Genomic DNA, 72,089 nt, shown 5'->3' on the forward strand with positions numbered 1-72,089 from the left:
AAGATATTGCACCTATAAATAAATATTTGTATGAAAAAAAGTGAACATATTTTGTATCGCTGCTTAAAACTTTCCCACTAGTTAACCCCTTTAGTGAAGACCATAAAAAAAGGAAAAAAACAATGCTTTATCATCAGCCCATCGAACAAAACGTGGAATAAAACGTGATAAAAAAAGATGGATATGAATAGACATGGTACCACTGAAAATGTCATCTTGTCCAGGAAAAAGCAAGCCGCCATAGAGCTGCATCAGTAAAAAAAATAAAAAGTTATAGCTCTCAGAATAAAGCAATGCAAAAATAATTTTTTTCTTCAAAATAGTTTTGTAAAAGTACAAAACATTAAAAAGTATCGGTGGTATCGTTGTAATTGTTCTGACCCATAGAATAAAACTGCTTTATCAATTTTACCACGCACAGAATGATATAAACCCCCCCAAAAAAAGATAGCAGAATTGCTGGTTTTTGTTCATTCTGCCTCCCAAAGATCGGAATAGAAAGCGATAAAAAAAGTCATGTGTCTGAAATTGGTATAAAAAAAACATCAACTCGTCTGGCAAAAAACAAGCTCTCACATGACTCTGTGGACCAAAATGTGGAAAAATTATAGCTCTCAAAATACGGCAATGCAAAAACTAATTTTTGCAATAAAAAGCATCTTGTAATCTTTTTTTAAGCAGCCAAACTTAAAAACCCGATATGTAGCTGGTTTCACTGTAATCGCACCGATCTGAAGAATAAAGTCGCCTTATCACTTATACCTCATGAGGAATAGTGTAAAAAATAAATAAAACCAATTCTTCACATGCTGTTGATTTTTTTCATTCTGCTACCCAAAGATTGCAGTAAGGCTCGGCACACATTTATCCTGTGTTCTGCGCAGAGAGCTTACACCAGGGTTTCCGTGTAAAGCTCTGAAATACGTAATTCAGATGAATCCCTCGATGGAAGATTCCCTATAATGAGGCAGATAGAAACACTGTGGATGCCATCTGACCTGTGATCCGGCGCTGTCTATCATTTTAGGATTGCATAAAAGTGCCGTTGGCCACAGCTTTGGGCACTTCTGAACAGAGGCCAGACGAAGTCCAGAGTAACTCTGCTGCCTCATTATAGTGAATGGATCCCAATGCTATAAAATTCTGTGACACACCTGTGGTGTCAATATAAACACTGCACAACTAGATGAATTCATTGATAGGTGTAGTTTGTAAAATGGGGTCACTTATATTGGGTTCTGCTGTTCTGGTATCTCATGGGCTCTCCCAGTGGGTCATGGCACACATGAACCATAGCAGAAAAATCTGCATTAAAGTATTGCGCTCCATTCCAACAAAATCTGCTCTTCCTTTCTGAGCTTTGCACTGTTCCTCAAAAGTAGTATTCCCCCACATATGTGGTATTGGTGTACACAAGAGAACTTGCGCTACAAATTGTATGGTGCAATTTCTCTTGTTACACTAGTGAAAAGGCAAAACATGGGGCCAAAATAACATTTGTGTGGGGAAAATGTGTTTTTTTTTTATTTTCACGGCTCAACGTAATAAACTGCTGTGAAGCACCAGGGGGTTCAAGGTGCTCACAACACATCTAAATACATTTTTTCTGGGGTCTACTTTCCCAAATAGGGTCACTTGTGGGGGGTTTCTACTGTTTTGGCACGTCAGGGGCTCTCCAAATGGGACATGACGTCTGTTAATGATTCCAGAAAATTTTACATTCAAAAAGTCAAATGACACTCCTTCCCTTCCAAGCTCTGCTGTGTGCACAAACAGTGAAATTGAAGAACAAATTTTGGAGTCCATTTATTCCTGTTACCCTTGTCAAAATAAAGAAAATTGGATCTGATTTCAATTTTTTGTTAAAAAATGTTAAATGCTCAGTTTACACATTCTAGAAATGTCTGTAATGCACCTGAAGGGTTAATAAACTTCTTGCCTTGAAGGGTGCAGTTTTTAGAATGGTGTCACTTTTGGATATTTTAAGTCATATAGACCCCTCAAAGTCATTTCAAATGTGAGGTGGTCCCTAAAAAAATGGTTGTGTAAATTTGGTTTGAAAAAGGAGAAATCGGTGGTCAACTTTTAACCCCTATAACTTCCCAACAAAAAAATAGTTTCAAAAATTGTGCTGATGTAAAGTAGACATGTGGAAAATGTTATTGATTAACTATTGTGTGTGACACAGTTATCTGATTTAAAGGCATAAGACTTCAAAGTTTGAAAATTGCAAAATTTTCCAAATTTTTGCCAAATTTCTGCATTTTTTTTCACAAGTAAACACAATTTATGTCAAAGAAATGTTGCCACTATCATGAAGCACAATATGTCATGAAAAAAAAGTCTCAGAATCAGTGGGATCCATTGAGCGTTCCAGAGTTATTACCACATAAAGTGACACTGGCCAGAATTGTAAAAATTGGCCTAACCATTAATGTGCAAATAACCTTGGGGGTAAAGTGGCTAGGCAAAGAGCAGAGTGTTGCATGCTGTTTGCTATGTAGCTTGCAACCGCAACTCTGAAGATGGTGGGATCATTGTATATTGTACAGCTACAGTAGTTGCGCTGCTACTGCAATCTTTTAATGTAGCAGGTACAATTCTAAATTTTCTTACAGTACTGGAGAGTGCATAGTTTAGGTCTGATGCTGCTGGCCTAAGCTATCAATCAACACTAGCACTAAAAGGCCGTTTGCATACAATCCGGTAGTAGCAGCACTTCCTCCGCAAGAGAAATTGACATGCTGAGGTCTGGAGAGACGAGCTTCATGTCCATCTCTGCAGATGATTCGCAGACATCTGTGGATGCCTAGTGGACATTGGATTTCTTGAAATCCCATAAACTATGCTGTAACAGGTGGCGGCTGGGGGTTTGATGCTGCATAAGTATGCAGCGTCAAACCCACAGCAACTACTGATCGCGGGCACGTACCCTTATACATTGAAAGTTAGACTGTTTTATTAAATGCTTGATAGAGCAGATCATAAGCCACAATATTATATGTTGAAATAAAGCAGTTTTCTTCTACTCTGATTTAGACTGTGAGCTAAGTTTGCAGTTAAGGACTCTTGACTATTGCAGTTAAAAGTCAAATGTTCAGGATTCTACTTTAATCAGTATCATTAGACCAGGAACAATATTTCACAGCGACCGACTCAATCCAGTGTAAAAATACATATTTTAGTGATCACCTTAAAAAGGAATATTGATGGTCATTAAGTAGGAAACTTGAATAGAAAATAAAACTCAGTAACAAGTTTAGTCAATAAAATGTGAACTGTTAAATAACTGACATGAAAGTACATTTTAATTAATTATGTTCATTTTCAAAACTATGAGTACAGCCTTTAATAAAGATCCACATCATTTTATTCCATTTATTATTTTATTTCCTTTTTTTTTTTATTACTTTAAGTCACTTTTATTCTGTTCTGCTAAATGAGTCAAACATTGTTCAAAGCCTGAATGATTATTTCCAATGTATACATACGCATATTAGAGCTATTCATCAGCTGAAAACTCAATAAAACTGTGCTTGAAAGGTTGACATAATTCATGGACATATTTTTCAGAAAAATGGTCCACTGGAAACGTTAGTAAAGAAGTGTTTCTTGACTGCTAATGTTAATGCACATAACTGAACAGTATACCAAAAGCAACTTATGTGTAAAATTAACTGGCATTGGAATATGTGTGCTAAGATAAAAAGTGTGTGAACGATGTGATGCTGTCAGTGTAATTAATGTGGTTTGGCAGAGAAAAGAATAATCATATAGCGCAATGCTTGAACTTAAACGTCTATATTGATATTGGTGGATATTTAGTCTTCTCTTATATATCAAGATTTTCTTTGGCTAGTGTAATTAGCTTTCCTAAGCAACTGCAGTAAAACAAAGAACAGGTTTATTTAAATGGTACTTTGGCCTCAATATATATATATAGTTCACATAACTATACAGCCGTTTGATTCTGTTCTTATTTAATATTGATTTTAACATTTTTAACTGTTTTATAAGGGTTAAACCATAGCCTTAAAGAACATCTTGAAAACTGAAGTAAAAGGAAATATATAAAATCTCCGATAAGAACATATCCATTTAACTCTGGTGTGACCCAGGCTGTGCACTTCAGATTAAATTTTAATATTCCACAACAATTATTCTAAAAGAATAGGCCTCAGATACAAATCAATGTTAGTAGTAGGACACTGCTTCTCATTTTTCATGGGTGGGCATCTCTCTATTTTTTAGAGAAAGTAAACAGTAGATCTATGTCTTTGTATCTTCAAAAAAAACTTTGTCATAATGTTGACATATTTTCTCAGTGTCATGAAAAAGTATTCATACCATGTGAACTTTTGCATATTTTTTAACATTACACCCACAAACATATGTATTTTATTTAGATTTTATGTGTTCTAAAAGCAACACTAAGTAGCAAACATTTGTGAACTGTAGCACAAATGATACATGGTTTTCTAATTATGTCATCTTATGTCATCAAACATGATCGCAGTGTACCGGGGGATTAGAGAAGCATCGGCAGGGAGGGGGCTCCCTCCGTGCTTCCCTGAGCCCCCCCAAACAGTGCGATGTGCTGCGTTGCTCGGAGGGTCTCCTTCAATGCAAGATGGCCGCGGGGGCCTTCAGGGGCCTGCAGGGAGGCAGCTTCCTCACTGCCTGCAGAGAGCAGGCAGTGAGGAAGCCTGTGCAGCGCCTGTCAGATCGCTGATCTGACAGAGTGCTGTCCAAACTGTCAGATCAGCGATCTGACACATTACAGTGATGTCCCCCCTGGGACAATAAAATAAAGTAAAAAAAAAAGTGTAAAAGCAATTTTTAAAAAATCCCTAATTAAGTTAATTAAAAAAAAATATTCCCTAATAAATTAATTTTTCAGAAAGAAAAAAAAACAATAAAAGTACACATATTTAGCATTACCACGTCCGTAACGACCTGCCCTATAAAACTGTCCCACTAGTTAACCCCTTTAGTGAACCCCTTAAAAAATAAAAATAAAAAACAAAGCAAAAAACAATGCTTTATCATCATACCGCCGAACGCAAAGTGCAATAACGCGCGATCAAAAAGACAGATATAAATAACCATGGTACCGTTGAAAATGTCATCTTGTCCTGCAAAAAATGAGCCACAATACAGCATCATCGGTGAAAAAATAAAAAAGTTATAGCTCGCAGAATAAAGCAATGCAAAAATAATTATTTTTTATATAAAATTGTTTTCATTGTATAAAAGCACCAAAACATAAAAAAACCACATAAATGAGGTATTGCTGTAATTGTACTGACCAGAAGAATAAAACCACTTTATCAATTTTACCGGACACGGAACGGTGTAAACGCACCCCCCAAAAGAAATTTATGAAATGCTGGTTCTGCGTCCCAAAAATTGGAATAAAAAGTGATCAAAAAATGTCACGTGCCCAAAAATGGTACCAATAAAAACGTCAACTCATCCCGCAAAAAGTAAGACCTCAAATGACTCAGTGGGTCAAAATATGAAAAAATTATAGCTCTCTAAATGTGGTGATGCAAAAACTATTTTTACAATAAACAGCGTCTTTTAGCGTATGACAGCTGCCAAACATAAAAACCCGCTATAAATACTAAATCAAGCCCCCGTTTATCACCCCCATAGGCTAGTTTCACACTAGTGTTTTGGGCCGCAGTGCACGGCTGCCTCTAAGCCCCGCCCCCTGTCCGTCCCCTCCGGTCATCTCTGCCTAGTATCGCACACGGCTGCATGCGATCTGCACACTCTATCTTTAGCATAGGGTGCACAGACCATGCGCTGACCACGCGCTAGTAGAATTTTGCATGCGCTGCACCCTTTTGACAGTGCTCAGAGTTCACCAAAATGCAACATGGTGTGTTTGGCGCACACCGGCGCACCGTCAAAAGGGCGCAGCGCGCGCAAAATTCTACTAGTGCACGGTCTGCGCACCATATGCTAAAGATAGGGTGTGCAGATCGCATGCAGCCATGTGCGATTCTAGGCGGAAATGACCAGAGGGGGCAGGCAGGGGTGGGGCTTAGCAGCGGCCCTGCGCTGCGGCCCAAAACGCTAGTGTGAAGCTAGCCTTAGTTAGGGAAAAATAATAAAATCAAAAATGTATTTATTTCCATTTTCCCATTAGGGTTAGGGTTAGGGCTAGGGCAAGGGTTAGAGTTAGGATTAGGACTAGGGTTAGGGCTAGGGTTAGGGGTGAGATTAGGGTTAGGGGTGTGTTGGGGTTGGGGTTGGAGTTAGAATCACGGGATTTCCACTGTTTAGGCAGATCAGGTGCTCTCCAAGTGCAACATGTCTGATCTCATTTCCAGCCAATTCTGCATTGAAAAAGTCAAACGGTGCTCCTTCCCTTCCAAGCTCTGCCATGCGCCCAAACAGTGGTTTACCCCCACATATTGGGTATCAACCTACTCAGGACAAATTGGACAACTTTTGGGGTCTAATTTCTCCTGGTGCCCTTGGGAAAATAAAAAATTGGGGGCAACAATATAATTCATGTGGAAAAAAATATGATTTTTTTATTTTTATGGCTCTACATTAAACTTCTGTGAAGTACTTGGGGGTTCAAAGTGCTCACCACATGTCTAGATAAATTCCTTGGGGGGTCTAGTTTCCAAAATGGGGTCACTTGTGGGGGGTTTCAACAGTTTAGGCACATCAGAGGCTCTCCAAATGCGACATGACACCCACAGACCATTCCATCAAAGTCTGCATTCCAAAACGTCACTACTTCCCTTCTGAGCCTCGACGTGAGCCCATACAGTAGTTTTCTCCCACATATGGGATATCAGTGTACTCAGAACAAATTGGACAACAACTTTTGGGGTCCAATTTCTTCTGTTACCCTTGGGAAAATAAAAAAATTGGGGACTAAAAGATCATGTTTGTGGAAAAAATACGATTTTTTTATTTTCACGCCAGGGCGTTATAAACTTCTGTGAAGCACTTGGGGGTTCAAAGTGCTCACTAGGGTGACCGCAAAAAATCGATGTCGGAATTTTGTCCGTCTGGACCCCACAAAACGATTCCCCTTTCCAGATATTGAGATAGCCAAAATTTGAGCTCGATCAAACGACGTTAACCCGTGCCGCTCGTCGCTCAAAGTTTGAAAAAATCCAAATTGAGGTATTTTAAGATTTAGGTATTTTGCATAGTCTGTTAGACTATAAAGAATGTGACAACAACATTGCAGAAATAGCCCTGACCAAACTTTCGAACCATTTGTGGTATTTGAATGCAGAGTTGGTGGGATTATCGTTTTTTGATCCCACCATTACAGACAATGAAAAGTTGTTAATGGCTAATAAATTGCTCAGTAGCACAGATGAACCATCAGAGCACGCTAGGGTTGTAAATCCAAAAGTTAGGAAAGAATTAAAAGAGGTAGGAAGTAACCGACTTTAACAACCTTCTGACAAAAGATGAAGAACAAAAGCAATATGTCCTGCAAGTTGTAAGCAAATGCCGAGCATTATATTCTGACGTTTCAAAAACTACTTTAACAAAAGCTCTAGAATAGATTAGATAACTATGTAAAATTATCAACTCATGTAGGTTAGCATGCTCTGATGGTTCATCTGTGCTACTGAGCAATTTATTAGCCATTAACAACTTTTCATTGTCTGTAATGGTGGGATCAAAAAACGATAATCCCACCAACTCTGCATTCAAATACCACAAATGGTTCGAAAATTTGGTCAGGGCTATTTCTGCAATGTTGTTGTCACATTCTTTATAGTCTAACAGACTATGCAAAATACCTAAATCTTAAAATACCTCAATTTGGATTTTTTCAAACTTTGAGCGACGAGCGGCACGGGTTAACGTCGTTTGATCGAGCTCAAATTTTGGCTCTATCAATATCTGGAAAGGGGAATCGTTTTGTGGGGTCCAGACGAACAAGATTCTGACATTTTTCCCCCCCATATGAGATCCGGTCACCCTAGTGCTCACCACACATCTAGATAAGTTCTTTCGGGGGGTCTAGTTTCCAAAATGGGGTCACTTGTTGGGTGTTTCCACAGTTTAGGCACATCAGGGACTCTCCAAAGGCAACATGACACCTGCAGACCATTCCATCAAAGTCTGCATTCCAAAACGTCACTGCTTCCCTTCTGAGCCCCGACGTGTGTCCATACAGTAGTTTTCTCCCATATATGGGATATCAGCATACTCAGGACAAATTGAGCAACAACTTTTGGGGTCCAACTTCTCCTGTTAACCTTGGGAAAATAAAAAAATGGGGACTAAAAGATCATGTTTGTGGAAAAAATATGATTTTTTTATTTTCACACCTGGGCATTATAAACTTCTGTGAAGCACTTAGGGGGTTCAAAGTGCTCACCACACATCTACATAAATTCCTTGGGGGTCTAGTTTCCAAGATGGGGTCACTTGTGGGGGGTTTCCACAATTTAGGCACATCAGGGGCTCTCCAAAGGCAACATGACACCCACAGACCATTCCATCAAAGTCTGCATTCCAAAACGTCACTACTTCCCTTCCGAGCCCCGACATGTGCCCATACATTAGTTTTCTCCCACATATGGGGTATCGACGTACTCAGGACAAATTGGACAACAACTTTTGGCTTCCAATTTCTCTTGTTACCCTTGGGAAAATAAAAAAATTGGGGAATAAAAGATCATGTTTGTGGAAAAATTATGATTTCTTTTATTTTCATGCCCGGGCGTTATAAACTTCTGTGAAGCCCTTGGAGGTTCAAAGTTCTCCCCACACATCTGGATAAGTTCCTTGGGGGTCTAGTTTCCAAAATGGTGTCATTTGTGGGGAGTTTCCACTGTTTTGGCACATCAGGGGCTTTCCAAACGCGACATAGCATCCGATCTCAATTCCAGCCAAAAAAGTCAAATGGCGCTGCTTCCCTTCCGAGCTCTGCCATGCGCCCCAATAGTGGTTTACTCCCATATGTGGGGTATCAGCATACTCTGGACAAAATGCACAATAACTTTTGGGGTCCTGTTACCCTTGGGAAAATAAAAATTGAGGGTGAAAAGATCATTTTTTTGGAAAAAATATGATTTATGATTTTTTAATTGTACAGCTGTACGTTATAAACTTCTGTGAATCCCTTTGGGGTTCAATGTTCTCAGCAGATATCGAGATAAGTTCCTTGGGGGTCTAGTTTCCAAAATGGGGTCACTTGTGGGGGCTTTCTAGTGTTTAGGCACATCAGGGGCTCTCCAAACGTGACATGGCGCCTGTTAGGGCTGGCGGAATGCACCAAATTATAAAATAATAGTAGGTGCATTCGCAGCCCGGGTTCCACTGTGCAGAGGTGGTACACTGCTGCTGTATAATGGCAGACGCTCAATATGGCGGTATAATGGCGGAACACACGTGGGTTAAACATCACCTGGTGTGCGCAGGGCGTACTCTGCTGCTTCACAGAGCAGCCAAACCGCTAAACACAAATCTCAATTCCAGTCAGTTTTGCATTGAAAAAGTCAAACAGCGCTCCTTCCCTTCTGAGCTCTGCCATGCGCAGAAACAGTGGTTCCCCCCACATATCAGGTATCAGCGTACTCAGGACAAAATGCTCAACAACTTTTGCAGTCCAATTTCTCTAGTTACCCTTGGTAAAATAAACAAATTGGACCTGAATTAATTGTTTGTGAAAAAAAGTTAAATGTTCTTTTTTTTAAACATTCAAAAAATTCCTGTGAAGCACCTGAAGGGTTTATAAACTTCTTGAATGAGGTTTTGAACACCTTGAGGGGTGCAGTTTTTTGAATGGTGTCACTTTTGGGTATTTTCTATCATATAGACCCCTCAAAGTGACTTCAAATGTGATGTGGTCCCTAAAAATTAAATGGTGTTGTAAAAATGAGAAATCGTTGGTCAACTTTTAACCCTTATAACTTCCTAACAAAGAAAAAACTTGGTTCCCAAATTGTGCTGATGTAAAGGAAACATGTGGGAAATGTTATTTTTTAAGTTTTTTGTGTGCCATATCTGTGATTTAAGGGCATAAAAATTCAAAGTTGGAAAATTGCGAAATTTTCGCCAAATTTTCATTTTTTTCACAAATAAACGCAAATTATGTCAATGAAATTTTACCACTAACATGAAGTACAATATGGGACAGTGGTCAAAATTGTAAAAATTGGCCTGGTCATGAACGTGCAAACCACCCTTGGGGGGTAAAGGGGTTAATAAAGATTTAAAATATTTTTAACAAATCCTTTGGAGAAGAATGACATTAGAGGAATCATGTAGAATGCCTCTGCTTCCACCACATGTGAGGAATGCAAGTTGCCACCCCGCCTGACATCACTATTATGTGAGAAGGATCACTTAGTGCAGTCTCCCCACTTGCATCAACATGACATTCCCCCTGGGGGCACTGCTTGTCAAGTTGGTACAGTTTTACACAGACACTCCATGTCCACACGAGTCCAGGGAGGCACGGGGAGTGAGAGGATGTGGCCCATGCAGTCACTGACGTGTCATCACACTCGTCCACAACCTTAACAGGCTAAGAGGCCCTTTTCACTAGCACCAGTGAAACAGAGTCTGGTAGGAATTCCACCATTTCCTTCTTAGATATTTCGATATATGCCTGGTCCATAAATGGGATTATATTAGGCTATAAACCTGCTCTGGTAACATGAAAAGTTAAGCTGAGAAATGGATTGTGTGGATTTGTGGAACAAGATAAAGGAGCAAACCAAGGTTAAATGACATTATCAAGGTTAAATGACATATTTAAACACCTTAAGGGCACACTAGACAATACTCTGTTTGCATAATGGTTATATATATATATATATATATATATATATACAATGGTCAGATATGCAAATACATATAGTGGTAGTACAAAAGATATGAGCAGATGGCTCATGTCAATTAATGATTTGATTTTTGACCATGTGTGTGCTTGGCAGCAGGGGGCGTGGGCTGCCAGCTGATTCCTAGTAGCTTCACAGGACATTACTGGATGTGGCCCCCACTTTCGTAGTGAGCTGCAAGCATAACAGAGAGAGAGAAACTTCATGGCCTTACATTAGCCTTTATCCCATTTGGGTCACTCCCCTCCTGACCTCTTGGCTGAACCTAAATCCCCTCCACTTGCCTCTAAGCTGTGTCTCCTCCCCCTATAAATAGAACACCACAACGCAGACGGCGACAACCCTGGCACACGGTGCAAACACGTTTCCTGCAGCGGTGCTCCAGGTGCGCCGAACGTCTGTGGAGAAAATCCAATCTACACGAAGATTTCATACATTTTAAGTTTATGCTTAGAACATACAACACTGCCCTTCACCTCTCCAAACAAACCTATTTCAACACCCTCATCACCTCACTGTCAAATAACCCAAAACGTCTCTTTGACACTTTTCATTCTCTACTCAATCCAAGAGTAAAGGCCCCAACCACAGAGCTCAGAGCTGACAATCTGGCCAATTACTTCAAAGAAAAAATTGACCAGATTCGACAGGAAATTATCTCCCAATCACCTCATACCACGCACTGTCCTCCCTCCCCTACTTCATCTAGCTCACTCTCTGATTTTGAACCAGTCACAGAAGAAGAAGTAAGCAGGCTCCTTGCATCTTCTCGCCCAACTACTTGCACCAGTGACCCATTTCCGTCACATCTCCTCCAGTCCCTTTCCCCTGCTGTCACCCCTCACCTAACTAAAATATTTAACCTCTCTCTCTCTTCTGGTATTTTTCCCTCCTCATTTAAGCATGCCATCATACATCCACTACTTAAAAAACCATCCCTCGACCAAAACTGTGCCGCTAACTATAGACCTGTCTCTAATCTTCCCTTCATCTCTAAACTCCTGGAATGCCTGGTCCACTCCCGTCTTATCCGCTATCTCTCAGAAAACTCTGTTCTCGACCCTCTCCAATCCGGTTTCCACTCTTTACACTCCACTGAAACTGCCCTCACTAAAGTCTCTAATGATCTGCTAACAGCTAAATCAAATGGTCATTACTCCATGCTAATTCTCTTGGATCTCTCTGCAGCATTCGACACTGTGGATCATCAGCTCCTCCTCACTATGCTCCGTTCCATTGGCCTCAAGGACACCATTCTCTCCTGGTTCTCCTCCTATCTCTCTGACCGCTCCTTTACTGTATCTTTTGCATGTTCCTCCTCCTCTCACCTTCCCCTTACTGTTGGGGTCCCCCAAGGATCGGTTCTTCTCCTTGTACACTGCCCCTATTGGTCAAACAATCAGTAGATTTGGGTTCCAGTACCATCTCTATGCTGATGACACCCAATTATACGCTTCTTCTCCTGACATCACGCCAGCCTTTCTAGAGAATACCGGCGATTGTCTAAACGCTGTGTCTAACATCATGTCCTCACTATATCTGAAACTGAACCTGTCAAAAACTGAACTACTGGTGTTTCCTCCCTCTACTAATGTACCTATACCTGACATTGCTATTTCTGTGGGTGGCTCCACTATTACTCCCCAGCAACAGGCCCGCTGTCTTGGGGTCATACTTGATTCTGAGCTTTCCTTTGCCCCCCACATTCGATCACTGGCTCGCTCTTGTCATCTGCACCTCAAAAACATGTCTAGAATTCGACCTTTTCTTACTTTGGACTCTGCAAAAACTCTTACTGTTTCTCTTATTCATTCTCATCTCGACTATTGTAACTCTCTTCTAATCGGTCTCCCTCTTACCAAACTCTCCCCTCTCCAATCTGTCTTGAATGCTGCAGCCAGGATCATGTTCCTCACCAATCGTTACACCGATGCCTCTACCTTGTGCCAGTCATTACACTGGCTACCCATCCACTCCAGAATTCAGTATAAACTTATTACCCTCACCCACAAAGCCCTCCATAGCTCAGCACCACCCTACATCTCCTCCCTTGTTTCAGTATACCACCCTACCCGTGCCCTCCGTTCTGCTGATGACCTGAGGTTAGTATCCTCAATAGTCAGAACCTCCCACTCCCGTCTCCAAGACTTTACACGTGCCGCGCCAATTCTTTGGAATGCACTTCCCAGGTCAATGCGATTAGTCCCCAATCCCCACAATTTTAAGCGTGCCCTGAAAACGCATTTATTCAGACTGGCCTATCGCCTCAACACATTAACCTAATCTATCCCTGTGTGGCACAGCCAAAAGTTTTACCACAACCAGATTTCCCGCATCATGTTCCCACATGCTTTATGCATCCATTAGCCCTCTGTCTGTACTGTCACACACTTAACATTATGGCTGGTCCATACAATCAGGGCAACTGTTACCACCCACCTTTCATGTCTACCTCTTTCCTCATAGACTGTAAGCTTGCGAGCAGGGCCCTCATTGCTCTTGGTATTTGTTATAATCTACTGTATGTGATTATTGTTATGCTGTAATGTCTATTGTCTGTACAAATCCCCTTTGAAATGTAAAGTGCTGCGGAATATGTCGGCGCTATAGAAATAAAATTTATTATTATTATTATTATTATTATTATTCATTTCCATCCCATTGCTTCTAGTCTTTCCTTGTGCAAATGAGAAGTCTCCGCTCAGTCTTCTTTTTTGAAAGCTAAACATTCTTAAATCTTGTAACCATTCCTTATAGGACATGGTTTGCAGACCGGTCACCATTCTCGTCTCTCTTCTCTGAACTAACTCCAGTTTGTTGATGTCTTTTTTAAAGACATAAACAAACTGGAGCAAATTCACAGTGTTATTAAATCGGCTTTAGGTACAACCTGTTACCATCTGTTCTCAATTGCGAGATCGCTTTGACATTTCTGAGGCTTTGTTTGTGTTAAAGAGCTTTAAAGAGGTTCAATGCAGTCAATGGAGACCACAAAGTATTACACATATCTTCTACAGGCAATGCAGTGTCTGCAATATTGCGATTGGAGGCAAATTAACAATTACAAATTTGATACTTCTGGCAAATTCAAATTTCAAAAGATTCTCTCATTTTTATTATGGGGGTTATCAGATGTGCTACATAATTATACATGTTGTTTAATGCCCATCAGTGTGACAACTTAACTTAATCTCTGATTCAGGTTAGCTATGTTGTAACTCTTACACGAATGCTTGCCTGCACGAATCTAGCAAATCTATGCTCAAAAGTAGCTATTTTATTTCCTACCACAGACATTTATTTTATGCCTTGTCCAACAGGAAATATTGCACCAAAATAATTCAATAATGTAGAATAATTAGGCTAAAGTTCATAATATAAATTTATTAGATATCATTATGTACCCTTTAGGATTTATTTATTATCTTTCCTGTTATACATTTTAGTAGCTAAATGTTTTCAATTCCACTTTTTTATACTTGAAAGAAATCTGATGACCGTAACTGCTGTTTGGTTCTACTGGTCATAATAACCTGTCAACTGTGTATGGCTAGTTATACTGTGAATAGCAACTCTGTAGGAGAAATGAAGGACATCTTAGGGTCCAATAAAATCAGTCAGTATGGTGGGCATAATAAGCCATTCATATGCCAATTAAATAAAAATAAATTTAAAATAAAGAAGCAATGGATTTGGGTGCTCAATTGATTTCTATTGTGTCACGCTCACGCCCTGACTGGTGGGCGTGAACCAGGGGCTTGTGGCCCCACTGTGCCACAAACTAGACTGCCCTGGAAGGGGTATGACTAAGAGAACTGCCTTGGTTTTCAATGGAACCTCTGATTGTGAGGTCACAATTGTGCGGCAGGCAGCTGCCAGGTGCCACTCCAGGGTGGTGTCTGGCTGCTGATCCCATTTGGGGAGATGAAACAGTAGAACAGGACAGGTACGGGTGACAGGCATGACTAGCGGACAGGCAGGTGAGCACGGCAGGCATGGCTGAGACACAGGCAGGCAGGCATGGCTGAGACACTGACAGGCGGGCACGGCTGAGACACAGGCAGGCTGGCACCCCTGAGATACTGGCAGGCGGGCATGGCTGAAACACTGGCAGGTAGGCCTGGCTGAGAAACTGGCAGGTGGGCATAGCTGAGACAAAGGGCAGGGACCAACTCGAAAGGCACAGGGATACGGGCAGGAAGGAATGGCGTATGAAGGAACAGGTAGAGACCTGTTCACACAGGAGATAAACCGCAAGACTGCAGAGAGGAGCTTCAGTATGCAGCACGAGGTTCTGCAGTAGCAGAAGCGGGGTACAGGCAGAACCACAGGAGTGTGGAGCATAAGCAGAGTCACAAGGGTACGGAGCAGGCAGAGCCACAAGAGTGCTGAGCATAAGCAGAGCCGCAAGAGTACAGAGCACAAGCAGAGTCACAAGAGTACGGAGCAGGCAGAGCTGCAAAAGTACAGAGCATAAGCAATGCCGCAAGAGTAAGGAGCAGGCAGAGCCGCAAGAGTGCAGAGCATAGGCAGAGTCACAAGAGTATGGAGAACAAGCAGAGTCACAAGAGTACGGAGCAAGCAGAGCCGCAAGAGTATGGAGCACAGGCAGAGCCGCAAGAGTATGGAGCAGGCAGAGCCGCAAGAGTATGGAGCATAAGCAGAGCCACAAGAGTATGGAGCATAAGCAGAGCCGCAAGAGTATGGAGCATAAGCAGAGCTGCAAGAGTATGGAGCAGGCAGAATCATAAGGGTACAGAGCAGGCAGAGCTGCAAGAGTATGGGGCACAGGCAGAAGGAGAGGACACAAGGATAGACACAGCAGGGAAAGTAGCCACAGACAGGGAGACTGAGAGACAGAGGTAGAACTGAGTTCAGGCAAGGTAATGGTACGAGACAAGGTACAGGAATAAAGACACAGGGACCATTATATTCTGCCTCCTGGAGGGCGACAAGGACAAGTATGAGGCAAGGTCAGGAGCAATAGCACAGAGACCAGGATATTCTGCCTCCTGGAGGGCGAACAGAGAGGTACATGGCAAGGTAGGAACAAAGACACAGAGACTAGGATATTCTGCCTCCTAGAGGGTGGACAGACAGGTACAAGGCAAACCTGGGAATCAAACCTTCAGAGAAGGCGAAACACAGGACAGGACCTGTCGACTAAGTAGCAAGACACTAACTGAGTTAAGACATTTCACAGGCAGGTTTCACTAGGTGGAGCTGCTCTAACTACTAGAGGCCTCTTGGTAATTGGCCAGGGACACATTAGACAGGTGCACCCTGTTTCCATAGGAACCAGAGAGTTCTGGCACCGCCCCCCTATGCACACAGCCAGGATGCATGCAGAGAGAAGGCAGGAAGCAAGAGGTACACAGCATGGAGCTGGCAGCAGACAGAACACACAGCAAGGCCTGGAGCAGTGAGTATGTTGGTGTGTGAGGGATGGGAGGCCATGCAGTTATGCCGGCAGGGTTGTTACACATTGCATTTCATTCTAGAGCAAGATACATGGAGCAAGACGGACTAATGGATAGAGAAATATACTTAGACTATTTAATAAATTAGGCACAATTTGCCTATTATGATTTGACAAATTGAGCAATCAATAACATTGATTTTTATCCTTAAAGCATAGTATCTAAAAGTGTGTAAGTCTAGAACACAGAGAGAAAAAGATTGAAAGAGAGAGTGAATGTAAAATTGTAAAAAAAATTAGAAACATAGATAGATAGCGATAGACACTTATTATATTATTCAAGTCAATGTAAGTTCATTAGTATAAGGAACATATAATTAGCTATGTTGGTTTATTCTTCATGGCTTGCTTAATACATTCCAGTTTCAACATCCACAAAGCGATGATTAGTATCAGCTAAAAATTCCATAGCAGAGATCTTTTTCTTACAACTGTGTAGTTTTATAGAGGCTTTATCCGACATTTTTATTTTTACATTGTTTCTATTATCTCCACCCAAACAGTGTAGTAAATGCACAATCGACCAAAGATTTCTTCCTCTTTTTCCCCCAGCAGGATTACCAGTGGTGGTCACAACAACAATCTTCTCTGTATTCACAATGATAGGATTACTCTTGATTTCACTCATGGTGGATGAATGGAAAAAGCTTGTGCTATTGCAGTTTGCTTTCCTATTGCAAGATATGAACAATGATTTATTAATATGGATGTGATTAAAATATGTACATATAAAGAAATGCATTAAAAAATTGTATCAAAAATTGTCCAGAAATATTACAATAACAGACACTGCTTCATTTAATCTCAATAATGTCATGGTTAGGACACGGTTAATGTCCTGTTCTTGGGTCGCCCTCCTAGGGCTGTGGGGTACTCGGTACCGGGCCGGTGTCAGCGGGATGTGTCACAGCAGCAGTGGCCCGGTCCGTGGCCCTGGGCGCCCAAGTAATGGGGGAATTGAAATGGTGAAATGTAATTCTTTGAATGAATAGTTTGTGACGCCACCTGTGGTGTTCGGCAAGTGAGATGTTAAGCCGACGCTGCATGCAGATCCTCTGGGACTGGTGGTGTGTTGCAGCCAAGATGGTGAAGCTCCCCACAGGTGGAGCTGTAGTGCCAGGGCAGTGTAGATGTAGTGGTAGAGGAGAGGCACAGGCAGTGTAAAAGCTGGTACCAAGATGTAGTGGTACAGGGTGTGTTAGCGCAGGAATAATTGGAGGACACCAGAGCATGTAGTTCCAAAGTTTTACTCACAGTCTGTAGTACACACAGGTGCCTGCCTCCGTGCTGTGTCCTCCGGGTCAGGGACTCAGTCAACCTCCAGGTCAGATGGAATGCTCCCTTCCAACACTCCGCCAACATGTGCCTTTCTGAACGTCTCCTCTTATAGAGCCTTTGGGGTGAAGTACTCCTAGTACTGAGTTACACTGGAGTTCCTCCTGACAGATGTTCCCAAGAACTATACTTGTATGGCAGACAGCTGTAGCCTACTTCGTGGACTCCTCACTCCTAAGTCCCGGCTCACTATCCAAGTTGCTGTTGTGCCCTCAAGTCTTAGATGGGAGTAGTGCATTTACAGCTCACTACTCCACCGGTGTCTGCTGTAGGACCATTACTTTCCATACAACCGCGGGGACCGGGCCCCAGCCTTGCGCTTAGAACTTCTAGGCTGGGTTCTCTCCTAACCCACATCCTCTGTTCCCTTTTACTCCTACATTCCGTAATCATCTTTCCTTCTTATGGAAGATCAGGTTTCTGTTCAATGTCTTTCTCCTTTTTTCCTTTCCTGTGCCAGCAGACCCAGGTCACTGACATCTGCTGCAGCACCTCCTTCCTCCATCCCTCTACCAGGGATCTTCTCTCCTCCGACCCTGAACCGAATGCAACTCAACTGAACTCAACTCTCAAACCTTCCCGCTCTTTTATGTATTCTAACTCCACCCGCCTCCCAGTACGTTTCGTGTTCCAAGCAGGGAGCCACCAAAGGTGCTCTGCTACACTCCAAGTAGGGAGCCGCAATGTGGCTTTGCTGAACTACTGTGTTGTGTGGGATGCAAGTGTTGGAGCGTGGTCAGGAGCCTCCAACTTACCTGGATGGTGGGGTACCACACCTCAGGAGGACGTGCAGTACCTCTGTGGCAACTGAATCCTCAGGGGCGCCACACTCCCCCGTTAAACACAGCACGTCCGCGGGCTGCAAGTTAAACAAAGTTGACAATACAGGAACATACAAATTTTTATATTGCTAATAAACATTTCTTATCTAATCTTCTCAATATGAGAGGCACTCATTCTTGAACGTTGCAAACAATTCATAGTTAACTATCTAAAGTCTTAATTCAAAAGTGCGAGTTTCATCATCAACCTATTTCTTCATCATCTTTCCTTTTTCACATTTTCTACCTTTCTGTCATTAGCTTAAAGTGATAACCGCTGATACCTGGTTCATCACCTACATTTTCCAAATCTTCATTCTTTATTCAAATCTCTCATCTCTTTATTAAAACATTCCTACATCTTATATGAAAGCTATCATAAGACACATTATCAAATACTTCCCATTAAAACTTTCAATAATTCTTGTAAGTGCTGGACACCGCTCCCAGCCGGGATCTCTTGCAGTGTCCTTTGATTGGAGTCATGCTCCAGATGAGGTAGATGTTATCTTCGCAAAGTGTCTATGTAAAACCAAGAGAGGGCACCTAAAGAGGTGCAACTATTTACAATAACAGTTCTGGACCATTCAGCGTTCATGATCTCTGTAGTTCAATGTGAAAGCTGCCAATATAACTGGGCAACACTGGAAAAACAAAACTAAACCATGATGATCACAAATAGAAAACAAAAGGCACAATGGTGCAAATACCCTCCTTGGTAACGAGAGTTATTTTTGCTTGAGTTTGCTAGTGGTGGTCTCTTTCTGGGATTTCTGGAAACTGGTTACTGGAACTGCTTCCAGGGGAGATACTTTGGGTGTCTTCCTCCTGTTGCTGGGTGCTTGCCATAGGGCACTGAAGCTGTGGTAAAGGGAACCCATGATGCATATCAATGCCCATCAGCCATTTCTCATTGGTGGGTGGTTCCGCTGCCCTGGTGCAGGGCCTAACATTCAGGGAGGCCGCGGCCTGTTGGCGCTGGTAGGCAGCTACGCGGGGGCTTTGCAGCCAAGGGATCCCAATGTCAATATCCCAAAGCGACCTAGACTCCTCCAAGCCCTGAAGATGCCGGATCGTGCGCGCCCGCTCCAGCCGTACCCTTCTCAGTAGGGACCTCTTCCACCTCCCCATCTCCGACAGCCTAGTGTCCCCAGCTGACTCTTCCAACTGCCCCACTTCGAGTTCCCGCAAGCCAGCGTCCGACAATGTGAAGTCGGAGGGCAACCCATTAGGAGGGCAGAGGTATATACCTGGGGCCTCCCGGCGGTGCGGTCTCTGCTCCGGTGCAGGCATAGTGGCAGTGGAGGCTGCTCGGTGGGATACCGGGGATGGCAGTGGGGATAATGGCGGCCCTGGGTCCGCAGGGGTCTCTGGAGGGACCTGCGCGGCCGCGTCAGGTCCGGACAGGAGCTCTTCTTCCTCCGCTTCGGCTCCTAGGGCCTTGTACAACTCCGCCGGTGGTGGCGGCAGAGAGGGAACAATATACGCTGTCAGTGGTATGGCAGCAGTCGCAGGCTCCACAGAGTCTGCCTAGGAAAGATCCGGTGCAGCAGCGGCGGGTACCGGTGTGGCGGGTACCGCAGGTGTAGGCCCCTCCTGGGCACGCTGCAGATTTAAGGTCCATAGCGCTTCCTGCCTCAGTTGCTGGCGGTGCGTCAGCTGGGCTATTTCATCCTCCAGCTGCTGGCTGTTCATCTCGGACACTGGGTTGGAGCCGTCAGCCATGGTGCCAGAGAGATCCAGCACAACCTCCTCGCGTTCCGCAGGCCTCCTCCCTTCTCCTTCCAAGATGGCGTTCTGGTGTTCTTCTTCCTGTCTCGGCTCCTTTCCCACCACTGGCTTCCGCTCCTCCTTCTTGGGGTGGCATCTTCTTCCAGCTCCTCCATACCAAGCCAGTATACGAACCCCTTGGGGGCGGGCCATGATGCCGTTGCATAGTAATTCAGGCAGGCGAGGCCCAGGACAGTTCGCGGTCTTTTCTTAGGACCTCCCATTTTATCACGCCCTTCTTCACCGTACCAGCGGCCATTTTTAGTGTTCATTTTACAGTTATTAAATTGAGTCGTCTGCACATTTTCAAAAACTATAAGTCTTAGGCACACAGAACCCGATGGGAACGGGTCTCGTCATCCTGTTCGTGACGCCAAGTTGGGTCGCCCTCCCAGGGCTGTGGGGTACTCGGTACTGGGCCGGTGTCAGCAGGATGTGTCACAGCAGCGGTGGCCCGGTCCGTGGCCCTGGGTGCCCAAGTAATGGGGGAATTTAAATGGTGAAATGTAATTGTTTGAATGAATAGTTCGTGACGCCATCTGTGGTGTTTGGCAAGTGAGATGTTAAGCCGACGCTGCATGCAGATCCTCTGGGACTAGTTATTGTGTTGCAGTCAAGATGGTGAAGCTCCCCACAGGTGGAGCTGTAGTGCCAGGGCAGTGTAGATGTAGTGGTAGAGGAGAGGCACAGGTTGTGTAGAAGCTGGTACCGAGATGTAGTGGTACAGGGTGTGTTAGTGCAGGAATAATTGGAGGACATCAGAGCATGTACACTGTGTTCCAAATTATTATGCAAATTGGATTTAAGTGTCATAAAGATGTAATTTTTTGTTTATCAAATAAACTCATAGATGGTATTGTATATCAGGGCTCTTTGGATCACTGAAATCAATCTCAAATGCCTGTGATAATTAGTTTACCAGGTGAGCCCAATTAAAGGAAAGCTACTTAAGAATGATGTTCCACATTATTAAGCAGGGCACAGGTTTCAAGGAATTTAGGAAATAAAAAGGATCTCTCTGCTGCTGAAAAGCATCAAATAGTGCAATGCCTTGGTCAAGAGATGAAAACTTTAGATATTTCCCAAAAACTTAAACGTGATCATTGTACTGTTACGAGATTTGTGGTTGATTCTGAGCACAGACATGTTTGTGCTGATAAAGGCAGAATGAGGAAGGTTTCTGCCAGGCAAGTTCATTGGATTAAGAGAGTGGCTGCTAAAAAGCCATTACAAACCAGCAAACAGATATTTAAAGCTGCTGGTGCCTCTGGAGTCCCTCGAACCTCAAGGTGTAGGATCCTTCAAAGGCTTGCTGTGGTGCATAAATCTACTATTCGGCCACCCCTAAACAGTGTTCACAAGCAGAAATGGTTGCAGTGGGCCAGACATACATGAAGACTAATTTTCAAACAGTCTTGTTTACTGATGAGTGTCGAGCAACCCTGGATGGTCCAGATGGATGGAGTAGTGGATGGTTGGTGGATGGCCACTATGTCCCAACAAGGCTGCAACGTCAGCAAGGAGGTGGAGGAGTCATGTTTTGGGCCGGAATCATGGGGGAAACAGCTGGTAGGGCCCTTTAAGGTTCCTGAAGGTGTGAAAATGACCTCTGCAAAGTTTATAGAGTTTCTGACTGACAGCTGTCTTCCATGGTATAAAAAGCAGAAACGTGCCTTCAGGAGCAAAATCCTCTTCATGCATGACAATGCACCATCTCATGCTGCAAAGAATACCTCTGAGTCATTGACTGCTATGGGCATAAAAGGAGATAAACTCATGGTGGGGCCACCATCTCCCCTGACCTCAGCCCTATAGAGAACCTCTGGAGCATCATCAAGCAAAAGATCTATGAGGGTGGGAGGCAGTTCACATCAAAACAGCAGCTCTGGGAGGCTATTCTGACTTCATGCAAAGAAATACAAGCAGAAACTCTCCAAAAACTCACAAGTTCAATGGATGCAAGAATTGTGAAGGTGATATCAAAGAAGGGTTCCTATGTTAACTTGTCACTTGGCCTGTTAAGCTATTTAACTCCAAAATATCCTTTTTGTTCAGTGAATGTGACCTCCTAATGCTGCAAATTCAACAAATGAGCATTTTCAGTTCTTTAAAACATATCAAATGTTTAGAAATTCTACTGTGCCTAATAATTTGGAACAGTGCAATTTGAGTTTTTATTCATTTTGGAGATTATACTGTTATTATTGGGAGGTTTCTTCAATAAAATTCGATGTATACTCTAACCGGTGATGACTTTTATTAGACTGACTGTCATTTGTACCGACTATTTAGGAAAATCAGAGAAAAATATCATTTGCATAATAATTTGGAACACAGTGTAGTTCCAAAGTTTTACTCACAGTCTGTAGTACACACAGGTGCCTGCCTCCGTGCTGTGTCCTCCGGGTCAGGGACTCAGTCAACCTCCAGGTCAGATGGAATGCTCCCTTCCTACACTCTGCCAACATGTGCCTTTCTGAACGTCTCCTCTTATAGCGCCTTTGGGGTGAAGTACTCCTAGTACTGAGTTACACTGGAGTTCCTCCTAACAGATGTTCCCGAAAAACTATATTTGTATGGCAGACAGCTGTAGCCTGCTTCGGGGACTCCTCACTCCTAAGTCCTGGTTCATGATCCAAGTTGCTGTTGTGCCCTCAAGTCTTAGATGGGAGTAGTGCATTTACAGCTCACTACTCCACTGGTGTCTGCTGTAGGACCATTAGTATCCATACAACCTCGGGGACCGGGCCCCGGCCTTGCGCTTAGAGCTTCTAGGCAGGGTTCTGTCCTAACCCACATCCTCTGTTCCCTTTTACTCCTACGTTCCATACTCATCTTTCCTTCTTATGGAAGATCAGATTTCTGTTCAATGTCTTTCTCCTTCTTTCCTTTCCTGTGCCAGCAGACCCAGGTCACTGAGATCTGCTGCAACACCTCCTTCCTCCATCCCTCTCCCAGGGATCTTCTCTCCTCCGACCCTGAACCGAACTGTAACTCAACTGAACTCAACTCCCAAACCTTCCCGCTCTTTTATGTATTCTAACTCCACCAGCCTCCCAGCACGTTTTGTGTTCCAAGCAGGGAGCCACCAAAGGTGCTCTGCTGCACTCCCAGCAGGGAGCCGCAATGTGACTTTGCTGAACTACAGTGTTGTGTGGGATGCAAGTGTTGGAGCGTGGTCAGGAGCCTCCAACTTACCTGGATGGTGGGGTACCACATCTCAAGAGGAGGTGCAGTACCTCTGTGGCAACTGAATCTTCAGGGGCGCCACACTCTCACAGGGTTAACTTTTGCCAGCCTCTCTTTGGATCTGGGAGGGGTATTTATACTCACTTCAGAATAACATTCTCGGTCAGCTATACTGTTATTATGGCTGTGTGTCTGACCGACCCCCCTGGTGTGCGTGTATTCTGCATTGCTTGTTTGATTCATGTGTATGACCCGGCCTGTTCCCTCACTCTGTATTCCATCTCTCGTTTTGGTACTATTGTCTTTTCCGGTTCTGACCTCCTGGCTTGGCTATTGTTACTCCGTTGCAGTTTGTCCCTATTGTACCGTCCATTGCACGTTCTGGTTTTCTGATCTTTTGCTATGACCTGACTATTCGCTCTGTCTAACCCTTTAGTACTGTCCTGCTATCTCGTGCTTTGACCCGGCTTGATCTGGTTTCTTCCTCTGTCTATGCCCCTTGGCAACATTGTCCTGTAGTTACCTGTTATGAATGAGTCACCATAGGAGGCAAAAACAGAAATACTAGCTAAGTCCAGAAAACCAGAGAAGTTGGCAGCTATCGGATTGCAGACCCCTGAACCTAACAACAACAACTAGCAGTAGCCGTGGGGGGTTCCTACGGTGCCCTAGACCCCTCGATCACAGCTGGAGAACTACATAGCCTAAAGACAGAAAGGGAAATCTAAACTGCCCCAGAGCAGACCCCAAAGCAATAGGCAGCCCCCAACATATAATGACGGTGAAGCAAGATGAAAAAACACTCACACAGATAGAAAGATAGGCTGAGCAAATGATGGGGCCCAAGCTAACTAAAAAGGACAGAATAGAAAAGCTGCTGTCTGCAATCCGCCAAAACCCTCTCAAAAACAAGAGCCAACAGACTGATAGGGAAAAAAGCCCTGAAGATGCTAGGCTTCAAAAAGACTATATCAGTACTCAGGTATTATCTGAAGACAGAGCAAAAAGGAATTCAGCTCACCCAGCAGGGAAAGGCAGAAATCCAGAAAAACAAGGCAAAACAAAACCAAAACACAAATGCAAAAAGAAGAGCAGAAAACTTAGCTTTTGAGGAGCAGGAATCAGACTGGTCTCCAAGAATCCCTCAGAGTAATCACCCGCAAGGCAGAAGGGCGTTGGCTGCCTTATATCCAGTCAGCAATCCCAGTCACCCAGTCATCATCATTCTGCTCAGGTGCTTTGTAATCAGCCTCACTACCTTTCTTCACCAGAAGAGGGAGTTCATCAGACCTCAATGGTGAAGGGGAAAATGAACTCACAACAGTTACCTTTCTAGGAGTTTCCCTGCAGCTCCTAGCTCTGTGGAGCTTAGGCCACACCCCCAGCAGTCACATGGTTCAGGTCCTGGAGCATGCATCATCACCGCTGCTGCTCACTCCACAGGTATCTTTGAGCACTGTTTTTGTACTCAAGACACGTGCACTGGCTCAGTGAGCAAGTGCAGTGCGGTGTTCCTGACAAATATGATCCAAAAATAATCATGTGCCAAAAGACATACCTTATATACTCGTGTATAAGCCGACCCCCCTAATTTTGCCACAAAAAACTGGGAAAACTTATTGACTCGTGTATAAGTCTAGGGTGGGAAATGCAGCAGCTACTGGTAAATTTCAAAAATAAAAATAGATACCAATAAAAGTAAAATTAATTGAGACATCAGTAGGTTAAATGTTTTTGAACATCCATATTGAATCAGGAGCCCAATATAATGCTCCATACAAAATACACCCCATATAATGCTGCACAAAGGCCCCATAAGATGCTCCATAGAATAATATGCCCCATATAATGGTCCATAAAGGTTATGGCCCCATAAGATGATCCATAGATTATGCCCCCATAAGATGCTCCATAGATTATGCCCCCATAAGATGCTTCATAGATTATGCCCCCATAAAATGCTCCATAGATTATGCCCCCATAAAATGCCCCATAAAATATGCCCCCATATGCTGCCCCATAAAATATGCCCCTATATGCTGCCCCATAGAATATGCCCCATATGCTGCCCCATAGAATATGCCCCATATGCTGCTCCATGGAATATGCCCCCATATGCTGCTCCATGGAATATGCCCCCACATGCTGCCCCATAGAATATGCCCCCATATGCTGCTCCATGGAATATGCCCCCATATGCTGCTCCATAGAATATGCCCCATATGCTGCTCCATAGAATATGCACCATATGCTACTCCATAGATTATGCCCCCATATGCTGCTCCATGGAATATGCCCCCACATGCTGCCCCATAAAATATGCCCCCATATGCTGCTCCATGGAATATGCCCCCATATGCTGCTCCATAGAATATGCCCCGATATGCTGCTCCATAGAATATGCCCCCATATGCTGCTCCATAGATTATGCCCCCATATGCTGCTCCATAGAATATGCCCCCATATGCTGCTCCATAGATTATGCCCCCATATGCTGCTCCATAGAATATGCCCCCATATGCTGCTCCATAGATTATGCCCCCATATGCTGCTCCATAGAATATGCCCCATATGCAGCCCCATATATTATGCCCCCATATGCTGCTGCTGCCAAAAAAAATGCCATACTCACCTCTCCTGCTCAGGACCCAGCACCTGTGATATTCACCTGTCCGGGGTCCATCGCTGCTCACCTCTGTCAGCGCGTCCTGTCAGTGACTGTTCAGCCAGCAGAGTGCGCGGCACGCACTAAGCATGTCACCGCGCCCCCTGCTGGCTAAACATCATGGACACAGGAAGCAGCAGACGGCGGTGAGCAGCGTGGGAACGAGGACAGGTGAATATCGCTATACTCACCGGTCCTGGAATGTCTCTGCTGCCTCGCTTCTCCACTGTCTCCCTTCCTGCCTTCAGCAGTCACGTGATACCGTTCATTACCACTCATGAATATGTGCATATTCATGAGTTTAATGAGCGGTACCACGTGACCGCTGAAGGCAGGAAGGGAGACAGTGGAGAAGCGAGGGGGCTGCAGAGCGTGCCAGGACTGGTGAGTATGATCTGTGACACCCCCGCCCCCCCCCCCCGCTGACCCCCAGGTATATGACTCGTGTATAAGCCGAAAGGGGGACTTTCAGCCCAAAAAAATGGGCTGAAAATCTCGGCTTATACATGAGTATATACGGTCACTCTGAATGAACACTATTAGTGAAAGGTGAACAGAAAAAGGCACAATACATCCGAATAAATTCCAATCGATTAATTATTTATTAAATACTCAATTTACAAACAATCTCAAACTATTGCTAAAACCAAGTAACCAGATGTGAGAGACACCACTGGCTACTATCTCCCTAATACATTCCACAATGTCTATTAATACAAAAATCTAAATTTTTAATACTAGAGAAAAATTCTGCCTGGAATAAATAAATCATTACAGTTATGCTCCTTAATAATAAAATGCGAATGCTGAGGTGACTTCATATGTATTATGTGTCAAACATATTTATAGATCATGTCCTATACATATAGAACCACTTTTTATATGACCCTCATTCGGCTAAAATTTATATTAGGCCAGACCTGCAGTCTCATAAATATATAATCAGGACAACAAGATTAAAGTCTCTACTTACAGAATGAATGGAAAAAGTGCCGTGTCCCACCACCCCGACGCGCATTTCATCCACACTTCTTCAGGGGTTGTCAAAAATGGTCCAGAAATATTACAATAACAGACAATGCTTATTTTAGTCTGAATTTTAAACACTACTTATTTCAGAAATCAATGCGCTAAGGAATAAAATAAGAGTCCCACATCAAAAAAATGAAAAAAAATTAAACACTTTTTTGGAAAATTTGATTTGTGAAGAACTTATTCTCCAGGAATTCAATGTCCCTTGCTTTGCTTTGGGTATTTCCAGATCCTGGAGTATAATAAACATAATATGTAAAAAGTAAAGAAAAAAATTTGTAGTCACCTCACTGCATATCTGTTCAGTTCTTCCGCTCCTCACTGTAACTGGTTATTGTCACCTCTTTTTTTTTATAATTCTTTATTTAAAGACTCACAACAAAATCCAGGTTAACATAATAATTGAAACCAGACAAGTAGATGAATACAAGCAATACAACTTAACTCCCGACCACGACAATCGTCCACGAGTCCTTAACATCCGGGGACCCGGTAGTAGAGGTCAATGACCAAATTCGGAGGGTCTTTCATTTTTTAACTGTTAACAAACAGTATAGGAAAGAAAAGACAGAAAAGAGGAAGAAGGAGAGTAGTTGAAGCGAAAAAAGAGAGTGGGGGGGAAATAAGTAACGGAGCCAAGAGAGGCAAAAAAAATGGGGAAGGAAGGAAAAAATGAGGGGGTAAGGGAAGGAGTACCCACCCAACCAAGTCCACCACTCAGCCTGATGTTTTCAGTTAAGCTCAGGGGGGTTTGCCTCCAGCATTAGATCACAATACTCACTAGAGCTTCGAAAATTCATCCATCCAAGCCAAGTAGCCCAAAACTGTGGGTATGATTCATGTACTGTATGGAAGAGGTGAGGTCCTCCATATATATAATTTCACTGACTTTTGAGATCCACTGAGTTATGGTTGGAGTAGCCGGACTCTTCCATCTCTCTGGGATGCAAGACCTCGCAGCCATGATCAAAAATTTCAACAAAGATGATTTATAGATCCAGCGAGGGATTTAATTATGTTGCAGTAGCATCAGAGCCGGAGTCAGCTTTTCGGAACAGCCTGTAACCCGACAAATAATTTCCCACACCCCAGTCCAAAATGATTGCAATACGTCACATTGCCAGAAAATATGAAAAATCGTGCCCTCTGCCCTTCCACACCTCCAGCAGTTGGGGTCAATTTCCGGAAATATGGTGTGCAACCTCGAGGGCACTCTGAACCATCTGGACAAAATCTTATAGCCAGCCTCCTGGAACCTAGAGCTAATTGAGGCACAGTGTACAAGGGTAAAAATTTGAGTTCTCTGATCTTCCGTAAAAGAAATATTTAAATTTCTCTCCCACTGCGCAAGGAAAGAAGGGGGCGACCGGCTCCAGGGGTCCATCAGCATACAGTAGGTTTTAGCTAAGGTGTGTCTGGTTGGGCCTGGGCTATTACATAAAAGCTCAAATTGGGTTTTGGGTCGTCTAAATTAACTTTTAAGATGAAGGCTGCTGAAAAAGTGGGTAAGTTGCAAACACCTCCAACTGCCCAGGGGTATTAGATCTGTTTTGGCGGTAAGGTCACTCAGAGAAGGCCAGGAGGATCCCTCGCCCCAGTTTTCTACTCTATCCATCCCCTAATCTATCTACAGGTGAAAAATGGAGTCCGAGCGGCTAGGGACAAATTTAGGATGACTCAACACCGGAGTGATAGGAGAAGCCTCTGGGAGTAAATGTAAATGGACTAGTGCTGTATTGCATTATTTTAAAGTGGATCCAATAGTTGGATGGGATTTTATTTGCTCTGGAGCAGAAAGTAAAACCGATGGGAGGGTCTTCAATGGGGTTGGGCAAAAACTTTGTTCTATTTGAACCCATGCCTTATGGTGACCATTTCTGCACCAGTCTATCATTCTAGCTATGTGGCCTGCCAAGTGATACATTCTTAGGTCCGGAAACCCCACTCCCCCCAACCTCTTGGGTCTGCAGAGAACCTCTCTCTTTAGTCTAGCAGATTTTTTTGCCCATATAACCGAGACTTGAATGGACCCTAATTTTCTAAAAAAGTCAGCAGGGATATTGATGGGGAGAGCCTGTAGAATATACAGCACCCTCGGTAATATGTTCATCTTAAAAATTTGGCATCTGCCAAACCAGGTGAAGGATATCTTGGACCACCCATCACAGTCTGCTTGAATAGATGTTAAAAGGCTAAGGAAGTTCCATCGATATAGAGAATTGATGTCTGCAGATAGTCTTACTCCTAAATATTTCAGGTGTTGGGTAGCCCATTTGAAACTGAAAGACTTCTGTAAAGATCTTACAAGTTCCGGGGAAGAATTAATGTTAAGCACCTCGGATTTTGAAAAATGAATCTTGAAATTAGACAATTGGGCATATGTTCTGAATTCATTCATTAGGTTAGGCAGGGAGATCTTAGGTGAGGTAATGAAGAAAAGAAGGTCATCTGCGTATGCTGCTAGTTTATAAGTGTTTTAAAGTACATGAATACCCGAGATATTGGGGTTGGCTCTAACATGTCTAAGAAAGGGTTCAAGGGTGAGGATGAAAATGAGGGGGGACAGAGGGCATCCCTGTCGTGTGCCATTATAAATATAAAACGGATCTGAAAGTGCATGGTTTACCTGAACCCTGGCGGAAGGGACTAAATACAGAGACAAGATCCACTGGAGCATCCTTGCTCCCAGACCCAGGTGAATGAGGGTCTCTTCCATGAAAACCCAATTGACCCCATCAAATGCATTCTCGGCATCAGTGGATAAGAGGATTGATGGGACATTCCGGGATTTAGCATGATGAATTAAGTTAATAGACTTAATAGTATTATCTCTGGCCTTTCAGCCTGGCATAAATCCAGCTTGGTCTGGGTGAACAATTCCTGAGAGAAGGGGTGCAAGTCTAAATGCAAGGATCTTGGCAAAGAGTTTTACATCAACATTTAACAGGGAAATGGGGCAGAAGCTAGCACACTGGGTCGGGTCTTTCCCTTCTTTATGTATCACTGCAATATGGGCTCTCAGAGAATCTGGATTTGGGGGGTTATTTTTAGACATTGAATTAAAGGAGGCTAACATTTCCAGGATTAGTAAATCTCTGAATTTCTTGTAGTAAAGGGCCAGGAAGCCATCGGGACCTGGTGCCTTACCATTTTTAAATGCAGAAATAGACGAGTGCACTTCTTGTTCATTTATGGGTTCCTTCAGCATCAATATGTCTCTGGAGATCTGCCTTGGTAAACCTGCCTTCATAATATAATCCTTTACACGGGAGCGAAAACCGAGCGAGGCGGTGGCAGGATTTTTATTATCTGAAAGGCTTTTGCAATGTCATGGGTGGTGGAGAATATTTCTGGAATATAAGACCTACTGTAGCTCTTTGCTGTCTTAATGCTTCTGCGAGGGATTTGCTACATTTGTTCCCATGTTCGTAGTAGTGTCGCCTACAACGGGCTAGAATCCCCTTGGCCTTTTTATTAAGAAGGTTACGCAAATTGTCTCGCACTTTAATGAGTGCAATTTTTGTTGCTTCTGTAGGGGAAGTTTTATGGCTTGTTTTCAGTATTTTTAATTGGGTCACAAGGGCATCAAGATCTGCCTCCCTCTCCCTCTTCCGCCTCGCCCCATGTTTTATCAATACTCCTCTGATCATGCATTTATGAGCCTCCCAAACAGTGTTTGGAGAACTATCAGCAGATTTGTTTAGTTCAAAAAATTCTCTCAAGGGTCTGTAAAATCTCCTGAGTAACCATAGGATCATCCAGGAGAGAGGAGTTTAGTCTCCACTGTCATTGACGGGAGGCCAAGGAGGGCAGGGCAAGCACGATAGAACAGAGCTCATGGTCTGAGAAGGTAATGGAGTCTATGTCAGTCTCCTGTATCTTAGAGATATATTTGTGGTGTACAAAGAAATAGTCTAGTCTAAAATAAGAGTCATGGACTGACGAATAAAAAGAGAAGTCCCTTTCCGATGGGTGTAGTAGTCTCCAAGTGTCGATAAGTTGGTGGTCATGTAATGTCCTTCTAACTCTATGTAGTGCTGCTAGGGAATGAGATGAAGCTCCAGAAGATATGTCTACAGATGGGTCAAGTGCGATATTGAGGTTACCCCCCAGGACCAGAGTACCCTCCGAGAATGCAGCAATAGAATCCAGGAGACCCGCCAGTGCAGAGACCTGTCCAACATTAGGTAAATACACAGAGGCAAGAGTAAAGACGTGGGAAGCTATTTTCCCTTTTACCAACATCATTCTACCCATGTTATCTGTGCGAGAATCCATAAACTCCCATGGGAGAGCCCGGGAAATCAGATTTTGAGTCAGGAGAGCAGCTCTGATGCTCCTCTGGGAACCAATGAGAAGATAGTTTGGCTGGCTTGGCTGGGCTGGCATGTGTTTCTTGCAAGAAAGCAATTTGGATATGGGATTTTCTCAAAAAAATTGTCCGGGCTGAGAATGGCCGACACCCGATACAACCCGATTAGCTGAGAAATCCAGGCCCCAATGGCATACTTCCACCGGATGTTTTTAGTGGACACCCATACGTATTCATTCACACACAGGTCCGGACCTGAAGGTTTATTGCCACACACACGTTTGCCACAAGATGGTGAACTCTTTACAGAACTGACAGAACTCAGAAGGAACCACCACCCTCCCCTAACCCCTCCTCCTAATAGGACTCCGACACTCAGGGTTAGCTTGTGGTGAGGGTTGAGACTTGCCCCTGCTCCCTGGCAGCACCTCTGCTTACCCCCACCGGAGAAGAAGGGGTAAGTTGTAGATGGACGGCAGAGATCATAGCCCCTGGGCAGCATCCTTCACATGACTGATCCCAGCTGACTACTTCACTAGACCGCCAACCTATGACTGGGTTGTGGTTTTTCAACCAAGGGAGGCCTAAAACTATGGATGTTGTTATTCCCCCAAGACGTAGCATGATAGAGACTCTTCATGATGAGTTCTTATACGTAGGTGTATATCGTCTACGACTTGAGTGACCCTTTCAAGACTGAGTGGGACAGAGTCAATTGCCTGGACGCTTACGGGTTTTGCCAGCGTTCTACAACTCAGACCATGGGTCTGGACGAAGTGAGCATCCACTGCTCCACTGTCCAACAACACCGGTATACCCTCATGTACCCCGCCAACCACCACTTCAGCAGACAGGGTACACTGAGTGGAAAGATTGAGGAAATATACACTCCCCGATAACCTCCCTCCACACAACCAGGGGGACACGGCTTCTTAGATGGTACTACTTTGGCACGAGCTGGGCAGAACCAGATAAAATGCCCAGTCTGCCCACAAAAAAATGCCCCCACACCACAGCGGCAACCCCGTTTGGGAACCACCTCCTGCCACCTGCATGGCCTCGTCCACCTGCACCGTTGTGTCCTCCTCCCTAGCAAGGACAACAGGAGGCACATTTGTTGTATGCCTCTCCCTGAGGTGTCTATCCACCTGGAAAGCAAGGGACATGGCAGCCTCCAATGTCCTGGGGGCAGTATATGGCACCAGAGTATCCTGCAACCTTGGGGACATACCCTGAAACAAATGACTCCTTAAGGCAAAACTAACAGGTCAAGGAAATTCTTATCCTCATTTGCTGACAACTTTATCTTGCAAAAGGTAGGGGTGAAAACAAGGGGAACTGCTACCTTGGATCTAATCCTTATAAACAGGGAGAAAATGGTTGAGGAGATAAAAGTGGCTGGGACCCTAGGAGGAACCGACCATGCTATTTTAGAATTTTGGATAACTAGAGGAGGAGGACCTGTGAAGACTCAGACGTCAAGGTTAGATTTCAGAAAGGCCGATTTTAAGTGATTCAGAAATAGAATTGGAGGGATCCAATGGCTGGATATCCTTAAGGACAAAAATGTCCAGAAAGGATGGGAAATCTTGAAAAATGAAATTCTCAAAGCACAATCGTTAACAATTCTGAAAAGAGGGAAGACTAGGAAGCATTTAAGGAAACCAGGATGGATGAACACAGAACTTAAGCACATGCTAAAAAGGAAGAAAGAAATATTTATAAAATGGAAAGAGGGAGGCAATCTAAAGAAGAATATAATGCTGTCTGCAGAAATCGTAGGGCACAAATCAGATTACTAAAGCTGACAATGAATTGAGGCTTGCAAGAGATATCAAAAGCAATAATAAAGGATTTTGGGGATATGTCAAAAGTAAAAGAAAAGTCAAAGATGCTATAGGATTTTTACAGGATGAAAATGATGAAATGGTAAGACAGGATGTTGAGATGGCCGAACTTTTAAATTCCTATTTTGCATCTGTTTTCTCTCAGAAAGGAAATGTAACATCAACGGTTCTTCATTGTCCTATTAAGGGAATAGAAGAATCCAGGATATCTATAAACAGAAAGTTAGTAAGGAAGCACTTAGCTAACCTAAATGAATTCAAGTCTCCAAGTCCAGATGAATTACACCCCAGAGTTCCAAAGGAGATAGCAGAAGAAATTTTTGAACCCCTCTCCATAATCTTTGAAAATTCTTGGAGAACAGGAGAAGTCCCAGAAGACTGGAGAAGAGCAAATGTTGTTCCTATCTTCAAAAAGGGGAAGAAGGTGGACCCAGGCAACTATAGGCCGGTGAGTCTGACTTCTATACCAGGAAAGATCTTTGAGCAAATTATTAAACAACATGTATGTAAGTACCTGGACAAGAATGAAGTGATTAAACAGAGTCAGCATGGGTTTGTAACTAATAAGTCATGTCAGACTAACTTAATTTCCTTCTATGACAGTATCACTGATTGGGTGGAACAGGGAAATGCTGTAGATATGGTATATCTTGACTTCAGCTAAGCATTTGACAAGGTATCTCACACAATCCTTATTGAAAAAATGGCTAAGTATGGAATGGACAAGGCAACTGTTAGGTGGATTCATAACTGGCTCAGTGATTGGACCCAAAGAGTGGTCGTAAATGGCTGCACATCCAGTTGGAAGAATGTCTCAAGTGGGGTACCACAGGGCTCTGTCCTGGTCCCTGTATTGTTCAACATCTTTATCAACGATTTAGATGAAGGAATTGAGGGTAAACTGATTAAATTTGCTGATGACACAAAGCTAGGAGGGATAGCTAATACTAGAGAAGAGAGAGAGGATTCAAAAAGATATAAATAAACTGGAGCAGTGGGCAGCAACTAACAGAATGGTTCTTAAGAGGGAAAAATGCAAATACTACATCTTGGCAATTAAATTGAAAAAAGCATATACAAAATGGGAGGAATAGGGCTAAGCAACAGCACATGTGAAAAAGACTTGGGTATACTAATTGATCACAGACTGAATATGAATCAACAGTGTGATGCAGCAGCAAAAAAGGCAAATGCAATTCTAGGATGTATAAACAGAAGCATACAGTCTAGATCATGTGAAGTCATTATTGCCCTCTACTCCTCTTTGGTCAGACCTCATCTGGAATACTGTGTCCAGTTTTGGGTGCCACATTTTAAAAAAGACATCAACAAACTGGAGCAAGTTCAGAAAAGAGCGACCAGAATGGTGACCCTGTCTTATGAGGAAAGGTTGCAGGATTTGGGAATGTTTAGCTTGCAGAAGAGAAGACTGAGAGAAGACTTAATAGCTGTCTACAAATATTTCAAGGGCTGTCACATTGTAGAAGGATCATCTTTATTCTCATTTGCACAAGGAAAGACTAGACGCAATGGGATGAAACTGAATGGCAGGAGACACAGATTAGATATTAGGAAAAACTTTTTGACAGTTAGACTGATCAATAAGTGGAACAGGCTGCCACGAGAGGTGGGGAGTTCTCCTTCAATAGAAGTCTTCAAACAGAGGCTGGACAGACATCTGTCTGGGATGATTTAGCGAATCCTGCTTTGAGCAGGGGGTTGGACCAGATGGCCCAGGAGGTCCCATCCAACTCTACGATTCTATGATTCTATGATTCATTCCACCGTGTGTCAGTGACCCACCTCCGGTATTCTGAGCAGTACTCCTCAGTCAGCCGGCCCCCTGCTTGATCTTACAGAGTCGGGATTCCGCCAGGGAGATGCCATCAGGATCTCCATACACCAGTTCCAGAGCCACAAAAAACTCATACACTGACCATAGAGATGGTGAATCGGCCAGCAGGGAGAAGGCCCAGGATTGGGGATCACCCTTAAGAAGGGATATGATGATTCCCACCGATTGTTTCTCACTCCCTGCTGAACGAGGGCAGAGTCTGATGTACAAATTGCAGGCCTCCTGAAAAATCAAAAATGTATATCTCCCTCCAGAAAACCTGTCAGGGAGAGATATCTTGGGTTCTGGTTGAACCTGCAACTGAGCCGAGGCCCAGAACCCCACCAATTGCTGCAGTTGCTGCACCACCTTACCACGCAGCACCTTAAGCTCATCGGTGAGGGTCTGAAGCAGTTGGGCAAAGGCCTGCATTTGGGCCATGGCTTACCAGAAAAAAAATAGGTCAGTTGGTTATAATGTGATGGAGTGACTGTCCTAGCGTGACACGACTCAACAATTGGCCCGTCACCGAACGGCAAAACACAAAGGAACACCAGGGACATAATAACAGCGGTAGGCCCTGTCGATATGGAACGGGGGAATGGACACTTCCTGCACTCACCTAAGGATGTACCTTGATCTCCCAATTGTTCTGATACAGGTTCTTTCACCCCGTCGCCGACCAGGACACCTAATCCCTCACTTGCACTGCCCCTATTTCTAAGTAAGGAACTGGCAGGTGAGTACACTGGTCCCACTGCTGCACTAAGGGATCCGTATGTCATCCATTGTCAAGGTGTGGCAGCGTTTTTTGCGCATGTAAGCATCCGTATGTCATCCGTATGCAGAGATTTTCTCGCCGGCTTGCAAAATGGACATAAAATGGAGCCCAATGACAGGTTAAAACACAATCAAATGAATAGATATAGACACATAGAATACATATATATATATATATATATATATACATGCCATAGACATTAAGCAGGGTTAATAATGGAGAGATGTCAAAAAGACACTTCTCCATTATTAACCCTAGAATATTAAAGGGTTAAAAACACACGCACATTAATTAAAAATTCTTTTAATAAAAGAATCACACCAAGTTTTTGACCAAATTTATTCCTCTTCTAATCCATAATAAACATGGTCCTGTAACAAAAATAAAATATAAAAGCAGCAATATACATACCTCTCCGCTGGTCAGTCAGGTCTCCCACTGCAATCCATCAGAAGGGGTTAACTGGTTTACAACTGGACAGTTGCTAATGCGACCAGACCCGCTGTAAACCACATCCAAATGAATTAGTTCATCTCTGAGCAGCCTCCCCGGCTGACCGGAGATGAACTAATAAGCGTGGGAAAGTTTCTGAACTTTTTCCCATGCTCATCAGTTTACCTCAGGCCAGGGACGTCAGTGAGGCTGCACGGAGTATATATATATATATTCTATGTGTATATATCTATTCTTTCTATTACTTATTAAACATGTTAGTGTGATTTTACACCTCTCACTCATCTGTGTTTCTCTCTAGTGTGACGCCGGCCTAATCCAACAAAAAGGAAAGGGAAGACAGACACCACAGGGAAAGGGGAACAAAAATGCAACACTTAGCTTTCTCTGCTGCAATGCACCGCACAGCAGAGTAAGGCACCAGATCCCAGCATTCAGCTGAAGCAGCACTGCACCAGAAAGCTCCTGTCTCCAGCTTGGTTGGTCTCCACAAGGACTTGTATCACCAACATTCAGCTGATGCATCAGGTGACCCACATCAGCAGAACTAGCAGCAATGTAATTACACCAGCAGGCCAGTGGGGGATAACATTAACCTCCCCGATGGCCTGAAAGGAAAAACGTTTTAATCTGCCACAGATCCAAAAATGGATCATGACTAGAGATGAGCAAAATGGGTCAGTCAAATAAAAAAATAGCCAACTTTAGCTAAAGTCGGGTTTCGCCGATCAAAACCCGACCATTGAGTGAGGTCAGAGCGCGTTTAAAATAATGCTTCCAGCGCCTTTTCTCAGCCAATGATGGAGGACGCACACTGTGGGCAACATGATGACATGGGCAGCGGCTACCACCATCTTAGAGAAGAGCATTGAAGTGATTGACTGGCTTTGTGTGGTGTCACAGTGGGTATAAAAGGCTGTGACCGCCGACTGCCATCTTACTTCTGCCGATCTTAGAATAGGGAGAGGTGATTCTGAATAGGGAGAGCGTTAGGCAGGGAAGAAGAAAAAAAAACTGCTTCTGCTGATAGCGCTTTTCACTGTACAGTTAGTGTGCAGTGAAAGGGGAGGATTTTTGTTGTGTGCAGCAGCGCTGGTGGGGATTAGGCTGCCTTTTAAGGCTACCTGCTAGCTGCATTGCTGTGTGCACACTGCTGTTCAAACTGCTTTTTTCAAAGCACTTCAACTTTTATTTTGTCCTGGTGAGTTACTGAGCATTCATTTTTTCACACACTGTATAGCGGTGTACACTCCTCACACACTACTGTGTACCGGCTGGTATCACGGACAAATTGAAGCTATCTGGGTGTGACTCTGGAAGGAAAAGCCGAGGAGTTTTTCCATTTTTCCAGACCTACACCTTAGAGTGCTGTCCGCTTTTCAAACAGTTTCGTATATCTGCTGTTTGATTATGGTCAAAACTAGACAGAGACAGCGTGTGTCAGTCCCTATACAAATAGACGGAGATTGACAATTTTCCATACAGACACCGTATAGCGGTGTACACTCCTCACACCCTACTTTGTACCGGCTGGTATCACGGACAAATAGAAGCTATCTGGGTGTGACTCTGGAAGAAAAAGCCGAGGAGTTTTTCCATTTTTCCAGACTTACACCTTAGATTGCTGTCCGCTTTTCAAACAGTTTCGTATATCTGCTGTTTGATTACAGGAAAAAACTAGACAGAGACAGCGTGTGTCAGTCCCTATACAAATAGATGGAGATTGACAAGTTTCCATACACACACCATATAGAGCTGTCCGATTCTCAAACAGTATTGTATATCTTCCGTTCGCATTACAGTCACATCTATACAGAGTCAGCGTGTGTTTGTAACACTCCGCAAATACATATACGGAGATTGTTAGTTACACAAAAAACGTATACAGCTGTACACTTCTGATACAGTTCCGTATATCTGCTTGTTGGATTACGGTCCAATACATACTGTGAGAGCGTCTGTGACTAACCAAATATATACGTAGATTTAATTTTTCTAATACACGTTACACAGCTGGACGCTCCTCATACAGTACCATCTCTCTGCTGGTATTTTTGGTACATTTTCCCAAACATGAGGAAGTATGGTGGAAGAGTCCGCGGACGTGGGCAGGGGGGCGCAGCTGGTACTTATGGTGGTGGTGCATCGGCTGGTTTTGGCAAAAGCACAATAGCAGCTAAGGCAGGAGGTGTTGAGCCTGCGTCATCGTCTGGCCCAAGAAGGCCTGTAAGGTTGCCTTTTCTTGGAGTAGGAAAACCGCTTTTAAAGCCGGAGCATCAGGAACAGGTTTCGGCATACATTACCGAAACAGCCACCAGCTCTATTGCCTCCTCTCCTGAACGTTCGAAACCTGCAAACACAGAGTCGTCAGTGCAGGGTTCTGGTCAGGAAAAACACCTTTCCTTGTGTCCTTCACCCCCACCAAAAGTTAAGGATGCGGCAGCCCACACTTCAGATTACTCTAAGGAGCTCTTTTCACATACCATGCCTGGGTTATCCAGTCAAATCCAGAATTCCCCAGTCCAAAATGAATCTGACATGGAGTGCACTGATGCACAGCCACTGCTAGATGATTCTGCTGGTATATCGACCCAGAGCACTATATTGCCCTCGCAGTCTATTGAGCCAGAATCTGACCCTGATGAAACTCAGGTGCCCCTTCACTCGTACTATACCACCTTACACAGTGACACAGAGGAAGGTAAAGAGGAAGGTGCAGATGACTTTGAAGAGGAGGTGATGGATGACCCAGTTCTGGACCCGGATTGGCATCCATTGGGGGAGGAGGGTGGCCCTGGCAATAGTTCAGATAAGGAGAAGGGTCCGCAGCAGGCATTGACATCGCAGCAGCGCTTATCTGCCAGGCCCGTAGCTGTCCAAAAACGTGGAACAAAAACTAAGAGTTGCAGGGCAGCTTGGCCAGACGGTCAACTTAGCACAGTGTGCAAGGCAAGAAAATGTATACCATAGTAGGAAGAGTGCAGTGTGGCACTTCTTTGCCCAAAATCCTACTGATGAGGCAAAGGTTACCTGTAAGAAGTGCAGAAGGACCTTTAGCTGAGGTAAACAACTCCAAAATTTGAAAGCCAGTTGCATGCTTAGACATTTAATCAACATGCACTTGCAAGCGTGGACGGCCTTCAAAACCTCAGGTAGCATGTGTGCACCTGCTCCGACTGAAGGTAGCCAGCAACGCTCCATCGCTTCCTCCACTGTAAGACAATCGCCACCGTTAAGCACACCACCAGCACTAAATGTGGAGGTGTCATTGCAAGGCCAAAGCACTCAGGGAATCACAATGGTTTTGCAACACAACACTGAATCTAGGCCATCACCACCAATACCATCACCAACCCCCTCTCACTCTGTCCGGTCCACCGCTACTTTCCCCATGTGCAGCTCTCCAGTCCAGCTCACCCTACCAGACACTCTGAGTAAGACAAGAAAGTACTCATCCTCTCATCCGCATACACTTTATTTGAACGCCTACATTGCCAAACTAATCTCATTAGAGATGATGCCCTACCGTTTGGTTGAAGGCAAAGCTTTCCGTGACCTCATGGCCTATGCTGTCCCACGCTATGACCTACACAGTCGGCACTTCTTTTCTCGAAAAGCCATCCCTGCCCTCCACCGGCATGTGAAAGACTGCATTGTCCATGCACTAAAAAAGTCAGTGAGTGGAAAGGTGCATCTCACAACAGATGCATGGACCAGTAGGCATGGCCAGGGCCGTTACGTGTCCATCACTGTTAATGTGGTTGATGCAGGCTCCACAGGGGACAGCGGTGGTGGAACAGTGCTGCCTAGCCCACGGTATAGGAAACAGTTGGCTGTAGGCTTTCGATCCTCCTCCTCCTCTATCAGCGAAAGCTCGTCCACAGAACGCAGTCACACGAGCACTCCATCCGCAGCTGGCAGTGTTGCACACGAGGTGTCACACTATCGAACAGCTAGTGGTAAGCGTCAGCAGACTGTGTTAAAGATGATGTGTTTGGGCGACAACAGACACACTGCGGAGGTACTGGCCGACTACTTGCAGCGACAAACTGAGTCATGGCTGGGCAGTCTACATCTTCAGGCAGGCAAGGTAGTCAGTGATAACGGACATAATTTTGTGGCAGCCATAGCCCATGCAAAACTCACACACATACCTTGCCTGGCTCACACTTTGAACCTGGTGGTGCAGGGCTTCTTTAATAATTATCCAGAGTTAACATCCCTGCTCCATAAAGTGCAAAGACTGTGATCGCACATCCGTCGCTTAAACGTCCACTCCACTCGTATGCAGAAGCTGCAGTGATTGCTCCACCTCCACAGCACTGCCTAATCATAGATGTTGCAACAAGGTGGAACTACACCCTACACATGGTTGAGAGGCTGTGCGAACAGAGGCAGGCTGTAATGCATTTGTGGGAGAATACACGGGCAGGCAGTTTGAGGGAAGACATGGAATTGTCGGGTGTGCAGTGGTCAAAGCTGAAAGGCCTCTGTAAAGTCCTTCAGTGTTTTGAGGAATGCACATGGCTGGTAAGCGCAGACAATGCCTTCATAATCATGAGCATCCCACTTATGCGTCTGCTCATGCAAAGTTTGGTGCATATTAAGGATCAGGCGTCTGCAGCGGAGGAGGAGGAGGGAAGCCTTGATGACAGTCAGCCATTGTCTGGTCAGGGAACTGTCCTGGACGAGGTGGAGGGGAGGAGGAGGATGAGGGGGATGATTATTTTGGGCAGGAGGATGCTTCTCAGGGGGTAAGAGAAAATGTTGGCTTTCCAAGGTCAGGTGCAGGGTTTGTGCGTGAATGGAGGGATGTTGATTTGCCAGAAAGTGCCCCTCCACCCAGCAGTGGCAGTGCATCATTGACACATGGATCAGTGGCCCACATGTGCAATTATGCCTTGCGGATCCTAAAAATAAACCCTGCATTGCCAAAATGATGAGGGATGACGACTACTGGCTGGCCAGCATCCTCGATCCACGCTACAGAGGCAAATTACACAACATCATGCCACAGGAGAACCTAGAGATAATATTGGCTAACAAACAAGCAACTCTGGTAAACTGTTTGAGGCTTTCCCAGCACACAGCAGCAGTGCTGGTTCTCTCACGAGCCATAGTGGGCACAATGGAAGAGGTGTTTGTGGTGCACACAGCCGTAGTGGCGTTGGAGACAGGGGTTTAATGACCATGTTGTGGAATGATTTCTCAAGTACCGCTCCCACGAATGCTAATACTGCATCGATTAAAAGTGACAGGAGAAAGCAGTTGTCATCTATGGTTACAAACTACTTCTCCTCCCATATCGATGTTTTCCCTCACAGGTCATTCCCCTTTAACTATTGGGCCTCTAAACTGGACGCATGCCCTGAATTCAAATTTCAAAAACTGACCGTCACATCCAAGCATAAACATTGTGTGAACAGATGCTTTACCTAGAGTCACCAACTCATATACATTCAAGCAAAAAAAGAAGCACACTGTAGCACCATAACATGCAAATATGAAAAATGAATAATGAATTGCATTAATTGCATTACTGCATTAGAAATATGAAAAATTGAGAAAGTTTTGCGCATAAAATGGCCAAGTTATGTGTACCTGGAAGCCACGCTAAGGCATTTCTCGTTTTCCAGGTCCCTGTCTATGCCAATCCTCACTAAGACTGAAGTCTCCGTCTGAATGGGAACCTATGAAAAATCCTATGTTTAGACTGAAGTCTATATCTCTGTGGAGGGGAAGTGGCCCTGCTTTGATTAAAACCGCCTGCGGCTAACAGGTGGAGTGCTCAGTCAGAAGGTAAATGAATACAAATTTCAAAAACTGACCGTCACATCCAAGCATAAACATTGTGTGAACAGGTGCTTAACCTAGAGTCACCAACTCATATACATTCAACCTTCTGCCTGAGCACTCCACCTGTTAGCCGCAGGCATTTTTAATCAAAGCAGGGCCACTTCCCCTCCACAAAGAGATAGACTTCAGTCTAAACAGAGGATTTTTCAAAGGTTCCCATTCAGATGGAGACTTCAGTCTTAGTGAGGATTGGCATAGACAGGGACCTGGAAAATGAGAAATGCCTTAACGTGGCTTCCAGGTACACATAACTTGGCCATTTTATGCACTAAACTTTCTCAATTTTTCATATTTATAATGCAGTAATGCAATTCATTTTTCATATTTGCATGTTATGGCGCTACAGTGTGCTTCCTTTTTTGCTTGAATGCCTGGCCTGAATTGGCAAAATATGCCTTACAGGAGCTCGCTTGCCCTGCTGCTAGTGTGTTATCTGAAAGAGTCTTCAGTGCTGCTGGATCAATCCTGACAGAAAAAAGGACCCATCTGTCTACCCAAAATGTTGATGATCTAACCCTCATTAAAATTAACCAAGCATGGGTTTCAAAGGATTTTGTCCCACCTTCCCCTGATGACACATAGGTTGCCAGAAAACTGCCTCGCTTTTGTCCTCCTCTTCCTCGGACTTGCCCAATTCCGCCCTTTGCAGCAGATGAATGTCCAGCCAACACATCAACCTATGCAATTTTTTAAACCTCCCTAAGTGGGCTGCCCACCTGTTGTGAGTTCATTTTTCGGTCCACCAGTTGTGAGTTCTCCTTTCAGGCTCCCTCTGGTGGTAACTGGAGGTAGTGAGGCTGATTTAATCAGTAGAAATCTGACACCTGATAATGAGGATGACGACTGGACCTCAGGAATCTCAGACTGGATTTAAGACAGCCGACGCCCTAGTCTGGTGCTGGTGATTCCTTCTGGCTTGTCAGGTCTTGGTTTTTAGCTCTGTTCCAGTCATCTAAAGCTAAGTTTTTCTGCTAATGTTCACACTTGATTTTGTTGGTCAATTCAGTTTTTTGTGTGGTCAGCCAGCCCCGGCTGGGGCTGCGCTAAATTTCCACTCTTATTTATCTGTATTTGCCAATTTGCTTTTTGTCCCTTATTAGATTGGCCTCTTTTTGCTCTGTCTCAGAATATTTCAGAGTGCTGATATAGTGGGAGAAGTCTAGTGACTTCAGGGTTAATTTTGCTATAAGAAGTGTTGGACTTTATTTTTGTAGGGTTTTTTGCAGATTGCAGACAGTGTCTTTCCTTTTCTATCCTTTCTAGTTAGTTTGGGCCCCATCGTTTGCTCAGCCTATTTTCCTGCCTGTGTTTGTGCTTTCATCTTGTTTCACCATCAATACATGTGTAGGGGCTGTCTTTCCTTTGGGGTCTGCTCTGGGGCAGTTAGTTTTCCCCTTTTCTTGCTTCAGGCTTATTTAGTCCTCTGACTGTGATGAAGCGTCTAGGACCATCGTAGGTACGCTCCACGGCTGCTGCTAGTTGTGTGGTTAGGATCAGGGATCTGCAATCTGCATAGTTACCAATCCCTTTGGTTTTCTGTGACTTAGCTTGTTTTGTTTTTTTTCTCCTCAGTGACCCATTCATAACACCCACCCCCCAATGGCTGGGGTCAACTCCTGGCCCGGGTGTGCCAGGTGTTGACCCCCCAATGTCTGGGGTCAACACCTGGCACACCCAGGCAAGTGCCATTGCTCTGAACAGGTGGATGGGCCCACAGATGGCCGACGGCACTGGCACAGGGCCCCTGATAGTACAATACAGTGTCTCTGATAGTGGGGGGGCCCACTCACCATCAGACACACCAACATACTATGAGGGGCCCTGTGCCAGTACCGTCGACCACGAGTGTGCCCCCCTGCTTGGTCATGGCCACAGCACTTGCAAGTTGCAATACTTACCTCTCCCTGCTCCATCGCTGTGTAGTCTGGGCAGTTAAATCCTTCACAGGGACAGCCACTAGAAATCTGGTGTATTGATCGATGATGGTTAAGATGTAGCTATGCCCTGTCCTGCTGGCCTCTTCCTTCAGATGATCAATGGCTACCATTTGTAATGAACGTCAACTTACAAGCGGATGCAGTGGTACTTTATGATCACCTTTCACAGTTGTGATAGTCACAGATGTGTGATGTTCCTGCCACCATTTTTTAATGTCTCCTCTCATACCAATCCAATAGAATCACCTACAGTCTGTGGCTTCTGTCTTTTGCACTCCAAAATGACCAGATACATCATGATAGGCAGTGAGGACCATGTCTACATCTCTCCCTGTGATCACAATTTGATGGAGACGAGTAACGGTGATGTGATCCACGCTACTGCGATAAAGCAATCCTTTCTTCACAAAGAATCATTTTAGCTGTCTCTACAGACACAGTAATTGAGGTTTTGCATCGCCTCTGCAACATCTACTGGGAGGTTTTCCCGAGATGAGTAATTCCCAAATTTCTGCTAACACTCAACTCTCCGTCTGTACTTGTATCCATGTAGTTTCCAGTAGCTGAGAGTCTGGACTGGCTTACTGAGATTGAAATATATACAAAGATTTAAAAGTACCACAACACTGTATACTGTTGTAGGCTTCGACTACCTTTCCCTTTTTCTACTTTTTAAATTCTGGTGTAATACATACTGAGCCTGTGAGTGTCTGTGTCTGACTCCGGATGTACAGACAGAAATTTACAATTACCCCTAGACTGGATACACCTGGTATGTGCTGTTACAGTACCTTTGTTCCAAATTTTGTATTACGGTATCATCCATAGTGAGTGAGCATGTGTGGTTTACTCCTTCTATATATATGGTGAATCGAAGATACCAATTTTTACCCTATACTCGATACAGCTTGTATCTTGTTATACAGTACTGGTATGGATGAGTCACCGAAGGAGGAAAAAACAAAAATAATAGCTAAGTCCAGAAAACCAGAGAAGTTGGAAGCTATCGGATTGCAGACCCCTTAACCTATCCACAACAACTAGCAGTAGCCGTGGGGGGTTCTTACGGTGCCCTAGACCCCTCAATCACAGCCGGAGAACTAAATTAGCCTAAAGACAGAAAGGGGAAATCTAAACTGCCCCAGAGCAGACCCCAAAGCAATAGGCAGCCCCCAACATATAATAACTGTGAAGGAAGATGAAAAACACTAACACAGATAGAAAGATAGGTTGAGCAAATGATGGGTCCCAAGCTAACTAAATAGGACAGGATAGAAAAGCTGCTGTCTGCAATCCGCAAAAACCCTATCCAAAAATGAACCAACCGACTGATAGGAAAAACAGGCCCTGAAGTCGCTAGGCTTCAAAAAGACTATATCAGCACTCAGGTATATTCTGAAGACAGAGCCAGAGATCAACAGATCAGAGACAAAAATGGTATTCAGCTCACCCCCAGCCGGGGATGGCTGAACTCCAAAAAACAAGGCAAACAAAACCAGAACTAAAGTGTACAAAAGGCAGAGCAAAACTTAGCTTTGAGAAGCAGAAATCAGACTGGTCTCCAAGAATCCAGCAGGAAAATCACCGGCAAGGCAGCAGGGCGTCGGCTGCCTTATATCCAGTCATCAGTTCCTGTGACCCAGTCATCATCTACCTGCTCAGCTGTTTGGTAATCAGCCTCACTACCTTCCTTCGCCAGAAGAGGGAGTTCATCAGACCTCACTGGTGAAGGGAAAAATGAACTCACAACACAGTACCTTTGTTCGATATTTAGTATTAGCGTCTGAGACTGACTACGGGACTATGTATATGGACATTTCAATTGCACCCTATAATATATATACTTGCTATCTTGTTATCCAGTACCATTTTTACAACATTTTTTATTATGGTCAAACTCAGACTGAGTGAGCATATGAGGGTGACTCCGGAAATATATACAGAGATTTCAAATTTGGCCAACACTGCATACAGCTGTACACTTGTGTTACATTACCCATTTACAGCTTTTCATATTCTTGTGTAATCCATACTGGGCCTGAGAGTGTTTGCGTTTGTGTCTGCCTCCTGAAATGTATACGGAGATTCACACTGTACACTATACTATATATAGCTTGCATCTGGTGATACTATACCCTTTTATTTTATTGGGTAATTCATACTGAGCCTGTGAGCGTCTGTGTATGACTCATGAAATATATATGGATATTTACTGTTATCCCTAGACTGTATAGAGCTGTATGCTTCTGATACAGTACCATATATCTGCTGGTATTTTGGGTCAATTTTCTAAAACATGAGGACGTATGGTGGAAGAGGACGTGGACGTGGGCGTGGGGGACCACCTGGTACTGATGGTGGTGGTGCATCTGCTGGTAGTGCCAAAAACACAATAGCAGCTAAGGCAGGAGGTGTTGAGCCTGCATCATGGTGTAGCTCTGGAAGGCCTGGAAGGCCTGTAGGTAGACTGCTTTTAAAGCCGGAGCATCAGGAACTGATTTTGGCTTACATTGCTGAAACAGCCTCCAGCTCTATTGCCTCCTCTTCTGAAGTTTAAAAAATTGCAAGCACTGAGTTGTAAGTGCTGGCTTCTGGTCAGGAGCAGCCACTTTCCTTGTGTCCTTCACAAACACCAAAAGTGAAGGATGCGGTAGCACACACTTCAGATTACTCCATGGATCTCTTTTCACATACCATGCCTGGGTTAATTAAAAATGGGGCCCATCATATACTGGAGCATTCAAAATGGGGGACATCAGACACTTGAGCAGCATTTATGGGGCCCATTATACACTGGAGCATTAGAAATGGAGCCCATTATATGTGGAGCATTATTTGGGCCCATAACACACTGAAGCATCGTCCATGGGGACCATCATATACTGTAGCATTATGTGGAGCTCATCATATACTGTATGGAACATTATATGTGGCCAATTATTCTGTATGGAGAAATATATGGGGCTCATTATTCTGTATGGCGCACAATGTGGTGGCCATAATACTGTATGGAGTAATATACTGTCCTTTTTTTGAGTTATTGTACAATTTAAAATAGATCAGTCATGTCATGTAAGCAGTGAAGTATTTGTCATTGTACTATACCTATATTTCTGTACCGTATCATCGGAGCATCATGAGTTGTGGTATGTGTTAAAGGGATGCACTGACACTCTTTGGCCCAGGGCACACGAATACCTGGAGCCAGCCCTACCCCCCCACAACTTTAGCCAAATAACCCCCTGTTTTCAATGTGCAACTATTATTATAAAGTAAATTAAGGTTGACAAGCTACAGTAACATGAATTGATGTTTTGGCATTGAAATGGCCACTGTAGGTGTGTTTACTGTCCTCCACTTGCTGCCGACTTTGCTTCCCCATTGACTTGCATTGGGTTTCGTGTTTCAGTCAGCCTCCGACTTTTCCCTATAGTCGGCCGATTTCGTTCGACCCAACTTTTGAGAAAGTTGGTTTTCATGAAACCCGACTCGACCCTATAAAAGACAAAGTCGCTCATCTCTTTTTTGGCACCGTAAAATTGCAATAAAATATCAACTAATAATAGTAGCAATAAAAATGTCAGCACACCTAAAAATAAGTCATCACTCAGCCCCAGATCACAAAAAAAACAATGTTATGGATGTCAGAAAGTGAAGACATGTGCAAAATCTTTTTTTCATGCAGATTTCTGATTTTTTTACCACTTAAATAAAATATAAACTATAAATGTTTGGTATATATGTACTCATACTGACCCGAGGAATCATATTCCCTGGTCAGTTTTTTTTTCCTGTATTAAAAATGGTTAATAAAAAAATCCAAAAAGCAATTTGTGAAATTAGCATTTCTCTTCAATTTCACAGTACTTGGAATTTTTTTTCTATTTTTCAGAACACTTTATGGTAAAATCAATGGTGTCATTCACAAGTACAACACATCCCGGAAAAAAGAATCGCCAATATGGTTATATTGATGGAAAAATAGAAAGGTTATCGCTCTTGGAAGAAAGGAAGAAAAAAACAAATAGGAAAAATGGAAAATTGCCTGGGGTTGAAGGGATTAAGGGCATCATACACAATAGAACAATGTTGGTTAATTCTGACTATATCAAGGGGTTCAGCTAATGGTCTAATATTTATGAGGGCACCGACTGACCAATGATCGAGAGAGATGTCATTCACACATTTCCGATTTCAGACTGCCAATTACATTGCTCTCCTTGAGGACAAGAAACACTATGCAAAGCAAACGCTCACTACTGTGTATGAATGTTGGCTGACATGGGTGTAGGTAGAATGATCGGCTCTAAAATAAAGGGCCAGCCTTAAAGTGTTAGAACAGGCTATGTTAGTGGAGAACTTGTTCTTAGCCTTAGTGTGCGTTAACATTGCAGTTAGTACATACTTGGTGGCCCTGTCAGGGCATACGTCTGAGCCCCCACAAAACAGGATTCGGACATATGTGCCGATTGGGCATTAGACTATAATGGTGCCGGAAGAGTGAACGTGTGCTCTGCCGCGTTTCATTTTCCAGCATGTATGCCTACTGGAGGTGGAAACTTAGACTTAGTAAACCGTATCTGAGTATACACTTCCAGTAGGTGTACACACTCGAAAATGAAGCACAGTAGAGGATGAAAATATATAACAAGTGGAACCAAAACTGTGAAAAGTGAATCCATATTCTAACCATAAGTATCATATAATATAATTATTTAATTGTATAACATGGCTTATGCACCACTTATTTTCTAAAAATAGGGGTATTATACATTTTATTACACAAATTAGAAAGTAATGTTTAAACAAATATTATATACAGAAGATACACAATTTCTGCTGATATGCGATAAAAATATACAATCCAGTGTGTAATAATTCGATATAAAAATATTCTGAATTGTGAGTCCTCAGTGGTTGATACCTTTTAATGGCTAACTGAAAAGATGGTAACAAATTGCAAGCTTTCGAGACTACTCAGGTCTCTTCATCAGGCTAGACTAATACAAAATCTGAAGAGTCTCGAAAGCTTGCAATGTGTTACCATCTTTTCAGTTAGCCATTAAAAGGTATCAACCACTGAGGACTCTCAATTCTGAATATTTTTCTATCTACAGGCTAACACGGTACAAAGATATACATCTTTACTGTAATTCGATATAGTCATCATACAAGAATAACTAGTGCCATAAATGTATTTTTTTCATATATGTCAATTATATATTACATAAGAAATTCATTTTATAATTATTTCACATAAAAGGAAACTATTAATTATATAATTATTTCATAGAAAAGGACACTAAATTTGTTACCTCTTCAAAATCAGTCTTTAGTAAAGGATCTCAGTCTGCTTTCGCAATATGTCCTGCTTCCTTTATGTGGTTTGTGTTATGCTACACACACTATATTGCTTTCTGTAGGATATATCCTGCTTGAAACAGTTTGAATGCAACTTACAAGTGAAATTAAGTTTATTTGGCTTGTGCTTGTGACTCCTTGTCAAGTCAAACAATAGGACCTGACTAACTGAAAGCAATGTAAATTAAATTGTGCTTGTAGCCTCTTATTGTCCTATCTGCATTTTTGCTTAAATTCACTACTTTTTTGTTGACTTCTTACCTTCCTGGATGCTTGAATTTGTCAGATGAACTCAGAATAGTTACATATAAGAGTAAATCCTGTTTTGCTTTAAAATAGTAATTTAAGGAGTTTGTATGTTCTCTTAAGTTTGCATGGATTTCCTCTGGGTCCCTGGTTTCCTCCCACACTCTAAAGACATACTGGTAGGGAATTTAGATTGTGAGCTGAATAGGGGACAGTAATGATAATGTATTTAAAGTGCTATAGAATTAATGAACTATATAAGCAAGCAAAATATATTAAATAGTTAATTAGTTGGTGATTTACATTGGTAACATACATTATTTACTGTATTTTTCCGACCATAAGACGCACTTTTTCCCCCCAAAATTTTTGGGGAAAGTGGGGGGTGCGTCTTATGGTCGCAATATACTAACCTCCGGGGCTCTGCGGTGCGGTGGTGGCAGCGGGCGTGGCTCTGCGGTGCGGTTGTGGCAGCGGGCTGTGCTCTGATGCAGGGGCGGTGGCTCTGCTGGCATTTCCTCGCAGCCCGGAGGCCCCCGCACATCCCTTGCTGGCCGCCGCCATGTTGCGGTGGCCTCTGAGAACATGGACGCTGGGAAGATGGCCGCCGGTCCGGGGACGGCGCATGCGCAGGTTCAGATCTTGTCCCAAGATCTCGGGGGATGAGATTCAAATCTCGGCAACAAGATCTCGTCCCCCGAGATCTCGGCACGAGATCTGAACCTGCGCATGCGCCGTCCCCGGACCGGCGGCCATCTTCCCGTCGTCCATGTTCCCGGAGGCCACTGCAACATGGCGGCGGCCAGCAAGGGATGTGCGGGGGCCTCCGGGCTGCGAGGAAATGCCGGCAGAGCCACCGTCCCTGCACCAAAGAACAGCCCGCTGCCACCACCGCACCTTCTGAAAATTGGGGTGCGTCTTATGGTCCTGTGCATCTTATAGTCTGAAAAATACGGTACATGATTTTGTTGTTTTGCTGATTTCATTTTAAAAAGTTTTAAAATATAACAGCATTATCTAATAAATAAAGCTGGACACATTCTTCAGGTCTGAAGTCGGGATAGGGGGAGCCTGGGCAGTGTGGCGCCAGAGTCAGTGGGTGCATATACCGCACTATGGCGCCATTTTATTGAACACACTGTGTATGAGAATTTACAGTCACAGTGTCTTCAATGAAATGGCGCCGGACATGCATGCATGCTGACTCCACAGGTATATATTGTTGTCTTTTGTACTTCCTTTAGGCATGGATCTGCATGTTATTTAATTTTTTATTTAATCATTCCCACTGTGGCATTTATACTTTTTACTATTATTGCTCTTTGCTCATTATATTTTTTAAATTTCTTATATACAGTGGGGAAAAAGTATTTAGTCAGCCCAATTGTACAAGTTCTCCCACCTAAAAAGATGAGAGAGGCCTATAATTCACATAATAGATAGACCACAACTATGAGAGACAAAATGAGAAAACAAATCCAGAAAATCACCTTGTCTGATTTGGCAAGATTTATTTTGCAAATTATGGTGGAAAATAACTATTTGGCCATTAACAAAAGTTCATCTCAATATTTTGTTTTATATCCTTTGTTGGCAATGACAGAGGTGAAATGTTTTCTGTAAATCTTCAGAAATTTGGCACACACTGTTGGTGGTATGTTGGCCTATTCTTCTATGCAGATCTCCTCTAGAGCAGAGATGTTTTGGGCCTGTCACTGGGCAACACAGACTTTCAAATCCCTCCAAAGGTTTTCTATGGGGTTGAGATCTGGAGACTGGCTAGGCCACTCCAAGACCTTCAAAACCACTCTTTCATTGCCCTGGTGGTGTGCTTGGGATCATTATCATGCTGAAAGACCCATCCATGTTTCATCTCCAATGCCCTTGCTGATGGAAGGAGGTTTGCCCTCAAAATCTCACAATACATGGCCACATTCATTCTTTCAGGTACACAGATCAGTCTTCCTGGTCCCTTTGCAGAGAAACAGCCCCAAAGCATGATGTTGCCACCCCCATGCTTCACAGTATGTATGGTGTTCTTTGAATGCAACTCAGCATTCTGTCTCCTCCAAACACGACGAGTTTTGTTTCTGCAAAACAGTTCTACTTTGGTTTCATCAGATCATATGACATTCTCCCAATACTCTTCTGGATAATCCAAATGCTCTCTAGCAAACTTCACACGGGCCCGGACATCTACTAGCTTAAGCAGGGGGATACATCTGGCACTGCAGGATCTGAGTCCCTGGTGGCGTAGTGTGTTACTGATGGTAGCCTTAGTTACGGTGGTCCCAACTCTATGCAGGTCATTCACTAGGTCCCCCATGTGGAATTGGGATTTTTGCTCACCGTTGTTGTGATCATTTTGATCCCAAGGGGTGAGATCATGCGTGGAGCCCGAGATCGAAGGAGATTATCAGTGGTCTTGTATATCTTCCATTTTCTTATTATTGCTCCCACAGTTGATTTCAGCACACCAAGCTGCTTGCCTATTGCAGATTCAGTCTTCCCAGCCTAGTGCAGGGCTACAATTTTGATTCTGGTGTCCTTTGACAGCTCTTTGGTCTTCAACATAGTGTAGTTTGGAGTGTGACTGTTTGAGGTTGTGGACAGGTGTCTTTTATACTGATAACAAGTTCAAACAGGTGCCCTTACTACAGGTAATGAGTGGAGGACAGAGGAGCCAATTAAAGAAGAAGTTACAGGTCTGTGATAGCAAGAAATCTTGCATGTTTTTAGGTGACCAAATACTTATTTTCAGCCATAATTTGCAAAATAAATCTTGCCAAATCAGACAAGGTGATTTTCTGGATTTGTTTTCTCATTTTGACTCTCATAGTTGTGGTCTACATATGATGTTAATTACATGCCTCTCTCATCTTTTTAAGTGGGAGAACTTGCACAGTTGGTGGCTGACTAAATACTTTTTTCCCCACTGCATTTTTCAATAAATATTATTTTTTGCTATCTACTCCGTCTTTGGTAAATTTTTTTCAGTGGTATATTTGATATGTGATCAGGCCCCAGTTATATTGATTGTGGTTTTAGATGTGTTCTTATTTTTATTTTGAATGCATTCTTACTTTGCTTAATTTTTTCCACACTTCCTAAAACTTTTACATAATACACCATGTGAACAATAATGCAGAGCTAAAAGAACAATTACAATACTTGATTGATCTAACACAGAGATAGATCCCCTTCAAATCAAATGCTCAGCCAAGTATGCATATTGTTTCAATAAATGGAGATGGGTTGCTGTCAGGCACACCTTATCTTCAGGGAGACAAAACCATGAACCTGGGAAAATCAGTTCTTTCTTATCATGGTTTTTCTAAGTGGGAAATAAATATATGTTTTTGCATTATTTTTAAGATTTATAGTTCTTCTAAATGCATCCAAAAGCCCAGTAAAATATGAAACAAGTGTTTGAGAGAATTTACATTTTAGGGAGTATTCATTGAGACAGATTTCTTAAGTTAGAGAACCTATTGTGACTTTCCCAAACATCTGCATGGGGTTTGCGGAAATCTATGCGCATGTTGAAACTTAAGCAAATTGCCTTCATTGTTCAAAAACTATGGCCTTGATTCATTAACATTGGCATTTTACACGCCTGTCATAAAAGGAATTTGTCACCACATTTGACCTATCTATACTATTAATGTGGGCTTACAGGTTATAGAATGCAAAAAAAATCCTACCTGTATTCTGCATATCAGAGGAATGCAAAGTGTGATGTGTGATGGCCACTCTCTGCACTCCTGATCTCACCACAGAGCTGTGTGTGATTATACCTGACACATATGCAGGTTCTTCTCAGCTTTCATCTCACAGGCAGACAGGTTTGTAACATTGTTGCAATGTAGCAGAACTCAGAGAGAAGCAAAAAATGTGTTTGTGTTTGTAAGAAGACAAAATTTCATTTCTCTTGTTCTATGTTAGTTACTTGTATAACACTGGTAACTCCCCTTCATGTAAAATAGGCTCTGGAGGCAGAGTTATCTTCCAGGCACCATCTGCCCCAGAGCCAGGAATAGGTCATTTATATAAAGTGATAACTTGTTGCTGAGAAATCATCTTTTATCTGATGTAAGGCATACAGGTAGGACTGTTTTAAGCATTCAATAACCTGTATGCCTATTTTAATAATTTGAATAGGTCAAATGTTGTGACAGATTCCCTTTAATGAGTTTAGTTTTGGAGGAAAATGTGCCTCTCAATGAATTTGGCATATCTTAAAACTGCCATTCACCTCCTTTATTAATGTAACTGCTACCACCGACTAGTGTACATTTATGGTGAATTTTACAACACTTTTGTGGTGTAAATTATAATGAATTTGTCAGGTGGGCTTGGCCATGCTTTGTCCCATCCCAGCACAAACCCACTTTTCAAAAAGTTGGTGGAGCTAGCCTGGACTGTTGTAACAACACCAAAACTCACAAGATTTTTCAGAGATTTTGAGCTGAACAGAAATTTTGCATTCCGAATTCTGGCATAAACTGAGTGATGAATCGAGGCCGTACCATTTTCTTTCAGCCATAGTTTTAGGTATTTTTTAGCTTTAAGGAAAATGCATGAATATATAACAAACGAAGAAACAAATCTAACAAGATTTCAACTGCAATACAATGAAAAAAATGTTGAGTGAATGAGTCCAGGGCTTTTTATCTCAATATCATGCTTAAATCTGGTATGTTTTATTTGTAGTCTTGATTACTAAAAGATGAGCACAATATTATCTGTACTATCTTCATGGTTTTGTGTGTTTTCCCATGAATCTGATAGTCATCTGGATTCATTCACCAGCCTGTCTTCCTGTTCTAGGCTGTACTGAGCTGAAGGAACATTACCCATATGTGTCCTGCAGCAGTTAATTACTTTTGTTCTGAAAAATAACAGAAACAGAAAACCTTCTCGTCAAATTATCTCCTCAGATATAATGTGCTGATAGATGGGAAAACTCTGCAAATTAAGTAGCATTTTCTATTAGAATAAATATGCAACGTCAGGAACTTTAAAAAAAGAGCCAGATTTGATTTTCATTTAAAATTAACAATATTTATCTTCGCGTTAGAGAAGTAATCTTTAGAAAGTACACAAATCTGTTTTATGTTGGTTTAGTTTTTATTGAGGTGTCAGTATTTTCAAGAAAACTACAGCAACCCATTTCTAACATTGGATGTGCTTTGTTCAACCTATATTGTAGTGAGTTCATGCAACTGATCATACCGGTACATCCAGGTAATTATGTCAGCACAGGAGCGGTGCTCTAGCAATCACAGCTAAACTGATAGCTGAACTACTGTGCCAGCATCTCCCTCCACTGCCTAACCCTTTACATGCCTTTAGAAGGTTGTGAGAGGGAAGGGGTTCCCTCTCCCACCCCATCAGTACCCCAATGATGCAGGGTGTCAATACTTGTTAAATACTGTCCTCTGGACTGCTAATCTGCAAAAAGAAGGTCTAACAGGCGTTCTGCCACTGTACGACTGACAGATCTAATGCACTGCAATACATCTATACTGAAGTGCATTAGACCAGGGATCAGACAAATAAATATAAAAGTCCCATAGAGGGCTAAACTAAAAATTAAAAAAAATTCAGTAAAAAGCAAAACATAAAAACTGAAAAAATGAGAAAGGAACCTATATAGGAACTGAGAACCCTCCATTTTTAGCTAAATTAGTTACATTCATGTGCATAAAAATCATATATACCTCACAAAGTATGTGAGCCAATGTGGCCCCAAAAGTCACTCATTATCATGACACATCAGCATAGGCAATTTGCAACCAATACATTTTTCGATATATATACATAGTGCAAGAGTAGTCAAAAAATGATAATTAGTTCATGAGTAGCCATAAATAAAACATCAGAAAACATATGCTAACAGAGGTATTATGTCGAATTTCCCTTTATAAAAGAATGTCTGTGTAAGATTTTCGAACTAGCAGCATATACTGCATATAGAGCGTTTCATTACTCATATTATTATTCTGTGTAAGGCTGAAACCTGAATACGTGTGTGGAGCATAATAATGCATTGATGTTTCACAATGTCCAAGTGCAGACCCAAAAATCAATATCAGGCTCCCAGATACACACTTAAAGAGACCATGAGAAGGGCAGCACAATAAAGCAATTATAATAATATATAGAGATTGAGAGTAGAAATTTGATCATTTCACAATGTACAAAGGTTTCAAAAAAATCACCCAAGAGGTCTGCATCATACACGCTGAAAGAGACTGTGATGGGGACCTCACAATACATTTTGCAGTTATTAGAATAGGTAGAGATAGGGAGTACAAGTTAGCGATAGAGATTACAAGTTTCACCATGGCACTATGTGCAAAAGTTTGCAAAAATGTTAAAATATTGCCCACATGGGGTATACATACAGTATATGACCAAGTATTTGTTGCAGAAAGAAGAGGAGTAGGATGTGATTTCCTGAACAAAATGGGTTTGGATGGTAAGTCATGGACGCTAAAGACAACTTCCAAAAAACAACTTTTGGGCTACATTTACACTAAGCTGCTGTTGTCCATAGGGTTTGCAAAGTCAGAGGAAATCCAGCCCTTGTTCAATTTTACGAGTCAATCTGTCTTCATTTTCCCTTGCCAGGTTTGTGCGCCTATCTGTTATGATTTCACTGGCTGAACTAAAAACCTTCTCAGAAAACACACTTGAGGCAGTGCATAACAGCACCTCCAAGGCGTGCAAGGAGAGGTCAGGCCAGCAATAGATAAAAGGCATTGAAGATTTGAGAAGGACGCTGGTATGGTCACTTAAGTACTTCTTCACTATATTAGTCAACTTCTCCCTCCTCGTTATAGTTACACCCACAGATAGCCCTTGCTATTGTAACAGTTTCATGAAAATGGCCCAGTTGGTGAACATTCCCCCTACCTGGTATGTGTGTCCCTCCCCTATAATCCTTGTGGGTGAAAAGAGCTGGTACCTCTGCCAGCAGTGTTGTCTGAGGGTAATCTTTTCAGCAAGTCTTCTGCAACAGCCCTCTGGCATGCATGTTCTGAAAATGGCATGCCTGCCTCTGATATGAGAGAAGGCAAATTCTTCTTGTATCTTGGGTCAAGAAAGGTGCACAGCCAGTATTTCATGGTGGACAAAATGGGAAAGGCATGCGAACATGAACTGTGCCATGTGTGTCAGACTACAAAGAGTCAAATGTTCAATATTTTTACAGGTAAATATTGACGTTTGCTTATCTCTGCATGCTTTGGGCCAGTCACACAACTGCTAGATAAATATACTCTATATATTTAACCAATAGAATTTTTTGCTTTTATTGCCTTTCTCACACATGGAAACAGCAAAGTAAGGAAAATTAATAGCACTGGTAAAATGTGACGTTTGCGTATCTCTGAAGGCTTTGCACCAGTCGCACAACTGCTAGAAAAGATATGCTATTTATTTAACTAGTAAGCACAATACCCAAGCCCATTATCCAAACAAGGAACAGGCTATACTTCAACAAACTGATCATGATCACAAAGATCATGTCATTCCTGGAAAACACATAGATCAAGAGTGTCAACAATTTTTAATATAAAATTGAAAATTTTTATTTGAAAATAAACAAACACATAAAACCGTTGCCTCAAACCAAATAATGTATGAACAAGAAGAACAGCAATGACAGTAAATACACACATTTTTATGCAATATCATTATATTACATATTATTATATCTGTTGAAATTTTTTTGTTCACAATGTTAATGATAGCTGTTTGCACAGACCTATTTGATTTAAAGGTCCCATCAAATAGAGAAGATACTCCTATTCTAAATGGCTACATATAATATCCCAGGCACAAGGAAACCACACAAAAAGGCAGTAAATACTGACTATTAATAAAGTGCCTAATGCAAGCCAATAAACTCCAATACCTATATATAGTATGCCAAATTCATGCCACAAAAATAACAATCCTTCATGAACATATCATAAACCACACAAAAGCTGTAAATAATAACCATAAATAAATAAAGTATCCTGTGCCAAAAAATAAACTGTAATATGTAAATGTATAAATGCTATGCAAATTTTATGCCACAAGAGGTTAGTCCTTCACCAAAATTTCACAGGATAATTTTTCACAGGAAAATAAATATCCCAAGTATATTGTGCAGATAAATAAACTGTGAATGTTAAGCCAAATTCATATAAATCAAGGTTCACAGGATAATTAATAAATGTCCCAAATAGAGATATTGTGTCTACATGAATAAACAATCATTGTGAACAAATAAGTGAGAAAAGGTCAGACACATATTACCTGAGCCTATCGCATAATCATTCAGAAAATCAGGTGAACGCTGTCTCCCTGCTCCCCTGGCAATGGAAATTGTGAAGTTTGCGTAACTGTTAGATCTGCAAAAGTTGCACAATTGCTAGATAAAAATACGCTGTTTATTTAACCAATAGAAAATTTTTATTTTTTTATATCACATTTATGACACACTCCAACAGCAGAGTGAGGGCTCATATCCATTTTCGAGAAAAAAAACGATCCGATTTCCGGACCGAAAAAATAGACGAATGCTATGCAAGTGTCATGCGAGTGTAATGCGATTTCCATGCGATTTTTCCACAGAACATTCGTATGACATGCGTATGCAATCCATATGCAAAGCAATTTTAACATGAGGTTTTACAGTAGTTTTTTTTACAGCAGTTCTCGCTATGTAAAAACTCATGTTAAAATAGCATTGAAAAATAAACTGTACACATTGTTTAAAAAGCAAATAATCCTCTTTGACTCTCTCTCTCTATATATATATATACATATATATATCTATATCTATATATATCTAATATATAAAGCTCAAAGTGTGTATGTATGTATGTATGCGTGTATGTATGTATGTGTGTTTGTGTGTATGTCCGGGATAGGCATCCGCACCGTCGCAGCTACAGTGACAAAATTTAGCACAGTCACACGTCTGGACCCCGAGAGCGTCCTAAGCTATGTTGTGAGGCTAAATTTTAACCCCGCGTGTTCCAATTCACCAAACAATTTTGCCCTTATCTACATACTAGGGAAAAAGTGTGTGCGTATCAAGCCCCACCCCTCATTATGATGTCATAATGCCCCTATCTACATACTGGGGAAACAGTGTGTGCGTATCAAGCCCCGCCCCTCATTATGATGTCACAATGGTTGACTATGGGATGGAGGATGTGTGATGGGTATATGGGCACTGGACTATGGGATGTATGGGATGGAGGATATGTATGATGGGTATATGGGCACGGGACTATGGGATGGAGGATATGTATGATGGGTATATGGGTAAGGGACTATGGGATGGCGAACATGTACGATGGGTATATGGGCACGGGACTATGGGATGGAGGATATGTATGATGGGTATATAGGCACGGGACTATAGGATGGAGGATATGTATGATGGGTATATGGGCATGGGACTATGAGATGAACGATGTATGATGGGTATATGGACACTCAACTATGGGATGGAGGATATGCATGATGGGTATATGGGCAGGGGCCTATGGGATGGTGGATATGTATGATGGGTATATGGGCATGGGACTATGGGATGGAGGATGTGTAATGGGTATATGGGCAGGGGACTATGGGATGGAGGATGTGTGATGGGTATATGGGCACTGGACTATGGGATGGAGGATATATATGATGGGTATATGAGCATGGGACTATGCGATGAAGGATGTGTGATGGGTATATGGGCATGGGACTATAGTATGGAGAATGTGAGATGGGTGTATGAGCACTCGACTATGGGATGGAGGATGTGTGATGGGTATATGGGCACTCGACTATGGGATGGAGGATATGTATTATGGGTATATGGGCACAGGACTATGGGATGGAGGATAATTATAATTTGTTATAACTAACCACAGTTAGTTACTATGCCCGGGCAGCGCCGGGCTCTTCAGCTAGTATATATATATATATATATATATATATATAGATAGATAGCTTAAAACCCAGCAGATGCCAAGTACAGTATAGAATAAAATAGGTTAGAATATAATAGATAGAATAGATATATACTCGTAGAAAAGGTATGTTTATATATATATACAATATATATATATGTCATTGAGGCACACATATATATATTTATATTTCATAGAGATATAGATAGCAGAATAGGTGAGAATTCAATTGACGGCTTCTGTAAAATCATTACAGAACCCAACAGGATATGAGACATGGTTTACATACAGTAAACCACTGCATATCCGTTAGATTTATATATGTCCCTCACTAATAATGTTAGTAGTGTTTGTGTGTAAACTTTTGGAGGTGTAGATGTTAAAGGATTAATTCACGGAAAAAAATTGCGTGGGCTCCCGCGCAATTTTCTCCGCGAGAAGGCAAGCCAGTGACTGAGGGCAGAAATTAATAGCCTAGAGAGGGACCATTGTTTTTGGGGCCCCCTGGCTAAAAAAATCTGCCGCCAGCCACCCCAGAATAGGCACATCTGTAAGATGCGCCAATTCCGGCACTTACACTCTCTTCCCATTGCCCTGCAGTGGGTGGCATATGAGTTAATAAGGGGTTAATGTCACCTTGCTATTGTAAGTTGACATTAAGTCTGGTTAATAATGGAGAGGTGTCAATAAGACACCTCTCCATTATTAATCCACTAGTCTGAAAGGGGCTAAAAAACACACACACACTTTAAGAAATAAGACTTTTAATGAAATAAATAAACACACATTTTTTCCATCATTATTTAACTCCCAATCCATTTGAAGCCATTGTTCTCCTGTTAAAAAATCAAAAATAAAAAGCAACAATATCCCATACCTGTCCGCCATACAGTCAAGTCCCACGCTGCAATTCATCTTAAGGGGTTAAATAGTTTACATCCAGTAGTGGTGCTAATGCGACCGGCCCGGCTGTAAACCACAAAGGAATGAAGGACAAGCTGCCTGTGCAGCCTCCCCGTATGACCGGACATTGACTGATTAGTGTGGGAAAGTTTCTGAACATTTACCCACGCTGTCTGCGCAGCCTCAGTGATGTCAGCAGTACTAATGTACTGCTGAGCCATCTTACAATCAGTGCCAGGGCGTAGTTACAGTCACCAATCTTTGTGTTCTGAGCAGAGAATGAAGCTGCGTGGCTGCACCTCTATGTCTGAAAGCCCGAGGTTGCCAGTAGGATAAAGTTAATCTCGCCCAGCAGCTGGACTTTCAGTGTGATGGATGCATGGCTTTAGAACGCTAAGTTGCAGATTAATCACATATTTGCAAGTTAATAGCATTTTTTCACATGACAGATTTGCTTTAGATGAAAAAATGAAAAATTGCTACTAATCTTTTAACCCTTCTAACGTCATAACAAAAAAAATGTTGCTTAAAAATTATGTGGATTGGAAATAGATAAGAGGTAAATGTTATTTATTAACTAGTTTTATGGTAAGACCATCTGTTTTAAGGGCATAAAAACTAAAACTTAAAAAAATCAAAAGTTCAGAAAAATTGTGAATTTTTTAATTTTTTGGTCAAATTTTCGATATTTTCATAATTAAACACAAACCATATTGACCTAAGTTTACTATTACCATAAAACATAAGTTTCTAAAAAAATTATCCTTAGAATTACTGAGATATGTGGAAGCACTCCAGAGTTATCACATAAAGAGAAATGTTGGATTAAAAAATTTGTCCAGGTGAGGAAGATGAAAACTGGCTTTGGTGGTAAGTATTTAAAAACACTTATTAATCTCGTATAAAAATAAATGCATGATCCAATATTGCTCACCATACACCATCACCCCTTCCTGTTCATTCTGAAAGTCAGCATAATGTATTTAACCCCTACACTACATGCGCTGTACATCTCTGACAGTGGCATTTAACATGATTGCGCCAGAAGCACATTAATCCCGCCCATAAGCACCCAAGTCACATGACTGCGGGTCACCAATAGGTTGGCATGACAACCTGGGGTCTGCAGCAGACCCTTGTGGTTGTCATAGCGAGATTGCTATGAGCGCTGCCCAGAGGTCAGTGCTCATAGCAGGTGAGCATTTCTGATACACAGAGCAGGGCTGAAGCACAAGTCATCGGATGATCCCAGCTTCTAGTACACATGGAGAGTATTGAAGCAAGTGTAAAGTAAAAAAAAAGTTTTTAGAAATATAAAAAAATAAAATATAAACGTTTAAATCACCCCCCATTCACGCCGTTCAAAATAAAGCAATAAAAAAATGCACATATTTGGTATTGCCGCATTCAGAATCGCCTGATATATCAATAAATAGAAGTAATTATTCCGATTGGTAAACGGCATGACGAGAAAAAAATGTGATAAAGCTAGAATTACAGTTGCATGTAAATGCAATAACAGGTGAGCAAAATATCATATCTACACCAAAATATCAATAAAGACATCAACTTGGCGCACAAAAAAGTAAACCCTCCAAAAAAATGGAGACGCTACTGGTCTCAGAAAATCACGCAATTTTTTTTAACTTTGGACTTTTTTTCGACAATAAAATACAGAAGAGTCAATACATGTTTGGTAACTATGAACTCATAATGACCTGGAGAATCATAATGGCAGGTCAGTTTTAGCATTTGGTGAACATGATAAAAAAAATTGTGGAATTGCACTTTTTTTTGCAATTTCACCACACTTGGATTTTTTTTCCCATTTTCCAGTACACTATATGGTAAAACCAATACTGTCATTCAAAAGTACAACTCATCCCTCGCATGCCCATATTGCCAAAAAAAATTAAAAAGTTATGGCTCGGAGAAGAAGGGGAGCAAAAAACAGAAAAGCAAAAACAGAAAATGGCCAGGAGGTGAAGGGGTTAATGCATATGTAAACATGTTTTTAAATTCCATAACACTGTTTTCTGTCAGCAAATAGGATCATTCTTATTTATATTACATCATGAAAATTCCTGAACGTTTGTGTCAGTTGCACCAAGTCTAGACAAATGTTTTTAAATAATTTGATCCTGGTTACAGCTATAGAACTATAACAACTATAACAACAAAAAAATAAAATATAGAACAATAACAATAAAATCGTTTTTACTTGCCTGGGAATCATGCTGATGACAAAGTAGAAAATGTAATTTTATTGTAGGTAGAATTGAATCACAGGATTTCCAGGACCGCAGTCCAATGGCCATGACGGTAGTGAGAGGCCACCAGACCAGAGTTCTGTGAACCTTCTACATGATGGCATCCCCAATGCTTCTTCTGATTAGTAAGCCTGGTTCAATATTAGGTAAGTAGAAGGATGTTCGTAGGGCTCTGGTTCAACGGCTAAGGACTACCAATCTGGCGGATGAAAGAGAGGCCTGTGAATCTTTTTTGCTCATTTCTAATCATGACAAATTAATGAGATCTGGCAATGAATCTATTAATTTCTAAGCACTTAGTTAATTTAAAAAGATGGAGCAAAGGGTGACAAAAATTGATAGTGTAATTTTCACACTCAGTATAATAGAAATCAATGGATTTCAATGATGGGTTCATAAGTTAGCACATAAATTCTAACAAATTAATAATAATAATAATAAATTTTATTTTTATAGCGCCGACATATTCCGCAGCACTTTACATTTCAGAGGGGATTTGTACAGACAATAGACATTACAGCATAACAATAATCACATACAGTAGATTATAACAAATAACAAGAGGAATGAGGGCCCTGCTCGCAAGCTTACAGTCTATGAGGAAAGAGGTAGACACGAAAGGTGGGTGGTAACAGTTGCTCTGATTGTATGGACCAGCCATAATGTTAAGTGTGTAACAGTACAGACACAGAGGGCTAATGGATGCATAAAGCATGTGGGAACATGATGCTGGGAACCTGGTTATGGTAAAACTTTTGGCTCTGCCACACAGGGATAGGTTAGGTTAATGTGTTGAGGCGATAGGCCAGTCTGAATAAATGCGTTTTCAGGACACGCTTAAAATTGTGGGGATTGGGGACTAATCGTATTGACCTGGGAAGTGCATTCCAAAGAATTGGCGTGGCACGTGTAAAGTCTTGGAGACGGGAGTGGGAGGTTCTGACTATTGAGGATACTAACCTCAGGTCATCAGCAGAATGGAGGGCGCAGGTAGGGTGGTATACTGAAACAAGGGAGGGGATGTAGGGTGGTGCTGAGCCATGGAGGGCTTTGTGGGTGAGGGTAATAAGTTTATACTGAATTCTGGAGTGGATGGGTAGCCAGTGTAATGACTGGCACAAGGTAGAGGCATCGGTGTAACGATTGGTGAGGAATATGATCCTGGCTGCAGCATTCAAGACAGATTGGAGAGGGGAGAGTTTGGTAAGAGGGAGACCGATTAGAAGAGAGTTACAATAGTCGAGACGAGAATGAATAAGAGAAACAGTAAGAGTTTTTGCAGAGTCAAAAGTAAGAAAAGGTCGAATTCTAGAAATGTTTTTGAGGTGCAGATGACAAGAGCGAGCCAGTGATCGAATGTGGGGGGCAAAGGAAAGCTCAGAATCAAGTATGACCCCAAGACAGCGGGCATGTTGCTGGGGAGTAATAGTGGAACCACACACAGAAATAGCAATGTCGGGTATAGGTGCATTAGTAGCGGGAGGAAACACCAGGAGTTCAGTCTTTGACAGGTTCAGTTTCAGATATAGTGAGGACATGATATTAGACACAGCGTTTAGACAATCGCCAGTGTTTTCTAGAAAGGCTGGCGTGATGTCAGGAGAAGAAGCGTATAATTGGGTGTCATCAGCATAGAGATGGTACTGGAAACCAAATCTACTGATTGTTTGACCAATAGGGGCAGTGTACAAGGAGAAGAGGAGGGGGCCTAGAACCGATCCTTGAGGAACCCCAACAGTAAGGGGAAGGTGAGAGGAGGAGGAACCGGCAAAAGAAACAGTAAAGGAGCGGTCGGAGAGATAGGAGGAGAACCAGGAGAGAACGGTGTCCTTGAGGCCAATGGAATGGAGCATAGTGAGGAGGAGCTGATGATCCACAGTGTCGAATGCTGCAGAGAGATCCAAGAGAATTAGCATGGAGTAATGACCATTTGATTTAGCTGTTAGCAGATCATTAGAGACTTTAGTGAGGGCAGTTTCAGTGGAGTGTAAAGAGCGGAAACCGGATTGGAGAGGGTCGAGAAGAGAGTTTTCTGAGAGATAGCGGATAAGACGGGAGTGGACCAGGCGTTCCAGGAGTTTAGAGATGAAGGGAAGATTAGAGACAGGTCTATAGTTAGCGGCACAGTTTTGGTCGAGGGATGGTTTTTTAAGTAGTGGATGTATGATGGCATGCTTAAATGAGGAGGGAAAAATACCAGAAAAAAGAGAGAGGTTAAATATTTTAGTTAGGTGAGGGGTGACAGCAGGGGAAAGGGACTGGAGGAGATGTGACAGAAATGAGTCACTGGTGCAAGTAGTTGGGCGAGAAGATGCAAGGAGCCTGCTTACTTCTTCTTCTGTGACTGGTTCAAAATCAGAGAGTGAGTTAGATGCAGTGGGGGAGGGAGGACGGTGCATGATATGAGGGGATTTGGAGATAATTTCCTGTCGGATCTGGTCAATTTTTTCTTTGAAGTAATTGGCCAGATCGTCAGCTCGGAGCTCCGTGGTTGGGGCCTGTACTCTTGGATTGAGTAGAGAATGAAAAGTGTCAAAGAGACGTTTCGGGTTATTGGACAGTGAGGTGATGAGGGTGTTGAAATAGGTTTGTTTGGAGAGGTGAAGGGCAGTGATGTATGTTCTAAGCATAAACTTAAAATGGATGAAATCTTCGTGTAGATTGGATTTTCTCCACAGATGTTCGGCGCACCTGGAGCACCGCTGCAGGAAACGTGTTTGCACCGTGTGCCAGGGTTGTCGCCGTCTGTGTTGTGGTGTTCTATTTATAGGGGGTGCAAATTCATCCAGGGCAGTTTAGTAATTGAGTCCATCTTTGATTTTTTGACATCATAAAAATACACCATTCATTATTTTTTATGTTGTTGAAATTTACAGATATGTCATAGAATCCACTCCTTTTTTTGTAAATATATTAAAAGGTACAAACACACTAAAGTGAGCTTATCCTCCATCCAGCTTTGGTTGTCCACCTTCTGCACAGCTGTAAATTAAAAAACAGATGATTTTTCAATTAATGAAATATTTCTCACAAGTATCATTTGTGCATTTGTTAATTTAACATTCTGTCTACAGAAGAGAAAGCCAAAAAGGACAAATCCCTTCCTAATGGACTTGGGTAACAGACTTCTGCTTCTATTTTTTGTAGAAACATCAAGACATGCTGCATAAATGAAATCAGATTCAGGATTACATCTGCACACACAGCTGGACATTTTGTTAACACCTATGAATGTGGAATTTCTAGAACTTCCTACTTGAAAAACACGAAGTCTAGCAGTTAATCTTTAAATGGTAAATTACAATATTATTTCAGATAAAAAAATATATATTGAAAAGTCTTGTCTGCAGTTCTTTAGTTATCTATTTATCTTCTATATATTTCATTCAAAGTTCAAAAGGATAATACCACCACAGTCTAGTCTAGTCCTTTCTATAAGCTGCACACTTTTATATTTGAGTCATCAAAATACTGTAGTTAATTCGTCAGCTAATATTTTAAATTGCACTTACTTGCTCTGTTACTTCTCACAACTGACTGTTCTTGCCCTTGCATGGATTAACCCCTTCATGACTCAGCCTATTTTGACCTTAGTGACCTGGCCATTTTTGGCAATATTGACCAGTGTCCCTTTATGAGGTAATAACTCAGGAACGCTTCAACGGATCCTAGCGATTCTGAGATTGTTTTTTCATGACATATTTGGCTTCATGTTAGTGGTAAACTTAGGTCAATAATGTTTGCATTTATTTGTGAAAAAATGGAAATTTGGCGAAAATTTTGAAAATTTCGCAATTTTCACATTTTGAATTTTTAATCCGTTAAACCAGAGAGTTATGTGACACAAAATAGTTAATAAATAACATTTCCCACATGTCTACTTTACATCAGCACAATTTTGGAAACAAAATTTTTTTTTGTTGGGAAGTTATAAGGGTTAAAAGTTGACCAGCGATTTCTCATTTTTACAACAAAATTTACAAAACCATTTTTTTTAGGGACCACCTCACATTTGAAGTCACTTTGAGGGGTCTATATGGCAGAAAATACCCAAAAGTGACACCATTCTAAAAACTGCACCCCTCAAGCTACTCAAAACTACATTCAAGAAGATTATTAACCCTTCAGGTGCTTCACAGCAACTAAAGCAATGTGGAAGGAAAAAATGAACATTTTAATTTTTCCAATAAAAATTTTCTTTTAGCATCAATTTCTTCATTTTTCACATGGGCAACAGGATAAAATGGATCCTTAAATTTGTTGGGCAATTTCTCCTGAGTACACCGATACCTCATATGTGGTCATAAACCACTGTTTGGGCGCACGGCAGGGCTCAGAAGGGAAGGAGCGCCATTTGACTTTTTGAATGGAAAATATGCTGGAATATTTAGCGGTTGCCATGTCGCATTTGGAGAGTCCCTGTGCGCCTAAACATTGGAGCTCCCCCACAAGTGACCCCATTTTGGAAACTAGACCCTCCAAGGAACTTATTTAGATGCATAGTGAGCACTTTGAACCACCAGGTGCTTCACAAATTGATCCGTAAAAAAAAAAAGGACTTTTTTTCACAAAAATTTTCTTATAGCATCAGTTTTTTCATTCTCGCATGGGCAATGGGATAAAATGGATCCAAAAATTTGTTGGGCAATTTTTCCTGAGTGCACAGATACCTCATATGTGGTCATAAACCACTGTTTGGGCACACGGCAGGGTCCAGAAGGGAAGGGCACCATTTGACTTTTTGAATGGAAAGTTAGCTCCAATCGTTAGTGGACACCATGTCGTGTTTGGAGAGCCCCTGTGTGCCTAAACATTAGAGCTCCCCCGCAAGTGACCCCATTTTGGAAACTAGACCACCCAAGGAACTTATCTAGATGTGTGGTGAGGACTTTGAACCCCCAAGTGCTTCACAGAAGTTTATGACGCAGAGCAGTGAAAATAAAAAAATAATTTTTTTTCCTCAAAAATGATTTTTTAGCCCGCTATTTTTTATTTTACAAGGCTAATAGGAGAAATTGGACCACAAAAGTTGTTGTGTAATTTGTCCTGAGTACACCGATACCCCATATGTCAGGGGAAACCACTGTTTGGGCGCATGGGAGAGCTCAGAAGGGAAGGAGCGCGATTTTGGAATGCAGACTGATGGGATGTTCTGCGGGCATCATGTTGCGTTTGCAGAGCCCCTGATGTGCCTAAACAGTAGAAACCCCCCACAAGTGACCCCATTTTGGAAACTAGACCCCCCAAGGAGCTTATCTAGATGTGTAGTGAGCACTTTGAACCCCCCAAGTGCTTCACAGAAGTTTATAAACGCAGAGCCATGAAAATAAAAAATCATTTTTTTTCCTCAAAAATTATTTTTTAGCCTGCTATTTTTTATTTTCACAAGGGTAACAGGATAAATTGGACCCATAAAGTTGCTGTTCAGTTTGTCCTGAGTATGCTGGCACCCCATATGTGGGGGGGAACCACTGTTTGGGCGCACGGCAGGGCTCAGAAGGGAAGGAGCGCCATTTGACTTTTTGAAATGAAAATTAGCTCCAATCGTTAGTGGACACCATGTCGTGTTTGGAGAGGCCCTGTCTGCCTACACTTTGGAGCTCCCCCACATATCACCCCATTTTGGAAACTAGACCCCCTAAGGAAGTTATCTAGATGCATAGTGAGCACTTTGAACCCCCAGGTGCTTTACAGAAGTGTATAACGCAGAGCTGTGAAAATAAAATTTATTTTTTTTTCCTCAAAAAATGATTTTTTTAGCCTGCTATTTTTTATTTTCACAATAGTAACAGGAGAAATTTGACCCCAAAAGTTGTTGTCCAGTTTGTCCTGAGTATGCTGGTACACAATATGTGGGAAGGGACCACTGTTTGGGCACACGTCGGGGCTCGGAAGGGAAGAAGTGATGTTTTGAAATACCGACTTAATGGAATTGTCTGCGGGCGTCATGTTACGTTTGCAGAGCCACTGATGTGCCTAAACAGTGGAAACCCCCCACAGGTGACCCCATTTTGGAAACTAGACCACCCAAGGAACTTATATAGATGTGTGGTGAGCACTTTGAAGCCCCAAGTGCTTCACAGAAGTTTATAACGCAGAACCGTGAAAATAAAAAAAAAATTTTTCCTCAAAAAATGATTTTTTAGCCCGCAATTTTTTATTTTCACAATGGTAACAGGAGAAATTGGACCCCAAAAGTAGTTGTCCAGTTTGTCCTGAGTACGCAGGTACCCAATATGTGGGGAGGGACCACTGTTTGGGCACACATCGGGGCTCGGAAGGGAAGTAGTGACGTTTTGAAATACCGACTTGATGGAATGGTCTGCGGGCGTCATGTTACGTTTGCAGAGCCCCTGATGTGGCTAAACAGTGGAAACCCCCCACAAGTGATCCCATTTTGGAAACTAGACCCCCCAAGGAACTTATCTAGATGTTTGATGAGCACTTTGAACCCCCAAGTGCTTCACCGAAGTTTATAACTCAGAGCCGTGAAAACGAAAAAAATCATTTTTTTTCACAAAAATCGTTTTTTTAGCCCCCAATTTTTTATTTTCCCAAGGGTAACAGGAGAAATTAGACTCCCAAAGTTGTTGTGCAATTTTTCCTGAGTACGCTGATACCCCATATGTGGGGGTAAACCACTGTTTGGGCACACGTCGGGGCTCGGAATGGAGAGAGTGCTGTTTGACATTTTGAACGCAAAATTGGCTGAAATAAATCGTGGCGCCATGTCGCGTTCGGAGACCCCCTGATGTGCCTAAACAGTGGAAACCCCTCAATTCTAACTCCAACTCTAACCCCAACACACCCCTAACCCTAACCCAACCCTAATAATAACCCTAACCACAACCCTAACGCCAACACACCCCTAACCCTAATCCCAACTCTAACCCTAACTACAAGCCTAACCCTAATCCCAACCCACCCCTAACCCTAATTCCAGCCCTAACCCTAATTCCAGCTCTAACCCTAATTCCAGCCCTAACCCTAATTCCAACCCTAACCCTAATTCTAGCCCTAACCCTAATTCCAACCCTAACCCTAATATTAACCCTAACCCTAATTTTAACCCTAATTCCAACCCTAACCCTAATTCTAGCCCTAACCCTATTTCTAACCCTAACCCTATCTGTAACCCTAATTCCAACCCTAACCCTAATTCCAACCCTAACCCTTGTTCGAACCCTAAATGGAAAAAAAAATATTTTTTTTTATTTTATTATTTGCGCCTGGCTATGGGGGTGATAAAAGGGGGGTGTATTTACCTTTTTTTTCATTTTGATCACTGTGAGAGTGTATCACAGTGGTCAAAATGAAAAATGAACGGGCAGCCGGCAAATTCATGGGCGCCGCCATCTTGGACAATGGCAGGCACACTGCGCATGCGCTCGCCATTTTGCAAGATGGCGGCGCCCATGATCCGGACGCCGGGAGCCACGGTGGGACACCGGGAGCATGATCGGAGGTCCCGGGGGGATCGGAAGGTGGGAGGGAGCGATAGGAAGGGGAGGGGGAGTAGATGATGACGGCGGCGACCGATCGCCGCCGTCCATCGGTGGCGGGGGCCGATCGGCCCCGCCAGTTGGTGTGTGGGGGGGTCGGGTGTCGGTGTCCAGCCATGTCCGATGCTATTGCAGCATCGGCCATGGCTGGATTGTAATATTTCACCAAATTTCATTGGTGAAATATTACAAATCGCTCTGATTGGCTGTTTCACTTTTAACAGCCAATCAGCGATCGTAGGCACGTGGGGGCTAAGCCACGCCCCCAGGGATTAACTGTAGAGTGTCCTCTGTGTGCGGGTCGGGTGACCTTTCAGTGACCCCGGTCACCCGACCCGCAGGGGGGCTATTTATAGCATGACGCCTACGTAGGCGTCATAGGTCGTTTGGGCACGGCTTTTCATGATGCCTACGTACGCGTCATGGGTCGTGAAGGGGTTAAATCAAGTATAGAAACGAGAACTTGTGAGTGTATGTGGATTTTGTGGATGGTTTTTTACAGTGGCTTGCAAAAGTATTCACCCCGTTTGGCTTTTTACTGGTGAAGGGCGATCACTAAAATGCTCGGGTGCTCGTGTCAATCAATTTGTAATACTCGGGTACTCGGACAGAACATTGAGCCCAATGTAAGTCTATGGGAAATACGAGCATTTTTACTGCAATCCCCCTGGAGGTTCTTTTAAGGTGTAAAAATGTCTGAAAATGATGGAAACAGAGTTCAAATGACAAGGGAACATCATAGCAAATGCCCCTGGAAGCATTTCATACTCTTAGATCACAGCTGTAAACAATGTTGTCAGAGTTTCATGCCATTTTTACAGGCGCACCAAAAAACATACAAAAAGGAAACCAAAATGTTTCCAGGGTAATGACTTGTATATAAGGCAAAATAATTAATCCCAAACAAAAATGATCCTCCACCACTTGGGCTATGTTCACACGCAGCGTTTTTGATGAGTTTTTTAACTTTAGCATTGCTTTTAACCAATACAAATGCGTTCACTGGGAAATGTCATTCTAACATTTAATAACCCTAGCTGGCCATGTGGTGTGTGACACATAAGCAGACACATCTTGTTTCATTTATGAAGGAGGGAATTTTAAAGTCACAGAGCCTATTTTTGAGGGCCATCAGGTGGCATTAATATTCTTAAAGTGCCATAATTAAACAGTGGGTCTCCTAAACTGTTAATGCCTATTCAGAGAGTGGCTGGGCTGCAAAAAATTAGGATGCATTCCAAAACCCCTTTCATGAGATGTACAGGAGGGCCTTCTGAAAAAATGTTGCATTGAATACAAGGCCTGCCCTATACCAAAGTTACATGCACCCCAATAACCCATTCAGCAGAAGTACTTGAGGGGCTGATGACAAAATTGTTCCCATTAGAAGAAAGTGTGTCTCCCATACTGTTTGCTTATGCATTGAATGCAAGGCCTGCTGTTGTGAATTCACTTTCTGGCCTACTCTGGTTACTAGTGAAGGTAGTGGAGCTGGTTGTATTGACAGACGAGTCACGAGTTCTCTTTCTGGGCTCCTTCTGGTGGTTACTGGAGGTAATGGAGTAGATCTGATTAACAGAAGCTTGCCACCTGATAATGAGGAGGACGATTGGAGATCTGGAGTTTCTGACTGGATTTAAGACAGCCGACTCCCTCTCTCCCTGCTGGTGATTTTTTCCTGCCT

At 42.6% G+C, this 72,089-nt stretch overlaps 1 long non-coding RNA gene across 1 annotated transcript; it reads right to left on the reverse strand.

The window, feature by feature from the left end:
• Positions 1–13,930: 13,930 nt before the first annotated feature.
• On the reverse strand, positions 13,931–49,604 carry LOC141086213 (uncharacterized). Its single transcript, XR_012231544.1, has 2 exons — positions 49,471–49,604; positions 13,931–16,994 (listed from the first exon to the last, which is right to left on the reverse strand). It is a non-coding gene; the product is annotated as an uncharacterized lncRNA (long non-coding RNA).
• Positions 49,605–72,089: the final 22,485 nt, after the last annotated feature.

Source organism: Dendrobates tinctorius, unplaced genomic scaffold (assembly GCF_039654945.1).
Source record: "Dendrobates tinctorius isolate UK_male_01 unplaced genomic scaffold, ASM3965494v1 ptg000030l, whole genome shotgun sequence".
NCBI lineage: Eukaryota > Metazoa > Chordata > Amphibia > Anura > Dendrobatidae > Dendrobates > Dendrobates tinctorius.